General features: G+C 42.7%; 2 protein-coding genes across 7 annotated transcripts; one reads left to right on the top strand and one right to left on the bottom strand.

Annotated features, from left to right (window-relative positions):
• Positions 1 to 6,218: 6,218 nt before the first annotated feature.
• RRP1B (ribosomal RNA processing 1B) lies at positions 6,219 to 28,160 on the bottom strand. 2 transcript variants are annotated; one of them, XM_028727303.2, is made up of 16 exons: positions 27,918 to 28,160; positions 27,443 to 27,525; positions 26,771 to 26,828; positions 24,495 to 24,580; positions 23,891 to 23,952; positions 19,912 to 20,041; positions 19,016 to 19,080; positions 18,367 to 18,527; positions 17,858 to 17,949; positions 17,044 to 17,141; positions 16,840 to 16,859; positions 15,734 to 15,859; positions 13,552 to 14,273; positions 12,450 to 12,584; positions 11,673 to 11,739; positions 6,219 to 9,533 (listed from the first exon to the last, which is right to left on the bottom strand). In XM_028727303.2, the coding sequence occupies exons 1-16, from the start codon at positions 28,051 to 28,053 to the stop codon at positions 9,340 to 9,342; spliced, it is 2,235 nt and encodes a 744-aa protein (XP_028583136.2). In that variant the 5' UTR covers positions 28,054 to 28,160; the 3' UTR covers positions 6,219 to 9,339. The 2 variants fall into 2 exon arrangements, with proteins under 2 accessions (XP_028583136.2, XP_077783497.1); XM_077927371.1 differs by lacking the exons at positions 26,771 to 26,828; positions 27,918 to 28,160 and having other exon boundaries at positions 27,443 to 27,517.
• A 1,317-nt stretch (positions 28,161 to 29,477) lies between these two features.
• On the top strand, positions 29,478 to 49,247 carry HSF2BP (heat shock transcription factor 2 binding protein). 5 transcript variants are annotated; one of them, XM_028727305.2, is made up of 8 exons: positions 29,478 to 29,584; positions 30,362 to 30,512; positions 31,276 to 31,379; positions 34,219 to 34,368; positions 36,369 to 36,507; positions 38,369 to 38,486; positions 44,025 to 44,128; positions 48,670 to 49,247. In XM_028727305.2, exons 1-8 carry the CDS (start codon positions 29,534 to 29,536, stop codon positions 48,876 to 48,878), a joined length of 1,026 nt encoding a protein of 341 aa, XP_028583138.1. In that variant the 5' UTR covers positions 29,478 to 29,533; the 3' UTR covers positions 48,879 to 49,247. The 5 variants fall into 5 exon arrangements, with proteins under 5 accessions (XP_028583138.1, XP_028583145.2, XP_028583144.1 ...); XM_028727312.2 differs by lacking the exon at positions 29,478 to 29,584 and adding an exon at positions 29,591 to 29,713; XM_028727311.2 differs by lacking the exon at positions 29,478 to 29,584 and adding an exon at positions 29,720 to 29,844.
• The last annotated feature ends 16,706 nt before the right edge of the window (positions 49,248 to 65,953 follow it).

Genomic DNA, 65,953 nt, shown 5'->3' with positions numbered 1-65,953 from the left:
AGCACATTAGTTGGGAAACCATACAGTCATCCTCAATAAGAAATGGAATTCTCTGTTCAGCCAGAATTGAATTAGGTAATATTGCCATGAACTGCCAGTGGAAAAGGTGTGGGAGATACCTTTGTCTTGGGTGAGAAACTAATTGAAAAATCGACAGTCTTGTCAAGACTGCCCTGTGATGGAAATTATCATGGTCAGTTTGAATAATCTGACACAATATTTTAATCTGCTGGAGTTTTTTTAGTTTTTTTTTGCTAAAGAGGACTAAAATCAATGCCATTTCTCATAAATTTTAAATAGAAGCTGGATGGTTGACTAGCAGCTCTTACATACCAGTATTTTTAACTTTTTAAAATTTTAAAAGCTATGTAGTGAGTTATTATTGAACAACAGCGGATTGTGGCAGTGATTGCTGTGCAGTGAAAAGGCTTTATGGATTGACTGAGGTTCCCCGAGACCAGTGTAGGAGGGAAGGAATCACATAAAGTAGATACATCAAGAAAATTGTATGTAATTATAGCTTTCACGGCCGCATACTGCAAAGTCCTGAGTCATTGATCTCTCAACAGATTCAGCGCAAACTCGCCGCTTATTTGAGGCCCAAAATAGAGACACATTAGAATCGTATTTTAAATACAAATTAATAGCTTTGAAGGCCTATTTCAAAAACAGAATGACAAGTTCTGAATAATTAAAATTTAGATTCCAGAGGAGCCGGATGAAACAGGAGATCAAAGAGACTTTACTTTTGCTACTATTTTGGCGCAAGGAACTTTAAAGCACTTTCATTGCAGGGCAATTAATGACCAAAAGCTCTTCTATCTCAACATTTTGAACTCGCTAAAGTTATCTTCAGGAGTAAAAGCTAAAAGCAGGAGTTGGGTAAAGTATGGCCCTCCAGAAGTCATTGAACTCTGACTCTGTGCCACCTCAGCCAACATTGCCAATGACATTCTGAGGGGTGGGGGCTCCAGTGATGGGGGGGGGGGAACCATGTTCAATGGTCAAGCATGGTGGGAGCTGTACCTTCAGAAATACCTGGGAGGCAACAGTTGAGAAAAGGGGAGTCTGTTGCTATTGGAAGTTCAAATACACTGCAGGAGATGGTGGGCATCAACATGATTCAGTTCAGACTCTGAATTGGTGTTTTCGGAAATTCTGCTTTGGCTCAGATAAGACTTGCATCTGTCCCAAATAGCCTGCTTTGGTTCTTGTTCTGAGATTCGTCTGAATCCAATACTCCAGTAGGAAGTGGCAAAAAGAAAAAGAAATGCCCCAATAAATGTATTTATTTGATGAAGATGGTGATCAAAGGAGCACAAAGCTTTTGCAAGCATCAAGAGAAACCCTCCTAGCACAGTCTGTTTCAGCAGCTTGCTTTCTATGTGTGCTTTCTTGCGTCACACACTGTCGTCTGGCAGTCACAAGCCACTTCCCACTGCTGAGGGATATCTGCTTGGCAAGAGTCACAGTCCTCTGAAAATCACGCACACAGCGGAAAACTCAAGACTGCTGCTGGGATCCAGACAGAACAGATCTGTGTTTGAGATAGAGCTGCAACGGTTGTGTGGTAAATGGATTAACTATGTCTGTATTCATCTTCAGTAGTGTTACCTGGGTGACAATAATTATGTGTTTTTTGTTCTTTTGCTACAGTGAGGGAAAATGCCCTTTTATTGAATGGACTAAATATAACCCACCCGACAAAGCTGATATGCAATTCACCATTTTGCTAAGCAGTGAAATATGGCTTCCTGTATTTGCTTTTCTTTTGGCTCATGTAATGCATGGAAAGAGGGGAGCAAAGAACAGCATTAAAAATCAGGGACAGTCTGTGCTCACAGAGCATTCTTAAATCAAGGATGTCCTTCACCTATGAGGATATCTCCCAGGTTCTCAGATAATTTCCCTCCAAAACTTGCATTGAATATATCTTGGCCTTTTGTTCACCTATATACATAAGCAGATCGTTGTTAAGTTCCACATATTCTAAGATGGCATATATATACTTTTATTTTCCCCACCACCTTGTATGTTTGAGTTGGTATGTTTAACTATGCATTTTTTCCTATTTAAATCCTAAAATATTAACATTCGGTTTTGATCTCAAAGAGTCTCGAAAGACATGGCTAACTCAAGTCTGATGAGCTTGTAGTTTGCATGCCATAAACATAATCTAGATGCAATCCCAAATAATACTGCATGTGCCAAACTATTGGGGTGGATTTATTGGGCTTATTTTATAATATTCTTACTGAAAATTACTTCTAAACAGAAAACTTCAGATGGGTGGGGGGACGACTTGATTTCACAGACTTGGGTGCTTAATTACATTTAAATGGAAAAACACAGCATTTTTCTCACCTTATTAATCCTGAAACTTTGATATATTTGCTACCATGTTTTCAAACTTTGTTCTGTCAACAAACTAGCTAAAAACGTCCCCCCAAAAGGAAAGTTGGGACTTTTTAGTATTTTAAAAAGAGCATGTGACTTGTATGTTACTGTTTCTGGCCTTAAAGCACCACTCATTTATGAAAACAAGGCAAATAAATCATAGATCAGCCTTCCGAAACAGATCCTCAAGATGTGCTGCACTACAGCTCCCATCAACCTTAACTATGCTGACTGGGCTGATGGTAATTGTAGTGCAAAACATCTGGAAGGCACCAGAATGGTGAAGGCTGCCACAGACAACCTTTATAAACTATCAAAAGCTGTTTTCTTGATTTGGGGTGTTCCAGCTTGTATTTAATCAGTCCACTGTCCATATACATTGAAAAAAAATACCCCCAAAAAATAACAACAGAGCTTTCTGGCTCTTAAAATGTGCCTTTATGCCTTTAGGTAGGGAAGACTTCAGTTAGGAAACAACCTGTGTCAGGCATTCTCAGCTTTAGAAACTGTTTATTATTTTTGTCGTTGTTGCTTTGGCTGCCTTTACAGTAATACCTCGGGTTAAGAACTTAAATTCGTTCTGGAGGGTCGTTCTTAACCTGAAACTGTTCTTAACCTGAGACACCACTTTAGCTAATGGGGCCTCCCGCTGCTGCTGCGCGATTTCTGTTCTCATGCTGAAGCAAAGTTCTTAACCTGAGGTAATATTTCTGGGTTAGCGGAGTCTGTAACCTGAAGCATCTGTAACCTGAAGCGTCTGTAACCCGAGGTATCACTGTATATGGGCACATTTTATACTGGGATGGGAATCACTTTCTCCAGCTGTTAGCGCAGCGAAGCTGATGGCCTTGAATAGCCAAGGGAGATACAATTTTGTCTGGCAGAGCAGATTTATGACATTTCAGTAATGGATACAAGGGGCCATTTTGGAGGTTACAGACTGAAGGTCACTATGGTTTGGTGAGGATATATATTCAGCACACCCTGCATTCCCACGTATCTAAATTTAATCTACTTCCCACCCTACCCCTGTAACATCATTCATTACCACTTAGCAGTCATGTAAAGGACTGTCTTTTATTGTATAGTATCCTAGCCCCATAGAATATAATGAAGGCCACCTATTTCACGACTCTAGATTTTTTAAAACACAATGTTTTGGCAATAGGATCTAGACTCAATCACTGTTGGCTACACCACATGCATAAAGAACTTTTAAAAGAATAAATTTACAAGAGAAACCAAGGCTGGAACAGTCCTAGATGCTCAGAATTATAAAAGCTTACCGCAGGCAGAGATTGTTTGTAGTACTCAAATATGCTGTGGAGCTTTAATGGAGGTTGGGGGGTGGGGAGAAGTCTGTTAATGGAACTGTCAATTCAGTTCATGAACTGCATAGTAAAGCCAAGTTATGCATGACAATGGAAATCTTCAAAGGGTCTTATTGCTGGGCTTATCCCATCCCATATAAAGCAAGAGTTTTAGAGTAAATAACAGTGGACTGGCCATTGAAAATTTCTACCTTGCTATTGCTGCTTTGCATTGTTTGGATAATATTGTAGTTTGCTGCTACAAAGTGGAGGCAGGGAACCTTACTCCTGTGAAGAGCCAACGAACACAGAAGCCAGTGGGTGGGGGCATTTCTGATGGTGCGCGGAAGCAGAATGTCTGGCAGAGTTTGCAGCTCTGCATAGTTCTCTCCATCCCCTCCATGCCACCCCACCCTATGTGAGACTGCCCTTGAAAACCACCGGGAAAATTCCATTGGTGCAAAATTTCGCCCCTACAATTTTGCCGGGGGGGGGGGGCAAGTACTGGAACCATGTGACCCCCTTTTTGTATCACTTCCACTAGCTGTCAGTTTGTTTCCAAGTGCGATTCAAGATGCTGGTAACTTCCCCTAAGCTGCTTGGGACCAAGGTACCAAGTCATGGAGAAAATTAGCTATTCTTTCCGCCTATTCTCCATCCCCCCTCCACCCATTCAATTCACCCTCCATTTAAAACCTTGTCTTATGAGGCAATAATTGATATTTTTCTTTATTGATGTACATATTTTTTAGCTGACTTTGCGCCCCACCTTGCCTGTGCCCCTAGTGGGGGTCCACCTCACCACCCCCTAATTATGGGCCTGCTTGGAAGGGCTATCTCCTCCCATGTGAACCTACCCATCCTTTAAAGATCTGCTACTATACAGTGGCAGAGGAACCCTCTCCGGCATCTGGGGCGGGGCAGCCCGTACGAACTGTGCGCGAGAGCGGCACCCTGTACAGACGCCACGCGAGCGTCACCCATACGGGCTGCGCACGCCCTTGGCTGATCTACAGCTGAGGGGAGGCAGGGGCCATCTTGTCACCGCCTCCTCCGCCCCCCACTTCGTACGCCCCTGCTACTATAGCATTTGTATGTGTGAGCACAACTGCTTCTGAGGAAAAGTGGGTGGCAGCACGTGACAGGTCTTTTCTGTGGTAGGGCCCAATTTGTGGCACTCCCTGCTTCAGGAGGTTACCTTCTCTTCTCCACTTGTGTTTTACTGGTTCTTGAAGGCATTTCTTTTTAATCATCCCTTTGATTTCTGCTGTTGCTTAATTTGATTTATCATTAGCTCTGGCTCTCTTGCTTTTCCGGTGCGGCTTTTAGTTTTGTGTACGTGTCTATCTTTGTTTATTCCTTGTATAAACTCATTTTTGTAGGGATAACATGAGAAAAAAGTTTTTCTGTAAATAAACACAGAAGTACAAGCAAGGGAAATGTGGTGTGGTTTTTCTGGCACACTTATACATGTAAAGATTGTGAGCTTTTTTTACAGAGTGCCAAGGTTTCCCGAGATTTTTCGTGCCACTGAGCAGGTGCCTGTATTAGTCATCTGCACTCCATGACTTGGTTTGTATATATCAGTAAGCCAAAAGCCTGTAGTTCTTGGGGCAGGGGCACTACCACACTATCCAGGCCTAAACCATAGTTGAGCTTACTGGGTTGAACCCAGCTTCATGTTTTGTCTTGTTTCACAAGATATAACCAAGCTTTGTTCTTGTTTGCCTGGAGCAAGAGAAACAAGGCCTATTTCAGACGACATGCTAAGCCAAACCATGTCTTAGTCTTGGGTAGCACAGCAGCAGCAGGACCGGGAACGTGGCCATGATTTGCAGTGAGTGATATTGGCTTAGTGATATACATGTGAGCTGGAGGTGGTGGCAGGGGGGCTTCCTTAAACTGCTCCACTGAGGGGTGGGCAGGCGCACGGCTGCCTGCGCACCAGTGGAGCAGTTTGAGGAAGTCCCCCACAAGCCAGAGGGGGACCTCTTGATCAGCTATGGGGCGAGTGAGAGGCTGATTAAGCCCCCATTCCGTTCCTGCTTGCAAAAGCCAGAGTGGTACAGGATAGGACTGGGCAATATCAGTACATCATAATATTTAGCTGTTGATATACCACAATGTTAAAAAGGCCAGCCCTAGTGAACACATGGAGAAGATTGGGCTGCTGACACCATCCCTGTTGCTGTCATACCTCACTTCCTGACCTCTGCCTGTGGAACTAGTAGTCTAATGGAACTTTATTAGTATTGGCAGTTTTGCTGCCCTAGACTCCTTTGGAAGAAGGCAGGGCATATAAATTTAATGACTGAATAAATACGGCTCCCTGCTACAAAATAATGTAAATAAAATGCAACAGTGCTCTTTCAAAGCCAAGTTTAAGTGGCCCATTTTCATGGATCTGGAGTTATTGAGCTGTATATGCTGCATAATGGAAAAATAAAAATTGCTCCTACAACTGGAGGGAACAAAGAGGTCATAGGACGATGCCATTCAACTCACAAAAGCTTGATAAAAAATGTTTTTATTCCTAAAATATTTTAAATACAAAGCTTTAAACACAAACCTTTTTAAAACAGTATTCTGCTTCATTTAAGCCAGTTTAATTACAAAACCGAGTGAATATTCTTTTAAAAATAAGATATTTGCAAATTCTGCTTTTTAACAGGACTAGTTATAACTCATAGTAATCCTAGGTATTTTTAGAATGCACCCAAGAACAGTCAAACTGGTTTGAAAGCTGAGATTCCTGCTTTTTGTAGTCTTATCAACAACAGGACATGTTTTTATTTTCACCTTGTGTTTAGATATGTAGTTTTAAATTAAAACATCGCATATTGTATCATTCGTTGAAATTAACATCTTGGGATGAAATTCTCAGGAAACACGGAAGAACAGGAAAATGTATCCTACACATGCATGTTTACAACCCCCCCATCAGAAATCAACCATTAAATTAGAATATCCATCATTCCGAAAGTCCCAACAACACTCACATTACCTTAACATTCATCAAGACGTGTTGATGGTCTTGTCAGGGCCAGCCTCATGAATGAGGGGCCCCCTGGTTAACTCTAGTGAGCCTACGTCTCTACCTGTGGTCCCTGACAGGCTTGACTAGCAGCAGCACGGTCTAGCCACCATTTTAAATCTCCCACAATGCCTTGAACTAATGCTATATCAGGGGCATTGTGGGGAATTCAAATGGTGGCTAGACCCTGTTGTCTGGTGCTGCTTGCAATACCAGTCTGAGGGGATGTGGGGGGGGAAGCATAAAGAGAGCCCTTGGGCAAGTATCAATGGTGAAGCCTTGCTTGGGCCCCCACTACTACTTTTGAATGATACTGACCCTGACCTTTGTCCTGCAACAGCCTCGGTAACTGTCAGGGTACTGCCATCGGAACAGGGTAGGGAAGCAGAGGGGCAGTTGGGTTACAGGGAACCTCTGAAAATCTTGCGAAGCAGTTCCTCTTCCTGTGGTGAGGAAAGCCACACCTCCAGTGGGGAAGAGGGGAAAGGACCAGAGGATGCTGCTGGGAGTCTCAGCACTGCTCCTGACCAAGCCGGCCAGGAGGGAAGCACGCCCCTTCCATCGCCCACCCTGCGCAGAGGTGTAAAACGCAAAGGAAGGAAGGAAAAGGCTGGGGGTGACAAAGCTCTTATGTTGGGGGAGGTCCTGGAAACAACCACTCCCGGATTCTGCTAGCGATTGAGGCAGACATGAACTTGTGGCTCTGCACTGTAAACAGTTTTGCACCCAAATAAAACCTGTAAAAGACAGGTCTGAGTCCTGACTGATTACTCACGAGCAACCACCACTGCCATCTGACAGTAACAGAACCATCTTTTGACTGTTAGGGCAACCACAAAGCCCTGAGGTTCAGAGCACTAAAGAAACTCTTCTCCAATCTCTTTACAGTTCCATCTTTCTAGCTGGAGAATTATAACAACATCTCCAACGTAAGAATGCACATACAACTACTGCTGTCCATATTCTTGTACGAAAGTAAATCACTGGCTTATTTCGGTTCCACTTCCCCACTATCTTATCACAACAAGTAGTTTTCCAACACAGTGCCCCACATTTGTTGCTTTTTTTTTATATTAAACTCCATTTAAAGAACCAATATTAATACTTCTATTTAAGATGTATGCCTTCCGTTATAGTTTGCTAATTGACCATATACAACACAAGATACAAGACACCTCCAAAACTCAAGCATGTCTGTCTTAACCAAGTCACATCACAGTATTTAAAACTGCAAGGAGATACAGCAACCACCAAGCACGCTCAGAACAACACCACAAGCCACAGACGGGGACAGTAACACAGCACAACACATAAGACATGTGAAACAGTCAGTAAGAGTATTATTAGCTTGAAACTTTATTAGCACTGTGGAGAGATAGTAATTGAAGTGACTGCCCATTTATTCTGAAGCTGGAGTACAAAGAATATTACCACAAAGATCTCTTCATCAAAATAAAAAAACCCACATGACCCAGTGTCAATGTCCACAATGTTTCCTGGGCTATGTCTTCATGCTATGCTGCATTTGAGAAAAAGGGATTGAGTGTCTAAAACTTGCAGTAAATAAATTATCTGGTACAAAAAAAATTATCGTTTTGCACAGAAATCAACAGAATGGAGATAGGCACCATCATGTCAGCATACTGTAAGATGAACATCATTAAAACTTACACTGCAGATTAAAAATATGGCCTTGCTTTCAAAGCCACCTTACTATCCAAACCATCTTTACCCTGTGTCAAAAGGCATTAAGGCTTTCAGATATAAATAAAGGCCATACTAATCTGGCTCCTTTTAATGAAGGGAGGATAATAACCAAGACCTAGTCTTTATCCAAGGGCCCAGGGATAAGAACATTATAAAAATGCAAAAATTTACAAAACACACACACACACACCATACCTTCTTAACACAAAAAGGAGAAGCATATCTGAAGTAGCCCACAACACTATTTCAAGTGCTTAGGAAATATGTGTCAACTGGAATACTTGGGCTATAGACAGTAATGAGATGTGTGTTGGCAGCGGGCTACCCAACTGAGGTGCAAGCGGTTGTTCCACAGAAGTAGTTCACCTCAACACAGACATTCCATTTCTAATCCATACCCTTTGGTAGGAAGATAAGAGAAAATGGCTTGAAAGGGAAAGAAGGAAAAGCAGAACGGGAAGCATGTGAGAGGGGTTGTGTACTTCTTAGCTCCCATGGAATTAAGCCAATAAATGCCAAAAACCTCTTCACTAGGAAAAACAACAACCAATGATTAAAAGAGTGCAAGCAACAACAGTTCAGAACAAATCTGTACACATTCATTCACAATGTGATAGGGTTATTTCAAAAATAAAATAAAAGATGGGCCTCCATAAATGGAACCCTAAGGTCATGTGCCATTACCTTTCTTTTGTTTAACAGCATACACAAAACAGTCTCAATGTACAGCCAAATAGGTGCTTATTACAGTTGACAGCACCAAGGGTCACACAATCAGAACCTTATGTATACTATCCCATTAACTTGAAAAGGAAGATTCCCAAAATACCTCCAGAAGCAACTGGTTATACTGGACTGTTCTGCACAAAAACTACTCCTCTCCTTATCGGCTTAGAAGAAGTCAATAGCAGTTGGTCTTTTCTTAGTTGGGATTAAAAGGGATTTCTTCATTTGAGGTGTTGCTTCTGCAGAAGAGCTGGCAGGGGACTTCAGCACCCCGTGAGATGGTTTTTGCTCAGGATTGAAAGCCACCCGGGAGGCTCCCTCTGGGGTGACCAGGATACTTTTGTCTGTCGTCTTAAATTCTGCCAAAGGAAAGATTAAAAAGCAAAAACTTGAGTATTGCATCATATTGTTATCAAGCATGTGCAAACATTTCGATGGTTGCTAGAGCTGTTTGTGCACAGAAGGAATCCAGAGAGATTCTGGGGGAACAAATGGAACACTGCAGACCGAAAGTATTCTATACTTATTACCAAAGAGCCTGTCTGCTTTGGTACGCCAGACCACATGTGTCAATTGGGCCTGACCTAAAGGTCTGTCTGTTTCCCAACATCCTGTTTCCCACAATGGCAAAACAAGAGGCCTATGGGATGCTCACAACAGGACATAAGACCAAGAATACCATTCTCTTAATCATGTTCCCCAGCAACTACTGTTCAGAGGCATGGTGTTTCTGATACGCAGGGTATAGCCATTAATGACTATTAGCTGTTGATGTGCTCAGGGACAGAGTTCATATGGGGCGCAGAATCTCCTTTTCAGCCCAGATGGTGGTGAATCTAATGAGAGGTTTGTTCCCACCTCAGTGGTGTCACAGACAGCAGCTTCTTCCCTCTTCTTCCATAAACCTGTTTGACAATTGTACAGTCGTACCTTCTAAGTCAAACGGAATCCGTTCCGGAAGCCTGTTTGACTTGCAAAACATTCAAAAACCAAAGCGCGGCTTCTGAAGGACTGCAGGAACCTCCTGCAGCCAATCGGAAGCCGCAGAAGCCCTGTTGGACGTTCGGGTTCCCGAGAATGTTCACAAACCAGAACACTCACAGTTCGGGAGCCAAGGTATGACTGTACTAGATTACTTGTGCCCTAAGGGCTGGTGGGGAGGCCCTTCTTTTTGTCGAACCTATGGTGGATACAAGATAAGTTACTATGAAAGAGAAGAGCCTTCTTGCTGGCTGCAGGTAGGCTATGGTGTACCTCAACTTGCGGTGTTCATTTGAACCCCTCCCACACACTGATTGGTGAAAACTTTTGCTTTTTGCTTGCCAGGCTGATGCTTTACACATGGCGAAATCGGTTTGGGGCTTTTAACTGTGATACCTCCTCATTTTTATATTGGTTTGTTTTATATTGTTAAAGGAATGTTGTGTTTTAATGGTTGCACACTGCTCTGTGTGGTACAAAAGGCAGTGCTAAAGAGTTAAGTATAAATCACAATGAGGCAAATTTCTGGTAGTTGATTAAGACATTAGATATGGATTTTGTCTTTGTTTCAATATTAAATGCATTTAACCTTTGGACAGAATGCATCAGTCAACAATTCCTGTGTGCCTGCAATTTGCAACCCTCATGCTTGTTAAGCTATAAACATGTAATCTTATCTAACCCTAAAAGTGACGAGCCAGCCAGTATGTTTTGCTATGTCTGTTTTGAGTCAACAGTAGGATGTAAATCCAGCATCTCCTTGAAGCTCCTCCAGATGTTTTGGGGAAAGGGAAGTAAGATATGGGATTGGAATGTCTACAGCCACTATTGAAGGCCTGGTGGCTAAGGCAACTGGGTTAAAGTGTGATAAAAAAGGTAAAGGTAAAGGTACCCCTGCCCGTACGGGCCAGTCTTGACAGACTCTGGGGTTGTGCGCCCATCTCACTCAAGAGGCCGGGGGCCAGCGCTGTCCGGAGACACTTCCGAGTCACGTGGCCAGAGTGACAAAGCTGCATCTGGCGAGCCAGCGCAGCACACGGAAACGCCGTTTACCTTCCCGCTAGTAAGCGGTCCCTATTTATCTACTTGCACCCGGGGGTGCTTTCGAACTGCTAGGTTGGCAGGCGCTGGGACCGGAGTGCACCCTGCTGCGGGGATTCGAACCGCTGACCTTTCGATCGGCAAGCCCTAGGCGCTGAGGCTTTTACCCTGAGGCTTGGTTACCCTACTTAAAGTGTAATAGTTGAAGCCAAATGGCTTGGGGCACCCAAGGTAAATGTTGGGAAACTGACCTCAGAATGGAGCCATGCATGCCATTTTCCTCTTGGTTCTGTGTTTTATTTAAAAGATGTTCCCTCACCTGGGCAATAAACAGCTGGTGTAGAAGTAAATTCTTACCACAATTACATGCACAGACAGCATTTAGCAACTGCTATTTAAAATTGCATCAAACCTTCCACTGTTTTACCTGCCTGTTTTCAGAGAAGCAACAAGGTTTGAAGTCATTTTGAACTCACCAGCAGTCATGTTTTTACTCAGTCCAAAGGTGACCTTTTTGGAGTTGGAAGATTGCAGCTTGCTTAACTACAAAGAGAGATTAAAGTGGTAGATAAAGTTGGTTTTCTGGACCCTTCCCTTTATAAAAACACTTTTGTGTCTCTCTACTATCTGAGGTGCTTCCCAAAAACACAGTTCATCATCTTCAGTAGTTTACAGTTTCTGAAAGACTGAATATTTGCAGTTTTGTGCAGTATTAAATATTCACTTAAGTTCTGGTGTGTTTTGTACAGGAAAACATTTTAATATATAAATACAATTCCTACTGAATATACTTTGCAGACACCTAGGTGTGACCAATAAGCTTTGGGGGAAAGTTCCCATTAGTGCCAGTGGGATATTTTTCCCTAACTGCAATTGCAGTATGGGATCCTAATAATTATCACCCCTCACTGCAAGCTGATGTTATGTGCCCCCCCAAAAATATTAAAACTCTGCTCCTCAAATACAAATACACAATTAATGTGGTCACATGCAGTTTGGCTCAGAGACGAGTAATTCTGAAAATTCTATGCCTAAAGTTTGTTAGGAGATAGCAAGCATGGCATGCAAGCCTCCAGCATTTTCATGAAAGGAAGAAAAAAGGGAGCATGTCAGGCCTTTCCTCACACAACCGCTCTCCACACCTCTGGCATGTGGTCCCTGAAAGGTTGCCTTGAAGGGAATGTGGCGTTTGGGCTGAAATGGGCTCCCTGCCCCTGCTTTAGCTACAAATTATAGCATCTTTGTCACTATACCTGCATGGGGGAAATGCTGCCTTTAGCTTTTCTAAAGAACACTGGCTTTGGTAGAGTTGTCTTTTCAAATTTCACAAAATCATTTCCCGTCTTTGCCTTCTTGTTCCTTAGCAGCACAGCAGCGCCACCTGTTTCCTGCAGGGAGAGAAAAGAGCAATTAGCAGAGACCAATTAGGAGAGTCTGGACGCAGTAATATGATGCTGAACAGCACCAGGGGCCTTGGTGGAAATGGTCCGGCAGGAGTGCTGGACTAGCTCTTGCTGATGCACCTGCACCCAGCTGAGCCCACTGCTTCTCCTCTCCTTCCTGGTAAGCAGCAGTGGCTCAGTCCCTGCTCCATCTCACCACCCACTATTGTATTAAATGGGGATGTGCTGAATGTGAAAAAAGGCTGAGCCAGAGCAGTTTCTCATGCACTGAGGGGATATTTATGAGGGGCCTTTTGCAGGCAACGTAGGAGGCACTAGGTCTACTGGTGCTCACAGGAGCCTTGTTAGCAAACCACATACAATATAGTCTATATACACTGCAAAATGTCCATGACTTCCACTCCTTTTTGTACAGCTAGATCACATAACTCCCTCAACCTTTAAGACCACAAACATTAGACAAGCCACGCACTGAAACTGCATGACTTCATCTGGAAAGACAAGAGAATGTCTGCATTAGTATGAGAAAATCCATTAAACTGGCCAACAGCAATCAGACCAGGAGTAGAGAATTTAAATATGCTCATGGAAATACAGGTAGTGAGGCCTTTGCTTGTCTAAAGCTTTAACTTCTTAGTTTCAGAAAACAAATTTTAAAAAACAACACATGGGATTTGGGGACTGATTTTCTTCTTTAGCTTCTATCTGGTCACCTGTTTTACTAGTAAAACCAGCCATTATATACATTCTCTCCAAATAGAAGCAGAAGGATCTGTGTTGGAAATATAGCTGCTTGAGGCAAAAGTACACAGATCTGGTGGTACCTGTAAAGCAGAACATCAGAAAATGCAGCCCAATAAAATGTTTATTGTGGCCCGAGAGGCCTCCGCAACCTGCTCCCCCAAGCTGAGGTGGAACCAGACATGGTAAGTTGCAGGACAGATCTACTTACACTGCTTTTGCTCTTTTTGTTTTCAACTTCAGTTACAGCTTCTTCCATGGAACTTAGGACTTCCTTGATTTTCTTTTTCTTTTTCAAGCTGATTATTTTCTGCTTGGAACCCCTAATCTTGACCAAATTTTGTTTTTTCCTCAATTTAACTTTTCGGAGCACTGTGCATCCAGATTCTGCCAAGCTTTCCTTTTTGGGCTGCTCAACAGCCTCTTCAGAAAAACTGCTCCCAGATATCACGCCAGTCCCTGCTTTCCGTTTCTTCTTAATTGCTTTGCTACCACAGGCTACTGCAGCACAGTGGCTGGGATCTTCCTCGGTACTTATATGAGCCTGTCCATTTTGATGGGTGAATTCTATAGGGACTTTCCGCAGGCGGCCATTTTTCTTCTTGGGCTGTTTCTTTATGCTGTTTACCAAACAAGTCAAGGTCTCCAGCACAGAATCACCACTGATACCTACAGTGGGTACGGCTGAAGAATCCATTTCACTGACCTCCATGCTTAAAGACTTCTTTGGTCTTTTCTTACTATTTAATGATTCACTGTCCTGGTTTGGCTCTTTGGATCCTTCCTCAGGGACCAGTCCCTTCTCATTACATTCAGCAGCTATATCAAAGTCAGCCATCTGGCTGGACTTCCTCTTTCGCTTCTTCTTTTTCTTCTGTGGCCCTGGGCTCTCCTCCTCTTCCTCAATACCATTTTTTATGTTTCTAGAACAAACTGTAAAGACAAAATAAAGAAGCTTTTAAATTCAAAGAAGAGGCTGTTGAGCAGCAGCCTCCTATCTCTCTTCCTGGGAAGTGGGCTCTACACCTGAAGAAAGAGTGGGGGGCCCCAACTCCTGGGGCGAGTGATTAGTAATCGAGGAATGGATACTACTATTAGACCCAGCTTCTGCGTGTCCCAGAGGTACTGCTCCAGTCACTGTTGGAAAACAGAATGCGAAACAAGATGAGCCACTGATCTGTCCACAACAGGGCAGCTGCTATACTATTATTGTACAGTATTTGTTGTTAACAGAGCTGATGAGAACAACTATAGTACCACCACCTCGGTTTTTGAATGCCTCCGTAGTCAAATGTTTCGGAACTCAAATGCCGAAAACCCAGATTAAATGCCTTGGTTTTCTAACACACCTTGGAAGTCTAACAGGAAACATGGCTTCCTTACTGAGGCTTCCGCTTTCAGTTTTCGAACGTTTCGGAACTCAAACGGACTTCCGGAATGGATTACGTTCGAAAACTGAGGTACCACTGTCTTGTCATTGGTTTTCATGTTAGATATTTTAATAAGCCCTGTTCAGATACGCACACAAAAATATACACACATATATCTAAGAAAAAGACAAAAGTTACAAATAAAGAGATGAAAAGAAATACAAAATAGCACTGTCTGCAGTTTCAGAGGAGAGTCAGGAGAATTTGGCTGAGTCCCATTTCAAAATGTCCAGAGTCTGGAGAGAAAAGGCTGGCCAGCCTATTGATTCAACACTGCGAGCACAGCATGCAGAAATCCTATTGAGAGTGCTTGATTTTGTAACACAATCAAGACTTGCCAAGTCTTCTGTCGGCATCTTGTATTTTTGATTATTATCTGTGGCATTTGCTTTTTCTAAGATATGATTTCAATAGATTTCTGAACTCTGTAAACTGCTTTAGGATTTTTACTCGCCAGGGGTATAGAAATGCTTTTAAATACACAAAGAAAACTTGAGGCCACTGCAAAGCTTCCACTCCCTTCCGGCTAATACTCCAACAGCAACAGCTATTTCTAATTTCCAGCAGAGACAATTTATTATCATAGTGAAGTTCAGTTAGAGTTGGTCAGTTACTTAAAGAAATTAAAAGAAAAGACACTTAAAAGTGAAATCCTACAACAAGGCCCTGGGTTCATCTCCAGGTGTTTTCCTCCTAGTGGCACAACAATAGAACTGCTAGCACATGTGCAAAGCTAAGCAGGGTCCAGAATCGTTTCAAATTGGATGGGGGAACACATATTGGGATTCCAACATTACAGGGCGTTGTGCTAGATAACCTTTGGAGTCCCTTCCAACTCTACCATTCTATGATTCTACATGGAAGTCTTTCTGAGTTCTGAGTTCCATAGGGTTTACCCTCCCAGCAAAGTTTGCATGGGATTGCAGGCTAAGTTAGGATATTGCATCCTGGTAGCAACCTCACCTTCTTTTTCTGGTTGTGTTTTATCCAAGGGTTTGCCAGATTTCCTTTTCCACTTCCTCCTGCTGAAGGTATCATCATCTTCATCTGTAGAAACGTCTTCAGGGAAGTCATCCTGTGGAAAGGTCCCTGAAGTGAGAGAAGACTGGAGTGAGAGTTGCCCCCAAGCAAATAGTGGCTCAGAGGTCCTTCACCCATACAACACTCTCTTTTCTCTACCTATACTTTAGTCCAGCCATCACCAACTTGGTGGCCTCCAGATGTGGTCAGACAGCACCTCCCATCAGCCCCTGGAGTGAGCCTGACTGGTGACAGCTGTTCTGGTGTGTATCTTTCTCCATTATCTTAAATGCCAAGCAGAACAAACTGTTCATTCAAAGAGAAGGGCAAGACCTTATCACATCTCCCCAAAGGCAGGAACGGCCAACCTTTGGGGCTTATCTATCAGTGGCTATATGCTGGTAATTGGCTGGGCTGAAGCAAAGATTGGGTGGGCACCCCTTCCCTCTCTCTTTCTTTCTGCCACCCTCTTCCTTTAAGTCAGCCCCTTCCACACACCCCCAATCAATTCCTCCCTTATTTACCACCCACTTGCAATTGAGCAGAGAGCCACATGTGGTTATGAGGCTGCAGGCTGTCTATGCTTCTTTAAGAGCAGGGGTGGGGAATGTGTGGTCTCCAGCCCCCATCATCCCAAGGAGGATGCGAGTTGGTGTCCAACACTTGGAGGGCCACAGGTCCCCCTACTCCTGCCTTAGAGTGCCATGCGATACTGGACACAGTTGTATCTAGCTAAGTTCTACTCATTAAGATAAACAGACCAAAGTTAGTCCCATCCATTTATTTCAATGGGTCAGCCCCAAGCGTGACTAATGTTAGGATACAACCAATTTTCCAGTAGGTTGTGATGGAGGTTGGACTAGATGACCCTCATGATCCCTTCCAACTCTTTAATTCTATAAGAGGTGATATAAATGTCCCTAAAAGAAGCCCTTTCAGGTGAACATAAGATATCTGTTGCAAATTTAACATGACTGCATTTTCTTTCCTCTGTTACTGTACAATTCTTCATGGAAACGAAACAGTAGCAGATGTTCTTGAAGCCTCACCTTCTGCAAGATTTTGGAACCTGAAAAATAAGTGGAAAGGAATTATGTTGTCTCAGTTACACCCAAAAATGAAGAGCTGACAGGTACTATGGGGAAGCAAAAGATAAAAGGGCAGGGGTGTTGGGACTCCAGAAAGTGAAAGGAAAGAGGATAATCAGGTAAGTGAGCACAATCAGAAGGAACATTTATTACATAGGAACTTACTTTTTCACTACTTTGTACAGGCACTTTCTGTTATAAGCAGGTGTGTTTTTTCTGCTGGCCAATTCAAACAGTGTGTCGCCAACAGTTTTATAATCAAACTGTAAACATAAAAGAGGAAGGCATTACAGAAACACAGATCAGCTGCATTCAATCATTTAGCACAGAACCACTTAAGATACTAATTTACTGATTTTGTACTTACTCCAAATTGGAAAACCCCAATGGCAGGCATAAGCAAACTCTGCCTTCCAGATTTTTTGAGACTACAATTCCCATCATCGCTGACCACTGGTCCTGTTAGCTAGGGATGATGGGAGTTGTAGTCCCAAAACATCTGGAGGGCAGAGTTTGCCTATGCATGCCCAATGGAGTATCTCTGTCCAGCTCAACTCCCTGTGCTTCTTCCCCACCAGTCCAAGCACACTCATTCTCTCAGCCATGCTCCTTCACATCCTCAGGCCTTTGGTTACTGATCCTACAGCAGTCAGGCCTCACTTTCATAAATCCCAATAGGAACCACACTTCAGGAAATCTTGTGAGTCCAACACTCACAAAACTGCACAACATTCACTTGTGCTCCAGGTCTTGCACTTCGAGAACCAGCAATTTGATCTACGTTTAAATCAAGCAAGACAATAAAAATGGTCTTCTATCAGTTTTCAAAGAAAAAAAGTTCATTAGGCTAGTTGAATATTGTTTGCGAGAGCTTTTCATTTATAAGAGAGCAGCCATCAAACTCAATCAGATTTAACAAGGCAATTCCCTAGTGCTCAGACCCTACAGAAATTAGTATGTTGTCAAAGACTATACACACCTGGAGAACAGGCCCAATGTTATCATCTGCATCTTCTAAAAGGTTGTCTGGTGCCTCTGAATCTAGGGAATGTTTGCTTGGCAAGTCTGTGCCTGCAGGATAAAAGCAACACATTTAACAGAGCACCAAATGTGAAATCCATAACAGCCTTCATTGTTAGATGTTTAATGTTGCACACCAGCACCTTAAGGACAGTGCGCGCGTGCACACCATCTCCCTTTACCCTCAGGGGAAGGACGCATGTGTCATGTTAAAACAGTGGCCAGAAAGGTGGGGAAATTTTAAAAGGAGACAGAGTACTAAGCTTTGCACACACAGGCTTCTAGGTTCAATCCCTGATATCTCTAGGTGGGGCTAGGAAAGACTGCTCCCACAGGTGTCACATGCTCCCATGAGCTCACTTTCACTCGTAAGCAGATGGTTGCATTCTGAGTTGAAGTTTTCAAAGCAGAAGACATGACAGGAATCCATTCTAGAAGTTACAGTTATTACTGTGGCCAGACCCATACCTTTGACTGGCTCATTCTCTCCTTCATTACTTTCATCTTCTTCTGATAAGTCATCATCGCTCCCCGCTTTCAGTTCTTTCATTAAATCTTCTATAGCAAACGGGGACTGATCAACAATGGTTTCAAAGATGCCACGGATTATGACTTGCAGCAAAAGATGACTGAACCATTAAGGGGGGAAGAAGGGGGGGGGAAGAAGCATCACAAAAGCATTCCAATTTATGGACCCTCTTTCCGATCTATCAAAAACTAACCCATTAAAATTGCAAAAATTGTATGCCATTTGCAAAGAGTAAATAAAAGAACTACCAATAAGTCAATCACATAGATTGTGAATCAGAAGCTGCCGTCTTTGGATTCGCCCAGGGTTTTCTTCAATATCACCATAGTAGCGCCCGAGGATCAGAAACTAGCTTTTTTATCATCAGTATAAAAGGAACTCATGCAGTTCCCATAGCTACACACTTTCATTTCAAGGCACACAAAAGAAAGCTTTGCTTCACAAACTGAACATTTCACTATCTCGCTTCTTCTGTTTTAATTATGCTCTGCGAGTCTATCCAGACGTTATCTACTATTTAAGAAGAAGCCCCCCCCGACAACCCTTTAAGTTCAGAGTCAAGCAGCAAAACATAGCTATATAACATACTCCTTGGTCTTGGCAATGATTTTGCAGAATGGTTCTATAAATTTGAGATTCTGGTCTGCGGTGAGCTGCAAAAAAATAAAATACATGGTTAGTTCAACATCAACCTGGCCCACCTATTCCAATTCTACTCAAAGAGATGGGAAATTTCCCCATCTGAATATTCCCAAGGTTACTTGAAAAGAGCTAGGACTCAGGGGGAAAGAAGCATTTTACAGTTGGGGTAAATATATCATAGAAGATAAGCTCTCTCTTGCCAAAAGATACTAACACAGGCTGGCTAAAACCAATATGATAGCCTACAACAACAGAAATACAAGGAGGAAATATATTTTATTTCTAAATATATATTTATAAATTACTGTGTAACCAACTGAAATGCTGTCAGGATTTGACATGATGTATTATCCTATCATCTGTTAAGGTTGTCATTATTATCGATTATTTTGTTTCCTTTTGATATAGCCTGACCAATTTCAAAAAGATGGAAACACATATCATGATGATATTACTGACACCCCTTTGTAATGTCAGATGGGAAGCATTATACAAAGTCCAGTGATTTCCACTGTATTTAAGCAAGACATTTTACATTTTAGGTAACATAAAAAGTTGAGCAAATCTGCAATCCACAAGTTGCTCCATGGTGAGGATTTGCTTTTATAAGCATTAACAAAATTTTTCAAATTTTATCTGATTTTATATGTTTATATAGCACTACAACAGCAACAATCAATCAGATAGCGTGCCCACCCTAAGCAAATAGTAAACACACAGAGAGTAAACTTGACTTTAATATCCTTCCTAGGTGAAGACATTAACAGCACTTGTTTTCAGCATATATTTTAAGGAGACTTGCTAGATTACACAGCAATACACAGAGACGTTTTGTTTCCTACCTCTTTAGCACCAACTTTAGCCAATTCTTCCAGATAGATGTCAATAAAATGCAATTTTATCCCAACAGGAGCCTTGCTGTCTGGGTGAATAACCTCCTTCATTAGCAGGTTCAGAAATGGCTCAGTAAAACTGGATGAAAAGCGGGGCGGGGAGAAAATAAAGCATGGTCCATTCATCTGTGTAACGTCATATGGCATTGCATCAGTTCCAAAAGAGTAACCACTGCTTTTGAAACAGAAAACAATCTGATCCACTGAAATAGAGCAACAGTGTGAATCGGATGTTTTCTTCTCTAAGTGATTTACCAGGGTGAGAGTTCCAACAGGTTTACCCTCTCCAAACAAATCCTTTAATGAAAGCTTGTTTTAATAACTTAACGTATAAAAAACTGTGTGATGTCAGTAATATGCAATTTAAAATTGTAGAGGTATTCTAGAATTCTGCACTAAGCCCCTAAACCAGTGTTTCCCAAATGTGGGTCTCCAGCTTTTGGGACTACAACTCCCATCATCCCTAGCTAGCAGGACCAGAGGTTAGGGTTGACGGGAACTGTAGTCCCCAAACAGCTGAAACCCCAAGTTTGGAAAACACAGCTCTAAACTTTTGTTTGTATCCAATGCAGTATAAAGGTTTCCAGCTTGTGCAACAGGACTGCCCCACACCATCTGCTCTGAAGGGTTCGGGGGAACCCCACAACAGATTTAGGGGGCATGGTGGGAGCAGGTGTCCCACTGCACCCTTATGCCAATGGGACACTTATGTTACGAATGCCGGCGTGGTTGCTCGAGAGCGAACAGGCAAGACTCCCACTAGTCTTTTCAAGGCTTTATTATCTGTCCAAAACATTCACAATGCAGAACGTCTCAATTCCATGTCTGCTCAGTCGCTAGCAGAATCTGGGAGTGGGCGGACCTTAAACTTTCCCCAGCATAGCAGTCTTTTGACCCCCATCCTACGCCTCGCCTCTCTGCGCGTAAGCCTACTGCAGAGAGCGCAGTGAGCGCAGAGAGGGCGTGGGCAAAGGGGGGACCTGCCTCCCCCCCCCGGCTCATTGATCTTCGGCAGCTCCCTGTAACCCAACTGCCCTTCCACCTCCCTCCTCTGAGCTGATGGCAGTTCCCTGACAACTTACTTATAGCAATTCACTGGATATAAGATGGTAGGACTTCAGACTTCCGGGTTGGTGCGAACAGCTAATGGCGGATTCCCTCCGAGCTCCGGAGGGAATCGGCTCCGCTGGGGACGGGTCTTGCCGCGACGGCGACGCGGAGACCCTCAAAAACCGCAGGCGCGGATGCCTGCGGACCTGGTGACTCAGTGGGCACCTTAAGCGCCCCCCGACCCACGAAGAGCCTTTTTAAAGGCTACGGAGAGGGTACGGAGAGTGGCGTGGTGCTGGGAGTAAACCGCTACCCCGGTGGAGCGAAGCCGTGTGCCATGGCTGAAGAGCGCTGACTTTTTTCCCTAAATTCGGACCTGACAAGAAGCAACCCGTAAGTAGATTGGAATTTGGACTTTAAAATATTTATCCGTGAATTTGATACGACCGGGGGATGTGTCAAAGGGAAGTCCGCACCCCCCCTCCTGCAGACGATTTAAAGCAACAGCAGAAGAACTAAGTTGGAGAGCCTACCCCTTTGGGGCGAGTTAAAAAGACATTAACTTCCATGATTTGATAAAAGAAGTTTTGAGCTGGAGTGTAAGAGTGGAATTTTAAAAGTGTTTCTCTTGTTGTGTACAACCTCTCCCCCTCCCGGGCCCGGGAGCGTCCTGTCTTTGAGCCTGTTGAAGAGGAAAGGAGTTTGACAGCTGTCAAAGCTGTCAAACGGGCAATTTAAAGAAAAAGAGCGTGTTACTTAAGATCTCTCTGGACTAAATGTGATACAATTGAATTAAAGTGGTCGGAAACAAAGAAACAAAGAACGAGGTAAAGGACTGTTGGGAAAAGACTACTAAGTAACCAGATTCCCTCTAGGGGGAATTCTGAGACATTACAATGGCGGCGGATGGAAATTTACTAGCTGAAATAGAAAGAATGTTTTACTTTGTGGGAATTTTACAAGAGCAGAGTCTGGCTATGAATAAACAACTCACGACCTTGACTTCTGGAATAAGCAGCTCTGCTGAATCTATTGAGGTTTTGAATGAGAAAAAACCTGCAGCTGAATTGGAAGAGATATCTCAAGAACTAAAGGAGACTAAACAAGGAAAGGAGAAAGCACAGATGGAAAGCAACAACCAGAAGCCTACATATGTGGATTATAAACAAGAAGACCCTTGGATTACATGGATTACAAATCAGCAAAAGATGCAAAAGATGAAGGAGGAGGCCCCGGGAGTACTTGGAATTCAAGAACTTAAAACAAAGAAGAAATATGATTGGGGCCTCCATTCTGAACATGAAGGACTGGTGGAACTTTTGCAGCAGTTGTCTCTAAGTTTCCTTGTGGGAAGAAAATCTGGCTTGATTGGGATAGAACTCCTTCGAGATCAGAAGACCAACATAAAGGACCACCAACAAAACCGGTGGAGAGGGACTGAAAGAGATTTGAAAGCCTCGGATGTGAGGAATCCAGGCTAAGAACTATTATTTTGGACAAGTACTTGGGAAGGGACGAACCGGGGATGGGAGGGGGGGAAAACAAAACAGAATTTTAAAAACATTTATGATTTCTGGGTTTAGTCAATATGATTGATGTTTAATAAAAAATGGGAAATCGATGGAAGGGATTTTGAGTCCAACTTAGGATAGAATATAATTTTTTATAAAAGAAGTAATATTAACATGGTAAGGAGGGAAAATAATAACTTGCTGATATAATTATGGGAATTGGGATGCATGAAGGGGGGTGGGGGGAAGTCAAGGACCAAAGTTAAGTTAAGAAAGTAAGATTTCTGAAATTATACATGTTTTTTGTCTTTGTTTTTTACGTGTGTGTTATGTCTTTATAAAATGTGAAAAACCAATAAAATTTTTATATATATAAAAAAAAAGATGGTAGGACTTCAAAATCCAAAATTTTCAATGGCCATTAATTTTTTTGGTCAAGCAAATATGTACATTGGTATAATTTGCACAGCTGACACAACTTGCACAGGATTCATGGGAATCGCAGCTAAGCAATGAAGATTTTATATAGATCGGAAATAGATACAACACAGATTTTAACTATTAAACAATTCCTAACTTTTCTCACAGTGCGATTAATCTACTGCACCTCTACTCAAACCTTTATTTTCTTCTAGGAGCACAATCTGGTATTTCTAGTGGGTTGCACTGAGACCGTTTTAACAAATAGGCCATGTGCCTCTTTTTTCTTCAGCAACAAAATTTATTGTGTGCATAAAAGGCAGGATGCAAGTGTGTAGGAGAAAATAATAGCAGAGCCACTGAAATTTAATTATAAGAAATTTTTATTATTATTGTATTGCTACTTTATATAGGCCCACCTCTATGGATGTTATGGATGAATAATCCCCAGTGAAGTATTCTTACTATTGCTATTCAATTTATGGCTGTAGTACAAGTTTTAACACTGCCGTTAATGTATGTCTACCTGGAAATATGTCACATATGTGTTCAATTTATCTTAGAATTGCTGCTTGGAATACAAAACCAGATTTGCAGAAAAATATGTATAAAGGAAGTGAGCACAAGATGAGTTTTTGGGATGAGGCCCATTATGTCAGCCTGGATAGCTCAGCTGGTTACAGCTTGGTGCCAAAAATGCCCAGGTTATAGGTTTGATCACCATATGGGACAGCTACATATTCCTGCATTGCAGGGGGCTGGGCTAGATGATCCTCAGGGTCCCTTCCAACTCTAAAATTCTATGGTTCTATAATGCTTATCAGGGATTGTGAAATTTTTTTTATTGGTAATTCATCAATAGATTTAGAGTGAGCAAGAGCAGTTTCTGTCTGTCTGTCTGTCTCTCTCTCTCTCTCTCACACACACTCCCCAGAGGTGCCACCTACCTTTCATTCCATCCATTTCTTTTCAGTACTTCAAAGGACTGTCTCAGCACCATGCGGATCAACTAGGTTAGAAAAAGATGCATCCCATCATGTTTCAATTGATAGGAAATCATCACTTTGTTGACAAACATCTTAACCATCCATGCAACCTTATACATGTCTATAACACCTACTGTTTTGATTTGGCTTTACCCTCAAATCAGCACTTATAGGATTATAGCCGATTTTCCTGTTTTTGTAAGAACGTAACTTCACATACAGAAATTTAAAGTCTTCTCTTGATGCTAAATGGATTACGGAAGTATGGTGGGACTGCAGAACTCATGCAAGGTTTCTCCATAACACCAAAATCCCCCAGCACACAACAGTAAAGATTAAACATGACATGTTCACGTCTCTCCACTCTGGTTTAAAAATGTGAATTCTAACTTTAGATTTATAGAGTTCTCTATCTATTCCCATTGCTGGATCTTACTTGTGTTGTGTTCATTCATTATGCTACTACCTAATTTTACGAAACAGGGCAATCCAAAAAGTGGAAATTTTTTCACCCCACACCACTGATTATGCTCCTTTAAAAGACGGTAGAAGAAACAGCTTTTACCATGTAAAATTTATCTAAGCGCAGGTTGTCTATTCCATTCCACTCACGGTTCATGGTCTGCCAGAAAGTCTGAATGAACAAATGCCCTGCAGTGAAATAAATAGAGGCAGCTTTAAAGTTCCATACAAGCTGTGTTAGTTCAAAACATTTTCACTACACCTTTCACAAATGGAGGGGGAAAATACAAAGCTGAAGCTTGCAGTTTAAAAGAAAGTTGAGTACTGTAAGGTGGGAAATGCATACGAGGTGTAAAAAATTATGTGCAATGTGATAAAAGCGGATAGTTTCTCTCTCTCATAATACAAAAAGTGAGACCACCCAATGAAGCGGAATGTTAGAAGATTCAGCAGAGACAAAAGATAGTACTTCTTCACACAATGTGTACTTGACAGATGGCTTTATCCTCTATCTACCCAAGTTGGTCATTGCAGTCTGCAGAAGAGATTTTCCTACAAGTTCCAAAGCTTTCAGAAGCTTGCTCCACAGTAAGTGGAGCCAGTGTGGTGTAGTGGTTAAGAGCGGTAGTCTCGTAATCTGGGGAACCGGGTTCGCGTCTCCGCTCCTCCACATGCAGCTGCTGGGTGACCTTGGGCTAGTCACACTTCTCTGAAGTCTCTCAGCCCCACTCACCTCACAGAGTGTTTGTTGTGGGGGAGGAAGGGAAAGGAGAATGTTAGCCGCTTTGAGACTCCTGAAGGGGAGTGAAAGGCGGGATATCAAATCCAAACTCCTCTTCTTCTAATGCAGGATTTTAGTGTGTTTTGTGGAACAGCATTCCTGTACCAATATGACAGGTGCCCACTATTTGCATTTTCCAGAAACAATTGAAGACATCTTTGTTATGACACTTTCCCAGCAGGGTGAATAGGTATCTGTCACTGGTGTCTATTTTGCATTTATTTTTATCCACTATTTTCTGTATTGTTTTAAACTGTTTTTATTGCATTATTTACATCACCTTAAAATGTATACAGAAAATGATAAATAAACAAATAAATGCTAGCTACTGTAGAACTGTTTTCACAAGATGTAACGACAACCACCAACTCAGATGGCTTGAAAAGAGGATTTAATCGATTCATGAAAGATAAGGCTACAAATGGCCCCTAGCCATGATGGCTGGTTATGCTGCCTCTAGGGTTAGAGGCAGTATGCTGCTGAATACGAGTTCCTGGGATTCATAAGTGTGGAGAGCACTTCTGCAGTCAGGCCCTAGTTATAGGCTTCTCAGAGGCATCTGGCTGGCCACTGTGAGCAGGATGCTGGACTAGATGTGGCCAGCAGGATTCTAGCTATTTTCACATGTGAAGGACAATTAAGACAACTCCAAGGTGAACAATGGTAGTTAATTATCTCTCTGTTCTCAATAAGTGAAGGAAGCACAAAGCCATCAGTGTGCTGCTGAAGCAAAAAACCTGAAGGGCTTGGCAAGGATCTGAAAGTCATCAAATCCAACCCACTCCCCAAGGCCTAATCTTCCAAGATTTATCCAGAGGGATCTGACATTTTATTCTCCCAACAGAAATATTTGTTGTTGTTTAGTCGTGTCCGACTCTTCGTGATCCCATGGACCAGAGTACGCCAGGCACTCCTGTCTTCCACTGCCTCCCTCAGCTTGGTCAAACTCATGCTGGTAGCTTCAAGAACACTCTCCAACCATCTTGTCCTCTGTCGTCCCCTTCTCCTTGTGCCCTCCATCTTTCCCAACATCAGGGTCTTTTCTTCTCTTCTCAGGAGTCTTTTCATGAGGTGGCCAAAGTATTGGAGCCTCAGCTTCACGATCTGTCCTTCCAGTGATCACTCAGGGCTGATTTCCTTAAGAATGGATAGGTTTGATCTTCTTGCAGTCCATCTCCTCCAGCAAACAGAAATATACACAGGACCTATTCACATGTTATTCCAGTTGCTTCTCAAAACTGCTCGGTACAGATGGAGAGAATGTCTGACCTAGCATTCCACATGTTTCAGCTGAATTCTATGGTTAAGTATAGCTGCCTGCACTGATGAGTTCTACAGGAGTCTTGATGATGCATAAGAATTTCACCTTGTGACCAATAGAGCCTCTTATATGTAGTAAGATACGCAGTTCTGCAGCAAACAGTGGTTCTCCAAACACTGCCCTCAAAAAATAATAATGGGCTATTCATGTGGTTTTCATACAAAATGAAGACAATGCTTCAGGACATCATATGCTAATAAGCAGAACAAACAAACTTGGCTAGAAACCCCATAACATATATTAAAAGTAAAAACTAAAAAAATTAAAAATAACTTACAGGCATCTATATTCTCTATTACATGGGTAAGTTGTGCTATATTGTTCGATAACTCCTCCTAAAAATGAAAGGATTTTTTTTAGTATACAGTGTTCCAAGAGTAGATTCCATTTTTCTATTTCAGAAACTACCTCCTCACTCCCAAACACTGAAACTGCTTTCTAAACTCCCCCAAACAAAGAAAAGACTATTTGAGAATTTGACCAATAAGGTCAAAATATATTATCACAGTGGTCTGAAATAGTAGACAAATGAAAAACCTTCTTACCCAAAACAGGGTGGACATTTCAATGCAGAAGTTGGTCAGAGACAGACCTATAACATAGTCTTCTGTGCTACCTGTACAGTAGCAAACATGTCTCCAAATTTCAACCACTTACTATTTACTTACCACACTCCTCACCCTGTACAATTGTCTTTCATGTTGTTTTGGGGACAAAGGAAAAATCACCTCCAAAATCCAACTGAACAATGAGCATTTTGTTACCCCCATATACTGTAACATGCCAGAGGGGGAAAATACACGAATAAAAGCATAAGCAACATCAGTGCACGATGAAGGGCCACAATGTCCCCTCCAGCCATTACACTGCTCCAGAGGGTGGAGCAGGCAAGGTCCATAGACAACTGCTCCATTCAACGGCAATGCATCCTTACACAGATTGTACATACCTGAAGCAGGGGTTTATCCTGCATCCACATGCAATAGAACAGTCCTTTCCATATTTTCAGCCATTCTTCCTGGCTAAAGGTACCTGGAGCAACAGAAGTAAAAGGAGGCAAGTTTCTCCAGTCTGTCCTACAAAAAGCCCCTAACCCCTAGAGATAACGGGAGCCTATTTGCCCATGAAGAGCGGCGCCTCCCCTTCAACCGTACCATGACTCCACACTCGCTTATCACACCGACCCTCAGTAGTTCACACGGTACCTGAGAAGCAGAGCCCAGTTGCAAGCACCTCACGTCCCGGCACCCACGTGCCCGCTCAACCCCACGCCCGCCTTTCCCTCCTCAGTCCTGTCGCTGCTTCGGGCGGCTGTTCTTCTGCCCCACGCGCTGCCCTCTCCGCCGCTCCAGCAACCCGGGGCGCCCGGCTGCTCTGCCCCACCAGCGCCACGTGCTTCCCCCGCATCCCTTCCCCGCTCTTACTCGCCGGGCTCCGAGTCCGGAGAGCGAGGTAGCCGCGCAGCTTCTTCAGCGCCCGGTCCCGAACTCGCTTCTCGTTGGCGGCCAGCCTCTGTGCGAACTGAACCTCCGGAGGCTGCGCGGCGGCGGCGGGAGCCATGACACCCCCACCAGCCCTGCTCGCCGGAGAGAGAGAGAAAGGTAACGCGCCGCCCTACGTGGGCCGAGCCCGGGCAGCCTCCCGGACGCCTGGGGATGACGTCACAGCCGCTGCTCCGTCGCATACCCACAGGCGCAGAACGCCGCGAGCCAGCCAATTCGGCCGCTGGAGAGAAAGAGGCGGGGCATAGTGGAGGGGACAAGGCGGCGCGTGGCGCTCGAGGCAGCGAGTGGCGCAGCGTGCTACCCTACCCAGTCAAATAGGGCGTTTAATATGCCCTCCTCTTTATACCCAAGTTGCGAACGAGAATACGATCAAGTTAAAAATACACGGTCAACAAAGAGGGGAAATATAATCCAATATCAAAAAAGCATGCTATGGGACCTACTCCCAGGTAACAGCACATCGATACACAGAAATCTCCTCCATTGAGTTCGATGAGGCTTTACCCCAGGTCAGAACTAGAGCCCCAGCGGGTGTAGGGTTGCAACCTTATTCCCACCGAAGTCATGGTTTTACCTTTGCGAAAAGACTGAGGGCGTTTTAGTTCAAGGCGAGTAAATAGGGGTGACGTGACAGGTGCAATCAACGCCACACTCGAATCAGCCACTGCAATGCTGGCATCCGTCTGTTTCGAGGGACAATCTGGACTGGAGTATGCTTCCGGGCGTGAAGTCAAACCGCTACTTTAGCAGCACAGAAGTGACCTCTCCGGGGAGCAAGTCCGGGCAGTGTGCATAGAGGCCCTGGGCTGCCCAGGCGACAAGACCCCCCCCCTCTCGGCCTCACTGATGGTCCAAAGGAAAGCAGAGCAATGCTTTATATGAGAGCTGGGGCTGGTCGTAAAGGCAGCTAGCTGTTCGATTTTTGTTGGCAAAGGATAATGTCACAGATGCGGATCTTCACTCAAATACTACAAAAGAAACAAAAATTATTTTATTGCTAACCTATACAGAACCGATTTCATGTAAATTGCATCACCCTACATTGCAGGGGGTTGGGCTAGATGACCCTTGGGTACCTTCCAACTCTACACTTCTATGATTCCTCTTAACAGACTGTGCGCGCATCGCGAGGAATCTCAATTTTATCCCCTGCTTCACATTCCCGTGCCATTCCCCCCCCCCCCGTCTTCTCTCAGGCTTGAGTTCACCCTTCCACCAAACGGAGCTCGCCGCTGATAAAGGAGGAGCGAAGGGTTTCTTCAAAATTAATCTCTATGGTTTTTTGCGCGAGCTTCCAACGTTAAGTATGGAGTCTCCGCCACAGAGGTGCGAAAGGTGTAGAGCGGACACCATCGAGAATTTGGACTCGGGGCGGCTTCCGAATTCGGAACGGAAGTTCCGAGGTGCGTGACCCCACCCACTTCCTCCCACCCTCCTCCTATCACGCGTTGGGAGGGTTAGCTGGGCGGGGCCAGAAGGGACTCCTATTTCGCTCGCTCGCTCGTTCGCTTGCTTCGCGGCTGGCTGGCGTTGCTATGAAGCGCGCGAGCCGAGGCAGCGCGTGCTGCCCGCGGGAGGGCGAGCAGGTAGCGCGAGGGCTCGGCCCAGGAGGACGAAGGAAGCGCCTCGGCCTGCTCTCGTTCCGTTAGGATCCGGCGCTGAGCGCGGGGATGAGGGACGAGCCCCTCTTCGCCCTCCTCACAGCAGCCTCTGAGGCACCTTCGTCCCCTGTCCTGTTCCCGCCTCTACCCCACAAAACACACCGGGGGACGTTGGGATAGCCGCGCGCTCTCAAGCTTAAATGATACGATGGTTGAGGGGATAAAAAAAAGGGAGAAGGGCAGTTGTGGGTGCAGCCTCCAGCTCCTTATAAAGGGCGACCTTGGCCCAAACATGGAGTCAGATACGCCCTTCTGCTCTTTCCCCTCTCTTCCCCTGTCTGTGTCACAGACAACAGAGGCCAGCAGGCCTAGCAGTTAACAGAACTGGGGCTAGTGGGAGTTGTAGTCCTGACAACTTTTGGAGGGTCAAAAGTTATCGAAAACTTTATGACTGGAACATTTTCCTTGGTGCGTGGTGGCTTTGGAGTCATGGAGTGAAATGTGAGGCATCCGGATTCTTTTGCTAGTGCTTACGATGGTGCCTTCAATTTGTCATTCAGAACTGAGAAATAGTTGTTTACAACACCCCTGTAATGTAGGCTTCTGGACTTGGAAACTTAGGTTGGATTGTAGTTGGGGGGAGGGTGAAGAAATTTCAGGGGTCTTAAAAGCTGAAAACAGTTCTAGAATGTGGCCAACATGTCATATACGGTAAATAGTAAGTGCAGAGAAAAAGATAATGAGTTTTTGTTTCTGTTACAGAAAGTGGAGACGCAAGGGGAATTTGTTAAAGTCAGAAAGAGAGCTTTGGAGAGGCTGACTACTGAAGTGATGCAGCTACATGACATTTTGCCCAAAATACTGAATTATGATATCTTGGAGAACTTGCAGAAATTGGATGCTGTTGAAACAAGTGAGTTCTTAGGTTCTGTCATTAATGCTATAAAATCATTAATGCCATAAAAGCAGCTTCAAGCGAACAACTTAAGTTTGTGGTGGTGGTGGTGAATATTCTTGAAGTAACTGGAAGTTGAATAATCGAGGTCCAAGTTAGATAGGACATAGAAATGTTTAACTCATTCTTGACCTAAAGAAAATACTTGTGGTTGGGTGAGAAGAGGATTTCAAAATGTCAGAGAGATAAGGGAATGCCCAATCCTTTCCTTGTCTGATGCTCCTCTGTTGCAAATCTTCCCTGGGGAAAAACAGCTTTGGGAGGGAATAGTGATTTGGAGTGGAGAAATGGTTGGCAGGAAAAGGGTTAAGCACCCGCCTTTTCACTGCTTCTCTCCAGCACCTTCTTTACATATTTCTCATGGCAGAATCTGAGCTTTTTCACTTAGCCACATTTTATATTGCTACTGATTAGTGGTTACATGTGCATTATAGTAAAGTGGTACCTCAGTTTACAGATGCTTCAGATTACAGACTCCGCTAACCCAGAAATAGTACCTCGGGTTAAGAACTTTGCTTCAGGATGAGAACAGAAATTGTGCGGTGGCGGCGCAGCAACAGCGGGAGGCCCCATTAGCTAAAGTGGTACCTCAGACTAAGAACAGTTTCAGGTTAAGAACGGACCTCCAGAATGAATTAAGTTCTTAACCCGAGGTACCACTGTATTTGAGAATTTTTGTTCTTCTTTTTATTGTTTTACTTGAGCCCTCCATTTTTTACAGTTGTGGAAAGGAAAGATATTGAAGTGGAGCAATTAAGAATGGATTGTGAACACTATAAAGCCCGTTTAGAAGCAGCCCAAGCAGATTGTATGAAAGAAAGAAAGGTAGGTAGATTATTAGCTGAAACCCACTTTTTTTACATACATAATTGTGCTATACCTCTAACAAGGGCAATCGTAAACATGCCTACTCAGAGGTAAGTTCAGTGGGACTTAACTCCAGCTAAGTGTAGGAAGAAGTGCAATGTCCATACGTGTTGAGACAGTCGGGGGGGCATGCTTTACTGCACTGGCAACCCCCTCTTTTTGTAGAAGCTTCCTGCAAAAAGAGGTATGAAAGAAGGTTCATTCTGTCTTATGGTAGCCTGTTACATCCTACAAGTTGCTTGGGGAGTTTCTGAGCCCTACTGCAAAGACCTAGCCGAGGTATAAGAAAAAACAAAAGAGAAGCTTTGGATTAATCTTTCCAGAGTTCTGTGGATTTAGAATTTCCCAAAATCTTGTGTAATATTCTCAGTAAACAAGGGATAACATTAGCATCTATGCCATTCATCACGTGGAAAAGATTCCAGGGAGAAATTATGGAGAATTGCTTTTTAATGCCAATGAAGCTAAATAATTGTATTAGGAAAACAAGGAAGGCAACAGTCTCGCATACAGATGTACAAATAAAACCAGCAGAGACTATCTAACTTAGCCAGTTACCTGCTTGAGTATTTTCTTGGATTTCAGAGCATGTTCAGAGTTCCTGGTAAAACAGAGGTTCTGAGAGAGAGAGCGAGCATCTTTGACTCTTGCTTAGGTGTTTCCCAGAATATAAAAAACTGAAATGAAAGTTTCACATATTTATGGGAATCGGAGACTAAGAAAAGTTGGCCTCCTTCCCATGATGGGTTATTGCTTGGTTCTGTCATGAAACCTCTTCCATCTCTGATGTAATTGTTCTCTGGCCAGCTACAAAATTACTTGGAGGTAAGTTCCACCTTTTAAGCAATTTTACAGCTGTACAGTATATCGAAAAATTTAAAGCTACATTTGGATGCAACATTGTGAAAAATCTTCAATCCTGAGTGTTGGTTCAGAAACAGTTAAGGATATATGGTTCATACTAAGGGTTCCAGATGCTCTAAGTAGCACTGTGGAGGTCCATCAGAACATAGCTGTTTGTAACATATGTCAACTCACATTGAGCTCAGTGAGAGTTCCAAGTAACTATTGATTGCAACTGTTGTTGACATTTTAGACTACAGTCCTCCAGTCACTTTCCTGGTAGTAAACGCCATTGACTTTAGTGGGATTTGCCTCTGTACTTTTCATGTATATTAACCTACAATACAGGACTTTCCTGCTGGTTTGCTGTCTTATCTTCATGCTAGCATATCACAGGAATGATTCAATTACTGTATTTTTCGCTCCATAGGGTGCACCGGACCATAGCACGCACCTAGTTTTTTTTTGGGGGGGGGAGATTTTTTTTTATTCCACCCCCCCCCGCCCCAAAGAGCCAAGACAGCCAGCGGGATCCATCCCACTGGCTGTCTTGGCTTCCTCTTTAGCCACGCGCAACCTCTCCAGGCGGCAGAAGCTGCACGTGGCTTTGTTTTTAGCCGCAGGGCTGGGATGGGGGAAGCCCAAGCTTCCCCCGCCCCCCGCCCCCAGAACAGGCTACTATCTGCAAGCCTTTGGAGCCTGCTGGGAACTCCCGCCGCACTCAGAAGGCTTGCGGATAGCTGCCTGAAGCCTCGAGAGCGAGAGGGGTCAGTGCGCACCGACCCCTCTCGCTCTCCAAGTTTCAGCGAAAGCCTGCATTCGCTCCATAGGATGCACACACATTTCCCCTTCATTTTTGGAGGGGGAAAAGTGTGTCCTATAGAGGGGAAAATGCGGTAATTTAGTGTTACTGGATCTTTTCTAGCTAGGATTAATTCTGTAGTGTAATTTCTTGAATTGTTTTCATTTTTCCTTTCTGGACAAGGTTTGTGGAATGTCTGCTATTTCTGCTTCATCCACCTCCCCATTCCTTTATGTGCAGCTCCATGCACACTTACCTTTAAATTCTATATAGCTTATTTGCAGGTGTTGTAACTCCATCTTCACATGGAGAATGCATTTTTACCACGCTGATAGAGGAACAATTGTATCAAAAGTGTACTAGTTTACATAAGATGTATCAGGCAAGAGTTTTCAGGAGAGATCTAACAAATCTTTTGAGTTCTGTTTCCCTCCAAACCTCCTTGTGGTACCAAAGACAAAAGCTTGCCCCTTTGCCAAAGAGGGAGCTGCACTAATGGAAAGCATACCTTTTGCCTGGCTCAGGTTGTAATCCTAACCCAATTTACATTAGGAATAGAATTGTAGAGTTGGAAGGGACCATGAGGATGGTCTAGTCCAACCTTCTGCAGTGCAGGAATATTCATTACAGGGGATAAAACCTGCAACCTTGGCATTACTAGCACCATGCTCCAACCAACTATTACAATATAATTCCCACTGAATGCAGTAGGATTTACTTCTGAGTAGACATTGTTAGAATTGTGGCTTATATTACCAAGAATACTTGCTTGAGAACATTGCTACTATCTATTTTTATATAATTATCCAGACTGTTCTTTTCTTCTTATGACTGTGTAATGTTGCCATAGAAGCTGCGAGATGAAATTCTGATGAATATGCTTAAGTTTGCCATGCGTTCTATATCAAGCTCCTTGAAGGAAAATGGAATGTAAATGTAAATATAAATAAGCAAAAAGTCTTCTACGTATGCAAATATGAGAGAATTCCACAGTTTAGGAAGAATTTAAATCTTAGCAGATCTACTTCACCAGAGCCAAGTTTTTTTGTTTTTTGTTTAATGCTCAGAGGACTTTGGAACTTATTGAGAAATCTAATTAGAACGGTCTGATATAATCCAATATGAATCACATACGAGCTTTATTACTTTCAGGAAAAATTAACTGTTCGGCAGCAGCTGAATGAGGCAAAGCAACAATTATTGCAGCAAGCTGAATACTGTACAGAAATGGGTGCTGCAGTTTGCACGTTGTTGTGGAGTATCTCTAGCAATGAAGAAGCAGTTAAAAGTATTCTAGGAAGTGTAAGTTCGGTGACTGCAGAGATCTTTATTTGTTATGTATTATACACAAATGACAGCGTTGACTCAAACATTTTTTAAAAAAAATTACTTTTGTGTCATTCTGATTAGAATGTCCATATAGCAGCTGACAATCTGCATTTGTTTACTGTGATTGAGACACTAAAATTGCTACATTATTATTATTAGTAGTATTAGTAGTATTTCTACACCGCCCACCAGGCTAGGTATCCCCAGCCACTCTGGGCGGCTTACAGCATATATATAACATTGTAAAACATAAAACATTAAAAACTTCCAATACACCAGGAAAAGTGGTTAAAAGTTCCTATTCCAAATGCCTTTGTGAACATACAGTTTTCAAAGATGTATTTTGAAAGGCAGTGATAACTCCTTCCAGACTTCTGTTGCCAAGGATTTCCTTCGAGCAGGACCTAGTACACTAAAGACTCAGTCTCTGGTAAAGACCAACTAGATGTAAAGGACACCACCAAAAATGCCCCATCACATGATCTCTGTGATCAAGGTGCATAAGGAATTAGGTGGCCTTTAAGGGACTTTGGGCTCATGTTTTTAGGGCTTTGTGAATTTACACAGTAAACTTGAACCTGGCCTGGTACCAAATCAGCAACCAGGTAAGTAGATGTGTATAGGATTCCACTGTAAGTCACTTTAATTTGTGAATAAATATCCAGACTTCAAAATAAAATTCCTTAGGGAAAATACAAAATGTATGAACCCACAGTAATTGTAATCTGTGAATGAACTATATATGACAAATTCAGTCTATGTGCTAGGTTTACCCAGCTCAAACCATAATTTCCCAACTGCTATGTGTAAGACAATTTTTTTTCAACAGCTATGTGTAAGACAATAACTGCTGCAGCATATTAATATGGTGTAGTGGTTAGCATAATCAAATTAGGACTAGGGAGACCCAGTTTCAAATTTCCACCCTGCCATTAAGCTTACTGGGTGTCACTTGGTTACATTATCTGTTGGCCTGGCTTGTTGTGAAGCTTAAATTAGGAGGACAGGTGGATAGATGACCCTGTATGGCACCTTGAATTCCTTTGAAGTTAAGTGGTATAATACATTTCCCTTGTTGCTTTTTCTGTCACAACCTGAGCAGCTTGTCTCTGTTGGCACATGCACTTTGGGGTTTTTTCTTTCTTTATCTGAGGTGCTGTCCCCTGCACAGAAACAAGAAGATTAGTGGCATATATAATGGCACACATTTATGCCCTGATATTATTTATTAGTTTTTCATAAATCTAACTTTTGGAACTAGCTTCTTGTCCTCTGGGCCTTTGGATAGGCCATCTGAATACATTAGCACAGCCTTTCTCAGCCTTGGGTTCCTAGATGTTATTGGATTACAACTCCCATCATTCCTAGATAAGATGGTCAGTGATGATCGGAGTTGTAGTTCAAGAACATCTGGGAACCCAAGGTTGAGAAAGGCTGCATTGCAGGTTGATTTAGGTTTCTGTTTTCTAAGATTATATTTTATAGAGTTGTGACCTGCCAAGGACCTCTTGTGCAGGATATAAATCTCAAGAATGAATAAACTAATGAAAGGAAATAAAGTGCCACAGGATCCTTCGCTGTTTTTGCTACTAACACAGCTACACATCTGGAAATGTTTGTGCTCTGTACATAGGTGAAACCACCTGTTCTGCTGCTCCTCTTGAACATGGGTTACATTCTTGATGTATGCACTGAATGGCATCTCAATAATATGTTGGAATCCTACTAATCTGATGCCTAGTTTCATAATGTTTGTAGACATTATTTTCCTAGTTAAACTCTTCTTACTACAGTTGCTAGGAGAGTTAAAGTCACTGAAAAACATTTGTCTTAATAGAGGAGTCTTGGTAATGTTCTGTGCAGATCAGTATCATAGTGCCATTGAGTTTTACCTACTGAAAAAAACTAACCATTATTTAAAAACTCATAAGTTCATAACCATAAAGTAGTAATTTTTCCTTATGAATTTTCAGAGTAAAGCTATAAAGTTTTTTAGCATTGCTGGACAGACTATGGAGAGTTTTGTGCGATCATTAAGTGAAGATATCAAACAGCAAGACATGGATTCTGATGAAAGTCAGTTTGTGTTAGGTTTGGCAGGGATTGTTACAAGTAAGTTTGTCCTGGAATGTCATAGGAATAATGAAACACATCATATATAAGTTAGCATTTTTTTTTTAAAGTTTCTACCTTTCAAAAGACTTTTTTCTGAGCTGATATACTTCAGAGTAACTTTTAGTAGTTTAGCTGTAGCATTTAGCAAAACTGACCTCCCCATATTAATGACTTCCTGCTTGAGAACAAATATTGAGTACAGTGGTACCTCTGGTTACATAAGCTTTAGGTTACATACGCTTCAGGTTACAGACTCCGCTAATCCAGAAATAGTGCTTCAGGTTAAGAACTTTGCTTCAGGATGAGAACAGAAATCACGTGGCGGCAGCAGGAGGCCCCATTATCTAAAGTGGTTCTTCAGGTTAAGAACAGTTTCAGGTTAAGTACGGACCTCTGGAACGAATTAAGTACTTAGCCTGAGGTACCACTGTAAATTGCTTCTTATGTGTAGGATAATAAAACCGATGCATGATTTTAAATAGAACTAGGGAAACGTTGCCCCCGTGACAGATTCACTCTACTTCACACTCACTTGCACTGCCCAGTGCATGCAAACACCACATATATACAGGCTAGAAACATATGTCTCAGTCACTCACACTACATCCAAACAGCTACACATACATACTTCCCCTTCCCCCCCACCCCAGTGTACACACTTTTTTTCTCCATTAGCATCTTTTGTTCCCCACCTTGCTGATCCTTTTCCTCTCTCAATACAGGAACATTTCCCTGCCCCACCTCGCAGATCCTTCTGTCTCTATCCAAAAGTGTATCTTTCACCCCCACCCCACAGATCCTTCTCTCTCTACCCAGGAAGTAGGCAGAGTGCTTGAAGGCTTTCTACAAGCATCTGGTCAGTCACTGTGGGAACGGGATGATGAATTGGATGGGTCATTGACCTGACCCAGCAGGATCGTCTTATGTTCTTAAGAGCGTATCCTGTAACCATGAAGTGATGGGGAAGCTATCCTGTTGCTTCTCCCCCAGCACTCGAAGCAAATCCCTCAGGGCTTGCAAAAGGCCTGTGAAGCAGCTGGGACACCCACACCGCTCAAATTAAAGCTGTCCATGGCATGCAAATCCTACACAGGCTTTTTATAACCTCAGAAACAGCCTTAACCATGTAAGCTAAATTAACAAACTTCATAAGAGTAAAGGAAGGCAGACAAAAATATAATTAATGTATTGAAAAGTGGAATCTGTTTATCCTCTATTAGTCTACTGGAATAATAAAGTGCAAGACCTAGCCCAATACTACTCTTTAGTGGGGGACATATAGGAATATTTTTATATAAATTAGCAATGTAAACATTATTGTAATGTTTTTGTTATTTATTTTTATACCTCAAGTAGGCTTTTGCATTTGTGAGGATTGTAATAACTTTTACAAACAGTGAAATAATACTTAAATACACTTTAGTCAGGTGTGATTGATATATTTATATGAATTATGTATGTACTTTATTGTTCATAATATTTGCAAAAACAGTGTTATTTTACATAATAACATTTGTAAAAACTCATTACAACTAGGCTTGATAAGGAAGTGGGTTGTGCTTATATTTCAGGTTTCTGCAGAATTTGTCCCTCTCAGCCCATGGTTTTCCTCCATAGCTACAACATTTCTCGATTTTTTTAATCTCTAGGAGATGCTGTAGTGAAACATAGCACCCAAAACCAGCACATCGTTATTGTTGTCTTGTGGGGGATTATTTTCTAGAAATAACCTTCCCATAGCCTTCCCAACATTTACTGTACAGAATTTTCAGTAGTGCTGTTAGCTTACAAAATTGTGCTGAATAATAATTCTTCTCTCTTTAAATTATGGGGTTTTTTTGTGTGTTCTCTTTTGTAGATGTTGCTGCTTTAGCATGTGGTCGTGAATTCCTAGTTAATTCAAATCAAGTATTGTTGGACACAATGATGCAACTTCTGGGAGACATGAAGCTTGGATGCTGCACAAAACTTAAAGTGTATGATGATTGGATGTTTTTAGAATGAAACTTGTTGTCTTAACAATCTAATATAGTCAAGAATGATATATAGTGTGGTGGAATGTTTAAAGTGCTGTGAACTAAAATGAGTTGTTAAGTGGGGAGTCTATAGTTTAGGTAAGCTGCTGTTAGACTTAACCCCTAACCCCTCCCTCCCTCTGTATCTTTAGTATGGAGGATAATAATACTTGCCTACCATACAAATAGGGACGCGGGTGGCGCTGTGGGTAAAAGCCTCAGCGCCTAGGGCTTGCCGATCGAAAGGTCGGCGGTTCGAATCCCCGCGGCAGGGTGCGCTCCCGTTGTTCGGTCCCAGCGCCTGCCAACCTAGCAGTTCGAAAGCACCTCCGGGTGCAAGTAGATAAATAGGGACCACTTACTAGCGGGAAGGTAAACGGCGTTTCCGTGTGCGGCTCTGGCTCGCCAGAGCAGCGATGTCATGCTGGCCACGTGACCCGGAAGTGTCTCTGGACAGCGCTGGCCCCCGGCCTCTTGAGTGAGATGGGTGCACAACCCTAGAGTCTGTCAAGACTGGCCCGTACGGGCAGGGGTACCTTTACTTTACCTTACCATACAAATGCCTCTGCTTTCTTGTGTGCACTAACATTGGTCATGAGTAACATGAGAGAGGCTCCCAGGTAAGGTTTATGAAGACACTACGAGAGTGGGCTAGTCATCTTTATTGACAGAAGACAATGGGTTTCCAGGGTGCAGTCGTTAGTGGATGGTGTGGTGTGGCAGCAGCACTTACCTGACAGCTGTGTTGCTGCTGCTTATGGGGAAGAAGAGTGGAATGGGTGAAGTGGCAGGGTGAATGTACTGGCAGGAGCACTGGATTGGTGTTGCTGTTGTGTGTGCACTGTCCTATTCACTTCTTCCCCTTGACCCTTCCCACTGGGGGGAAGGGTTGTAGCAGTAGAGCATCTGCCTTACAAGCATTGTAGATGTCATAGCATATTGAACATGGGGATAAAATTATAGCAAGTACTTTGGCCATCCTTGCATTTGAGCCTCGCAGTCAGCCCAAAAGATCAAATCCAAATCTCTGGAAAGTTTCAGAACTGACATCCTTAGAGATGTGCCTCTGTCAGTTTGCTGGGTGAAGGAGCAGCAAACCAAACACATTTGTGCAAGAGTTTATGAATGGGTAAAGAGGCTTTCTGTATTACTTCCTTAATAAGCTGTTTAGATATGTAACTCCTAGGCAGGGAAGATTGAGGATTTGTACCTTAGTCTGTAGCTCCAAATACATTAAAATCCAGCTTTGTCTTGTTTGCTACTGAAAATACGCCATATAAATTTCAGTTGTCTCTATATGTTGTCACAAAGGATGGCCACCAGATGGTGCTCCAGGCTTTGTAAAACACTTACCGTAAGTTAGCATTTCTAGACAGAACTAGTGCTGGTCAGAAATCTGTATTTTTTTAGCCCCAGAAAAACTTATATTTGAAGAGATAAGTAAAATGAGATACCTTATTAAAACGTTTGAACATTTTTTAAAGTACAGATATAGTTTTGTAGTATAGCAAATATAAGAGCAGTTGATGATAGGAGGTGGTGCTGAAGAAATAGGGATCAACTCCCAGGCTGTTTGCTTTGGCAGACAACTTTGCCCTTTGAACAGCTTAGCAGAAGATGTTTAAACTCTTCTTCCCTCTGTTAGTATTTTTTACTACTTTACTTTTTCAGTTCACCATAACCAATCCCTCAGTTCCCTACAAAACAAACAGCTGAAAGGAAAACACAAAGCACAGCCATGTTTCTCTACGTCACTTTTAATCCGTTTTGTTATCTACTGATACTACTGATAAACAGACTGAAAGACCATATCAAGAAGTATTAATCCCTTGCACTGTAAGAAATGTTACATAATTTTACATGGGTTAATGATACTGAACAGCAGACACTGCAAGAGATCCTTTTGTATCACGATATGGCCCTCCTCTGGAATATGATAAGCAGGAATGAATGTGAAGGTCTGGAGAAGGATGTGATTTCCTCTCTTTTCCCATTTTTTCTCCTAACTTGGAGAAAGATTTGAGTGGATCGCCATCAAAGCTATTTTCATTTTCACATTTCTGCTCTGGACAATAGATTTAGAAAACAGAGAGAGTTGCAAAAGCTGAGGTCTCTTTGCCTAATCCCCATCTTACATAGGGGGCCCGGCACCTGCTGAATAGACAATCTTTGAGGCCCTGATAGAGCCCACTCCAGCCACAGCCCCGCAACCAAAGGGGGTTGTGGAATGATGCAACATGATGTGGGAAAGAAATTTTGTATCTGTAGTGACTGAAGCATCTTGAAGCCTATCAAGGTGGAATGCAAGGTAATTTTTTTTGCTTCCTTTCCCCTTTGCTTCAGATAGCATCTCCAACCTGAACATGGCAGATCCCTGTCCTTTTTCCCTCTCCTCGCCCCCCCCCCACTGGAATAGTAGCAGGGACCCCAGGTCATATTACAGGTGTGCCAGTGGCAGAATCCACACTACAAAGCCTACCAGAGAAGTATTTCATATGAATTCAAATACTATCCACCTTTATGTCAAGCTTGTCCAGAAATGTTATGAAAAAGAGAAAATGTGGATGCCATACCAGTTTGTACAGGGCAGGTGAATTATCCAAGGCTCAGCCTCTCCACCTCACCCTGGGATTGCATTCAATCCAAAGCTTAAGGCAAGATGCCACCATGGCTCAGAAGTATCAGAGACCAAAGAAGAACATAGACCAAAGGCGCAGATACTAGCAACAGAATCTGAAAATATTTTTGGACCCACCACTCTTATGGTGAAGGTGGCTTACCAGAGCATTTGAGAGCAAAATCTACAAAAGCCAATGAGACTCAATACTGTAATATAAAGCAGATCAGTATAATGTAATGACAGCTGTGTTTTGTTTTTCATGTTGATTCTCAACCATTTATTTTTTAAGGGAAAATTTTAAGTTGGAAGGAATAAATTCCTGTCGTAACAGAAGAAGCATAATTTAAAATTTTATTATCTCATTGTGTGAGGTTGAGGAAGCGTACAATTTAGCAAAGCGGTGTTATGAAACATTTCTGGAGGCTTTTGAAAATAGCTGACTGAGCATAGCACTTATCCACTGTGTATATTTTCAGAGTGCTGTGTAAACAGTAACAAGTGGTTTGACAAGAGTAGTGTCACTTCAGAAATAATGGCATAGTTGGTGACTTTATGTAATTCAACAAAATATGCTTTGGCCTTTCTGAAATGTAAATAAAAGGCTAACTTGTTCATCTGAGGTGATGGTGGGAAAGTCCTTTTAAGAGTATTTTCTTCTCAACCTCACAACAGATAAGCCCTGGTTTGCTGTCCTGATTGAAAGCTGATAACTGGGAGAGAAAAAGCTTTTCTTTTCACAAAAATTTAGCACAGATTTCGAATAGTAGAAGTTGTTTTATTGTCTTTGTGTAATCTTGGAATTTTACTCTTTATTTATATTGCTCAAACATTCAGATCATATATTCTTATTATGTGAACTTCAAAGTGGTGGACATAAGTTTTTAGAAGAATGCATGTCATGTGAGTCTGTTCTCCTTCAGAAGCAGAATAACAGACTAGAATACTTGGCAGTTGCTCCATGTGGGATGACAACAGTCAGGATTAAGATTGATGACTTCCTCCCAAAGGAGGAGCTTCCTTGCAGGACCAGTCTGTTTCCTGTCTCTTAGGAGACAGCAGGGTTTTAGCTAGAGCTCTTTATCAAACAAAAAAGGTCTATTGAATGAATCTGCCTTTCACCTTTCTTGACTCCTCTGTACTGAAATTAGGTAGGACAGGTGATGGAGTAAGCCGGGCAGCAAATCCAAGAGAAACAAGCTGCTTAGGCAGAAAAAATCTTTAATGATGGCTCTGACCCCTTGCTACTTAGTCCAGGAATGTAGAGCTGGATAACAGGAGTGCTGTTAGTCTTTCCAGTAGGCCTTTTGCAGAGCTGTGGTGTTTCAGGCCTCCAGAACCTCCTCTGTCTTTACTAGGCTGGTGTACCTGTGTGCCTGTCAGATAGATCTGATGGTTCAGGGCAGGGGTCAGCCACCTTTTTCAGCCGTGGGCCGGTCCACCGTCCCTCAGACCATGTGGTGGGCCAGACTACATTTTGAAAAAAATAACAAATGAATTCCTATGCCCCATAAATAACTCAGAGGTGCATTTTAAATTAAAGCACACATTCTGCTCAGGTAAAAACACCAGGCAGGCCCCACAAATAACCCAGAGATGCATTTTAAATAAAATGTAAAAACACATTGATTCCCAGACCATCCACGGGCCGGATTGAGAAGGTTATTGGGCCGCATCCGGCCCATGGGCCTTAGGTTGCCTACCCCTGGTTCAGGGCCATAGCTTATAGAAAGAGCTTCAGGGATCCGTCTCTACTCACTGCAGACTTTTCAGCAAGAGTATCTAATGTGGGGCTCCAGAGCTTGTCTTTGTAGTACCTAAGGATAAAAAAGTTTTATTCACAAATGTGAAGAAGGAAGACAACAACAGATTTTCAAAAAGTCCTGACATTTAGAGACCCTATTCTCTTTGCAAAACACGTCAGTTGAAAAAAATGCCAGATACAAAAAAATCAAGCTTTTTTAAACAAAACAAAACAAAAAGAACCCTGAAAGAGGTGGTGGGGTCAAGCCATCTTGGATCTCAAGTGTCTCAGCAAATTAGTAATATGAAGTTATGTTCACCTCTACATAATTCCATCCTTACTTGGGGCATCATGATATATCAATATATCACAGTGTTTTAGCTGGTGATATATCGTGATGTTGAAAACCAGATATCACCCAGCCCTAAACGTTGTAAGTACCTAGTTTAGTTTATTTAGGTTCTGATGTTACAGGGGTCTTCAGGAACATTGTTGGCAGTGAATTTTGGGAATGGGGCACATCTTTTATTATGAAGTTTAATCTAATACAGGCTATCTGGCCGTGAGAGAGGCACAGCTTTGTTCGTGAAGAAGGGTCAGCTGGAGTTAGGCATTGATGTGTTTGCCATATACGTTTGTTAGAGACATGACAAGCTGATAATAAAGTTAAAGTTGAAGCTAAAAAGAAGAGAATGAATGAAGGATAAAATTGAATTGGAATTTGTTACATTTGTGACAGGATTTTCAATTAAGCCTTGTCAGGCTAATTTTTTTAAGTGCCCTTTTCTGTTTGTCAGGAGGACAAGCACTTAATCAGGATGATAGGCTATCCGCTGAGGAGTCTCAATTAAGAGGATTTCACTGAATGTGTTGTGTGATCATATAAGGCTGTGTTCATATGAACACCTCCAGCTAGTTCAGTAGGATTTGACTGCTGCCAGGTTTCTTTACATTATTACAAAATGAATAAAAAGAACATACAGGATTATATTAATACTGATATATCCATTCAGTCTTTGCTTTTTAAATGTGAGGCATGTGCTAAGCTTCCTGAGGCTTGTGTTCTTAACATGGTTTGCAGCTTTTGTAGTGGGATGCAAATCCATATACTCATTCCCCTTTTAAACTTTTCTTACAGACTGATGCTGATGTCCTTATACAATGTCAGTATCAATGTGAAAGGCTTGAAGTACATCAGTGAAAGCCCAGGGTTCTTTCCATTACTCTGGTGGCTCCTGAATGGTAAGACCTTTATGAATGCAATATGGTACTAGATTGTGCTACACATGTTTTCACTGTGTAACAAATGTCAGTATATTAGCTAAATGGAAATAAACCAGCTCCTTGTTGTTTATCAAAACACCTTGTATAGCATGTAAGAAAAGACATATTTTGGAACTTAAGATGTGATAGGCAAGAGAATGGAGAATGGAAGGATGAGTTGTATAAGCGGGATTACTCTTGCTAAAAAGGTTTGTATGCTGATTATCCTATGCATATAGAAAACTATCACACATTCTTCATTTATGCATTGCTGAAATCCTGTCCACTCTTACTGGGGAGGGCCTCTCATTGGACTTGATGAGACTTTATGGTGAGAAAAGTACATAGGATTGAGCTATTAGTTAATCAATTTCAGGCTTGGGGTTTTTAAAAGTCAGTTGTTATTAAAATTAAGGATCTAGACCATGCCCTTGAAATGCAATGTTAGAACAAAGAAGCTGTTCTTGCTTGAAACTATTTGATGTAATCTATTGTTTAATTAAATGGCTTGACATCTTCTTAAAAACAAAAACACTGCAACTGTTGATGGAAAGATAAGTCTGAACATTTGTCCTGAAGGGCAAAAGGAAAAGTTATGATTCTGCGCTTGTTAACTTCCGGCTTCAGCTATATTTTATTTATTAGATTCTCACTTTCATTTAGTTTATAACTTTCTCCGTTATTCAGTCTTAAGATAGGTATCAATTCTAAAATCAACACTTGGTAAAATCTATAAATATTTATAAAAGTGTTATATATTATTATAAAAGTATTAAATACGTTATTTCAATAAATTCCACAGTATCTTCTTGCCACCCAGCTTTTAAAAGCAAGCCCAAGTTAAAATGTATTACGGCTTATTGCAGAGTGATAGGGCTTGGACTTTTCAGGTCTCCATGGGAGGGGACTAGCAGAATTGAACTGAAATGTGACAAGGGGCACTGGTGCAAAATATATCTTAGACATACCTCATATTGACTGTTTGTTATGATTTGAGACTTGCATTTCAAAGAACAGAAAATCTCTCAATTTTGATTCTTGACTGCTGAGAGAGGCCTGCTTACCTCCAAAATAGCTGTGTGGTTCCCCCAGCCAATGCCAAAGCAGGACTTAAATCACATAGGTAATACAATAGACCAGGCATTTCCAAATATTTTTATCAAGACTTGCCCTCTGAGGTTTGACACACAACAAATCCATTTTTTTTTAGTGCTCCTCAGCACCGCATTCTGTCTAGATTCCACTGCATACAGTCATAAAACGCATCTAACACAGCTACCGTATATACTCAAGTATAAGCCGACTTTTTTAGCACATTTTTTATGCTGAAAAAGCCCCCCTCGGCTTATACTCGAGTGAGGCAGGCGGTGGAGGGACGAGCAGCCCGAAAGGAGCCCTTCCTCTGCCGCTGCTTGCCTCTTGCAAGGGCAGACACAGGAGCAGCGGTTGGGAGAGGGGCTGCGCTGCGCTGGGCCTCTCCCAATTGCAGCTCCTATGCCTGCTCTTGCGAGTGTCAGAGGTGGCGGTGGAGGGACGAGCGGCCCAAAAGGAGCCCTTTCGGGCTGCTTGTTCTTCCTAAGCCGCTGCCACCACCACCACCAGGTTTGTGGCGTGAGTCAATAAGTTTTCCCAGTTTTTTTGTGCTAAAATTATATTCGGGTCAGCTTATACTCAAGTATATATGGTACCTACCCATATTAGATTTGGGACATTGCTTGAGGAAATGCTTGAAACTTCCAAATTGTGCAGTTTGGTGGGGTCTTCTTCACATCAGCTCTTACATTTCCCAGTGATGAAATAATCTGTCATTAGCAAATAGAAGAGAAGCACCCCACCAGCTTGGGCTGGCTTGGTGTGTGGTATTTCTCAGTAGCATAGCAACAACTTACCCATTGTGCAGCAATGAGACCTGACTCACTACAAATATATTTCAGGAAGCTTCTTTTCTGTACTAAGTATTGGTGTCAGCCCTTAATTTATTGTAAAAGGAGGTTTAGTTTACTGCTAGTTAGATTTGTGTGTGTGGAATTCTCTCCAGGACTCAAGTTTCATAAGTGTTTTTGACATAGGTGTTCCTCCCTGAAAACTCACATTCTAAAGGCACAATAATGCAGGGAAGCACAAGACAGAGCACAGAAAAATAATGAAAATACCCCAGAGCAGGACTTCCCAGTCTAAGGGAGATTTACTGCCAATATTCCCTCTTTCCACCCATTTCCCTGATGGTTCTCTGCCAAATCTTCACCACAGCCACAATTGTTTCTAACCTGTGCAATTCTTGTTAATTACTTAGCCTGTTGCTAGTGCAGCCTCCCACCCCATTTAAATTAAGCAATAAAGAGATATCTGTTGTAACTTTATACTCCCTACGACAGCAATCTGCGTTTCAGCTTCATGATATGCTTTACATTGAAAAAAGGCCACTGAATTTCATGAGACTTAGTTCCAGGTTTGTACATAAAGACTGTAGGTTTAAGCATGCAGTCAGTGGCCAGCTCACATATTGCTCGTATGAAATTATACTAAAATGTTATAAAGACTGTGGGTAGAATGATGAAAAAAGCTTGTAAATTAGTAATACTTGAACTTGGTACCCGTTACTTGTCAGCTTGATAAATTATGTCTTTGATGACTAAAGAATGTTGCAAGCACCTGTCAGTTGAATTCACACCACACTTCCATAGCCGATTGCAGATTAACAGTTTAGCATTGAGGTAATTCAATTACTTAAACCCCATTCATCTGTGAGTATACTCCTAATGACACATGTGACTACAATAACTCTCTGCCTTATCAGTTGCTTCTGTTAGTGACTGAACGCAAATGACATCAAATACGGTACAGTTCATGTCAGTGATGTTAAGGTAGATTTTCGGTAGGTTGTTAAAATTGTGTCAGCTTTTATAGGCAGCTCCTACTCATGAGCTCATGCAAGCATCCAGACTATTGTCTTTAAATTATTAATATATATTTTTAATCACCCAAAATGTTTCATCACCAGTTCTTTGCGGGGAGGATATTGTATTGTTTCATGCGGACCTTAGCTAGCACAGTTCAGAAACACTTTTTCCCTGAGAGGTGCATTTGGTGTTGTAGTGGAAACTGCACTACCGTAATGTACTCTGTGTTGCCTTTCAAGTTGACCTGGTCATTTCTGCTAGTACAGAATGCAGCAGCTTGGGTGCTTTTTTTTTGCTAGGCATCCATAGTATACTGCATAAATTTTGTGTCAGTTGCATTGGATATGGATACATTTCTGGGCTGAAAGCCAAGTGTGGGTTTTGACCGTCAAAAGTCCGAAATGGTTTGGGGCCAGGTTATGCCCATTTCAACCTGCATAAGCTTTTGTCATTGACTTGTTGGACCACCTTGAAGATTGGTCAGATTGGCAGGTTTTAGGAACAAGGGTTCTCAGTAGCAGCTGCTGCTGTGTGGAACCAGAGGGTGTAAAGTTGTGCGCTTCAGTTGTATTATTAAAAAAAAACAACTTCGAAACCTACTTGATTCAAGTGTCTTTCTGCAGATGTGTTTTTATTTAACATTATTCTGATTTGTTGCTGCCACTTTTACACTTGTTTTGTACTACCTAAATTTATATTTTAATGTATCTTTCTATTATCTTAATTTTCTAGTTTTTAATGTAATTGTAGTTTCACGTTTACATTGTTCACTGCCTTGGGTGGACTTTGTCCAGAAACGCAGCTTCAGTCGTACCTTGGATCTCAAACGCCTTGGCTCTTGAACAAATGGGCTCCCGAACGATCGAAACTGGGAAGTGAGCGTTCCGGTTTTCGAACGATTTTCGGAAGCTGAATGTCCGGTGCGGCTTGGTTTTTTAACGGTACCGGGAGTCGAACGGAATGCATTCTGTTTGAGAACCAAGGTACGACTGTATTAATATTTTAAATGAACAAATGTTTGTTACAAAGTGGCATTGCTTTGGAAACCCGGTAGCTTGTGATCTAGTTTTGTGTTGTAACATACCAGTTGAAAAACAGTGTCCTGGTAAACAATAAACAAAAGGTACAAGTTGGTAGTTCTGCAAGTATTTATGCTACATTGGAAATAATACAGCAACATCGTAGCCCCTTTCACAACTGCCCCTCCTGACAACTTAGAGCATGGGGAGGAAAAAGCAGAGCTCTACTTGTTGGCCTCCCCTATGTCATGGTACCCACAGGTTCCATCTTCCTGATCTCTGCGTTTGTTGAAAAGTCTGAATGGGGAGGCAGTCCAGCTCCTCCATGTGATCCCGAACGCTGCATGAACAGGATTCCCAATTGTGTGGAATAGCTTACATGCCGACAACTGTGCATTTGGTCCTTGTTCACACATTCCAAAAAATGCACAGAATCAACAGGAACATTAGGAAGGAGCCAGGGACAATGGATGTGACTCCATTTAATAGTGAGAAAATGAAAGTTGGATGTAGAAAAACTTCATTTGTTGTGCTCAATGAGAAGTCTGTTCTTTTATAAATTATGATAATCGGTTTAGTTAGTTTTGTCTTTCACGTTTAGATCCAGATCCAGAAATATGTCTTCATGTTCTACGGCTTCTCCAGTCTGTGATTTTAGAGCCAGATGTTTTAACCAAGTCAGCTCCTGAAATACGTGACTCTCTGCCACTTCCACGTATCCATATGCTGTCAAAAAGCCGCAATGCAGATCTACAAATCCTGGCCCGAGAACTGCTCGAGGACCTTAAAATATTAGAGAGTGAAATATAAGGTTGTGTTCTATAACATTGTTATCTTCTCCAGCATTTTTTCCAGTGTTGTAGTAATTTGTAAAATTATGCATGCATTCAAAAAACAGGTTCTTCTTGTAAGTAGATTTGTGTGTTTGTATGTGACCAGTGTTGCTTCACAGAAGAAAGTAATTTCAGCCATAAATAGGATACATCAGAATTCCCAGGCTAGCCACATTACATCAAACCATCTCACCCAAGCTCACTAGACATCATTATTTCTGCTTTAAGCTGTTTGAAGTCAAAGATTAAATGGTTTGAATAAACTGCAGCTGGTTACATGCAAGTTACATTTGTCACTTTCAGATGATTGAAACATGATGTTGAATAAATCTTTTGCTGCTGGAAATGTTGTCATTGACTATGGTCTTTGCACATAATGGGATGCCAGACTATGTCTTACTGTGAACAAGCATGTGTACTGGTGCCTGATGATAAAAATCACAACCACTTCAGTTCTCCCCTGATCCTGCTGCTGTCACACTTCCTGAGAGCTACACCATGGCTTGTCTTGGTGTTACGTGTAAACCTGACTTCATGGTTTGCCTTGCTCCAAACAAACTGAACTGTAACCAAAGTTTGTACTTGATTTTCTTGCAAGACCCTCTATTCTTGTTATTTATTCTTCCTGTGGTATGATGAGTAGGGAATCAGACATGTGTTGATGTCAAAAAGTGCCCTAGAGGAATCTGTAGTAATGATGCAGTGTGCTGAATTCCTGTTTTAAATCTAACAATGCTGACAGTATGTAATGCTAGCCCGGACCTTTTAAGAGACTGCAAGTTTGACACAGCTAGAGTCTCAGCTTCCTAGGCCACTCATTAACATCACTCTGATCTCAGTTAAGAGAAGCAGGAAAGGAGGTGTTCTCTTAGTAGTCTCTTGATGGCAGATCAAAAAGAACAGACATTTAAAAGGCAACAACCATCCCATTTATATCTGTTTGGGCAATCTCCTTTTTAAAGTTCTGTTTGTGTTCTTTCACTTTATTTGTGTGTTTGTGGGAAGATGTATATCTAGTTAGAGCATTATTAAAGTAATTGACAGATCATTCAGATGTGGATGGCTAAAGGGAGTGTTATCTATGTTTACTGTAGAAAGAGTTTGGATGAGTGCCGATTCCCTTTTTATTCTGACATGAGGTTTACCAGTTTATGCAAGATTGATGATTACGAGTGGCAATATTGGGGTGGGGCTGGTTGGCATGGTCCTCTTCCACACATTCACTGAAAATGGCAGTGGCAGCTTAAATCTACAAATGACCAGTTGACAACCACTATATTATAGTGGTACATTTGAGAGATTAAGGTGGAATGAAAACTCAACCGTTGGGCTTTACTAATGTCTGTCTCAACTTAATTTCCCTTCAGGGTTACAATATATGGACATCAACTATTCCACTTTATAGAAAAAGTCATGTCCCTGCACCTTTGTCACAGTACACTATGGCAAGCTCAGTTCTGCTCTCTTGCCTTCAGAAAATCCCAAAGCGAAACCAAAGCCCTAAATGCCTGAGACCTGAGTATCTAAAGTCAATCTTGGGGAGTCATTGCTGTCTTTGTTAGCTGAAGGGGCCGTTTTAGTGTTTGTGGCCAAAGTAAACACTGCCTGGTCATGTTCACTTGACACTATCATGATTTTCTGTCAGACACCTGAAGCCCATCTTAATTCTCCCATGCTTTAAATGGTGTTTAAGATCTTTTTAACTGCTGCTTTTATCAGCTGTAGCATTTTAAGTGTGCTTTTATACTGTTACCATTATTGGTTCTGTTTTGTGAAAAGCCTTGTAGGCTTTTGAAACTGAAACGTAGGGTATAAATGCCTTAATTAGAAATAATAAAAGTTAGGTGCAACCCCATAGAAAGATATTACCAGATATGACTGCCAGCTCTACACTCTGCAGTTTTTCTATGGGTGATATTCAAGGAAGTTTCACTCAGAGTAAACCCATTGGCATTAATGGTCCTAACTGAGTCACGGTCATTTCAGTGGGTCTGCTCTGAGTAAAACTTGACTGAATACTGCTCTATGTATTTTGGCTTCTGGAGACTGGAAATAATGCAGCAGAGGTGGTCCTCAGTTCATTTAGGTATAGCTACCGGTATTTGGTTCACAGACCCCAACATGGCACATCAACTATGCAGTAACTATTGCACAGGCTGCACGTTGCTTAAATTCTAATGTGTGGACAAGTTTGTGTCCTCAAAATTTCATGCTCCAGCAATATATTATATTTGCCTTATATAGCTTGACTTGAGTGACTTTTGGTACAAAAAAACCTTGCTTGTGCAGGAGATCCATTTAGTGTCAGTCAGATGCAAATAAAAGGCTGGTGAGTTCGAAGTAGACATCCCATTATAGGAGGGATTTCTGTAGCCATGGTGATTCATCCCTTGTATGCTTTGAAGTGCTTGGGAGCTGTCTGCTTCATTGGGCAAAATCTATGTGTCAGCAAATACTAAGAAACAGAACAAACCAATCAGATCTGGGGATTACTGCTGTGACTCGGCAGGTAATCCAAGAATGAGTGGCCTGACACCCCAACTGTCCTGAAGTTGTTCAGACAGGTCTCTGGTACAGAGTCACAACATTTGTGCTTGACAGCTTTGTGAAGTTAATTCTGCATCAGCCAGAAAGCAGTGCCTTCTTTGTTCCTGTCAGTGACAAAAGAGACCCAGCATTGGTCCATGTCAGGGGTTGGCAAGGTTTACCTTGCCTGGGCCGGTTCACTCCAGCGGAGATCCGTCCGTGGGCTGGATTGTGGGCGCGTGTGAGCAGCGGTGCAGATGCGATTTCCATCGTCGCAGAAGTGAGTCCCCACGCTGCGCTGCACCAGTTTAGCGCCGCGCATGGGGACTCATTGAGTGGGTTGCTCAGTTCGGGGGCCGGTTAAACTACCCCATGGGTCACGTGTGGCCCATGAGCCGCAGGTTGCCTACCCCTGGTCTGCGTAGAGTTAGCCTACCTGCCAGATAAAGAGATCTAGTGCAAATTGCCAGCAAGAGTTGAAGAAGAAAAACCTCTCCTCACACCAGAATAACCTGCACATCAGTTCAATACAGATTAATCAATCAATTAATCCATTCAACATGTTATAGAGTGATAAGGTGCACTAGACAAGGTCTGTGCAGACAAATAGCTCCAGATGATGACTCAAAATACGGTAAGTGGAGAGACCTCAATACAGGTTCATGACACCTGCTGAGGGAAATCCTTTCTGATTCCAGCTATGTCAACTCTGACTGTAAGCAATGTCTGTTCATCATGTCTTTCATTATGGTCCAGGTTCTGTTTCTGTTCTGTGAAGGAAGGGGGAAGCAGATCTCACTCTAGCAGAAAAGCCCACACCCACTCCTGCTTCTAGATACACACCTTTAATTGAGTTCAGCAGGTAGAAAACAACTGTCAATTCCTTGAAGCTTGAAAAGCTGAATGCAGCTCAGTTCCGACATGTTTTAAGACTGAGCTGGGGATCCTGTGGCCCTCTTAACATGTCAGTCCTATAATCCTTGACCATTGGGTGTGCAAGTTGGGTTTGGTGGGAGATCATCTGGAAGGTTGCAGTTTCCCCATCTCTGTTTTAAGGTCACTTCTGTATTTCAGCTGTACAGAAACTTCACTCCCGGTGCCAGGCTCAGCCAAATTAATTTGAGTATAATGCTCACTTTTTGCTCTGCCATGTGCATTCTCTTAACCCGCCATGATATCTCCTTGTCACAATAAGGCTTTTTTTTATAAAAGGTTTGTATTAATCTATTTTGTTCACAATAGAATGCAGGAGATATCTACCCCATTAGCGCTGCCCCTCCCAGTTATACTTCTTTCTAATTCCCATCCTATGCGCAACACAAAATCTAACATCAGTGGAGCCGAAGGTGACAGAAAGCAATGCAAAACATGGGCTATTAATAATGAAAGACTAGACAAGGCATCAGGCTAAATGGGTGGGGAACCTCAGACCTGGGGGCTGAATGTTGACCCTACAGGGTTCTCCCTGGATCTCTCTCCCCTCACTGGAGTCTTTCTGACAGCAGGATGTGTCATTGAACCCTGATCATGCTTCTTGCTGACATGGATGGATGATAGGCTACTGTACAAAGACAAAATCTGCATTCCTTGCTTTACCCATTGTTGTCTCTGACCCTGCCTGCTACTATCCTGTGGCCCTCAGAAGGCTTCCCAGGTGGGTGAGTGGCCTTTGGGCTGAAAATGGTCCACGCCTGAGTGAAAAGACCTTTTCCAGAGATGGTAACACTTTTATTTCAGTGTTTAAATTGACACAGAATGGTGTTTTTAAACAACAACAAAAACCCCCACCAAACAAACATGACCCTATAATTTTGCTTTCTAAGAATCATAGAATCATAGAGTTGGAATAGACCACAAGGGCCATCGAGTCCAACCCCCTGCCAAGCAGGAAACACCATCAGAGCACTCCTGACATATGGTTGTCAAGCCTCTGCTTAAAGACCTCCAAAGAAGGAGACTCCACCACACTCCTTGGCAGCAAATTCCACTGTCGAACAGCTCTTACTGTCAGGAAGTTCTTCCTAATGTTTAGGTGGAATCTTCTTTCTTGTAGTTTGGATCCATTGCTCCGTGTAGTTTGGATCCATTGCACAAGAGTGTGCATGAAAACATAAAGTTCCAATCTGTGGGAAATGAAAGGAGTAAAATGTTAGCATTTCCATTCACTGGTTTAATGTGTTTCTGCCAGGCCATGCATGCACTGGATCGACATATTCCCAAATTCTCTATACTTAGCAGTGCATGCAGACACCCCAGATGGCAAACTGAATAGCATCAAGTTCTCCTGCAAATGAGTCCTGTTAGCAAGAGTTGTCCCCCTTCACTGCAAACAAGAAATCAATACTAAGTCCTTAGGGAGAAACTAAGAGAAGTGTGAGTTTATTCAACATCCTGACCAAAATGCAATTCACCTAGTATAACCAGAAGTCTAAAGCTGGGTATACATTATGGGCTTAAGACACAGCAAGGCCGTTTTTTGTTTTTGTTATTTGCTGCATTTTAAATCACATTTGCACACTTCTGAATGTCTGTCCACAACAGTGGGCATGGAGGGTATGTGGGTATTTTCAGACGGCTTACATTTTCAAAAACTCCCATTCTGTCAGTTTCTGTCATACTCTTTCCAAATCCACACTTGCTCCAAACTATCTGCCCTACTCACCAGTTGGAAACGGTTGCTTTTTAAGGCTGGAGAGAGATTTTTGAGTATTAAGGCAAACATCCACCCTCCACCAACCCCAGCTATTAAGGAATATTGATATGAAGTCCCTGACCTCCCCTTGGTTGCTCACAGTAATCGAGGCTGCCAACTCATAAGAGCTCCAGTCCCTGAGTGAAAATTGATCAGCGGAGGAAAAGAAACCTTATCAACTTCAAGTAGACTTGTCAAGTTTGCAGAACTACAATCGATGAGTCAATTTCAGACTCATTATAACGGCAAAAGGCCAATGAGAAGGTAATTTCCTGGCATTAATGACTGGCTGACTTATAGGTATAAAGGTAAAGGCTGCAATTGCTCCAGACAGTTGCTAGGAAATACCCTCCCCAACAGCTATTATTGGTTAGCTTAATAGTCAAGGGGGAGGATGGAAAAGGGGAACTCTTGAGTAATATGAGATACGCACATGGTGGAGCTCAGTCTGCTTCTTTTACAGGGCCAGGCTGCCTCAAGATGTCTGTCTGGTGTCAATTGGTGGATTGGAGTGTAAGGACAAGGAGAATTGTAGCTGCTCCTGTAAAAAAAAGATGCAGACAGAAAAGACCCTGTTACACAATTTAGAACCATATCAGCACAATATTGGTAACATGGGGTTTGCTTCGGATACGCTGTTTGTCTCCGTCAAATGATACATAGGCCTTGGTGCTTTTCAGATCAGGGCTTAACCTAAAAAACAAAACAAAACCCTGCCCAAGTCAGCAGAAATCATTCCCTTAGGGAAAACTGCTGAATTTGATTTATGTGTAGTCCTCCTTGTTAGTTCTGAGAGGCGACGGCTAGAATTCTAGTGAGGATTCTAGCTGATGGTGGCAAGCACAGGAACGTCTCTCTCCCTCTAATAGAAGGCAAATATCTTTCAAACACTAAAGCGTCTGTTGTGGCTCTTCTCCCAACAGTATCCCAAGGTTTCAGGGCTTGTTATGTTGATAATTCAAAACCAGCATTAAGGGCTAACATTACAGTAACTGTGATGATGTGGAGGGGAAAAGGGCAAACTAAGGTGGAGAAATAAAAAGGGAAAGGTGTGTATGTGTGTGTGTGTGTGTGTGTGTGTGTAATTAAAAACTCCCTCTCTCTTATACCTGTGCAATCTCCAGGTTCGCATGTAGGCAACATCCCTTTCCTTGTTTACAAAGGAGCAACATTGCGGAATTTTTTCAGCGGCATGATTCATCCGTATCCTTGAGTCTCATATGAGAGAAGGACCTCCATGGCTCAGGGGTCAGCAAACTTTTTCAGCAGGGGGCTGGTCCACTGTCCTTCAGACCTTGTGGGGGGCCGGATTATATTTTTTTTTGGGGGGGGGATGAACAAATTCCTATGCCCCACAAATAACCCAGAGATGCATTTTAAATAAAAGGACACATTCTACTCATGTAAAAACATGCTGATTCCCGGACTGTCCATGGGCCGGATTGAGAAGGCGATTGGGCCAGATCCGGTCCCTGGACCTTAGTTTGCCTACCCATGGCTCAGACTCTTCTTTTCTAACCCATCTCCTTGAGACAGTAAAAAACGAAGCAGAGAAATTAGGGAGATCATGGGAGGGTGCTGAACCTGCTAGCCAAGATCGTCCCTGAGAGCCAATCCAAAGTACCTAAGGGTATGGGGCTAAGCCTGATGTCTGGAAGGGTGTTCTTCAACCCACTCTGAAAGTCTGAAAAGCATTTCTGGGCCAATTATTACCTAGCTAGCACTGTCAATTGAGGGTCCAGTCACTCGGAACGGGAGAGCCTAGTCAAGAGGGAAAGGTCACTGGGTTTGAACTTGTTCCGAGATAGCATCTTTCAGAGACGGACAAGGTAAGTAGGAGCCTTGGAAAGGCAAGAAAGGCAGGCTGGTGCCGCAGATGAAGATTCTCAATGAATGGGAGTGGGGAGGCCTTGCCAAGAGCACAATAAGCCAGCCTGCTATTTTCAGGCAAACTCCCAGGTCAAATGTGTGATCACATAGCTCCTCAAGTACTTCCCCCCTGTCTTCCCTTTACACTGTGACACAGTATTTTAATACAGATGTCTCATTCCTAAGGTTTTCTGACCCCCTATATGGCTTAGGCTAAGGCATAATAGCCAACACAGGCAGATCCAATGTGTTTTGGATTTGTACCACTTCTGATTTCATTGCAATGTTGCTATGTTAGTTTTGATCCAAACTGGAATTCAGCTTTTTGATACCACCAGATTTGTGAGGTGCTGCTGTTTCCAGAGCCGTATTCTGATGAAATTGTAGAGTCTGTGATCCAAAATAGACAAATAAACAAATGGGAGCATTTAGAGCACACTGTCTGCTGTTTAAATAACCGATTCTGTGCATCATCAGCAGGGCTGAGAAGATGTTTGTGAAGCGCTCCGAGGTCCTTCTTTTAAAAAGTCAATATGTTACTTTCATTAAATGGGAGGCTGCCTGATGTTGGGAAAGTGTATTTACGTATTTTAACCACTTGACCTTTTGAGTTAATTTATCTTCATCATGCCTCTGCACGTCTCCTTGCTGTTTTCGCTATGTGTACTTGTTGACCTGGCGTCTCGTTTTCTGCACCGCTGTATACCGTGGAATGTTTAACTGGAATTCTGAGGTAAACTGCACATTCTTTGCATTGTGTACCCTTTCATTCATTCCTTTACCACTGTCCTGAATGGGGAAGAATCATAACGACAGCAAATATCCTTTGTGTGTAATTTGAGCAAGAGTGAGCAGGTGTTCCACTCTTACTTTGAGTCAAAGCCTTAAAGCCCTAAGGTAGATGAGTCACTCCACAACTTCTTAATAGCAGACTTTTCAGTTTCCTGAAAATCAGGCACAGGTGTTGTAAGTCATGTCCTACCTAGGGCCACTATAATGTCATGGCATATCTCCAGGTTATTTCCCTAAGGGGGCTCCCATACCCTTAACATGTAGACCATCCCAACGTTCTGCATTTCTAGGCCACAAAAACTACACCTGTTGAATTTCTGCCCACCATGCAGCTGTTACAGGAACAGGAACATTGCCAAGAAGAAGGCGGTGACCTTTGCATACCCAGAGTGAAGGAATCCTTAGCAGATGGAGTGTCTGCAGCTGTTCAGCCAGAAAACACCCATTTCTATTCTTACCTTGACAGTAATGCAGTATCAGCTAACTATTCAACATGACCAGAATAAAAATATCGGCGTCAAGAAATATATGCATTCACTCAACAGCTGCAGAGACTGAATCGTCGCCTCTTAATCTAGAAGAGGACGATTCAGAGCGGCCTGGTAATTTGTAGCAGTCACAACTGCACTAAGGGTTTTGGAATTTGATTTTCTTTTAAATGTAGTAGGAATACACCCCCTGCAGACTGAGTAAGAATTCCCCAAGTGTTTGGTTTAGTTGCAGACTATATTTATATAGCTCCCTGTGGGGCTGGGCGTTATTGACTTCAGCACAGCCATTCCGGGGATTGCCCTAGCACCAGGCATACCTGAGCAAATGCCAAGGACGGTGTTCTTTTCAAGGGGCAGAACTGTCAAGGCTGGGGTGAGTCAGAAGCTGAAGTGGCTGGAACTCTCTGAATCCCAGAATCGTAGGATTGGAAGGGACCTCAAGAGTCATCTAGTCCAACCCCCTGCAATGCAGGAATCTCAACTGCCATCCGGCGGTTCGAATCCCCGTAGCGGGGTGCGCGCCCATTGCTCGGTCCCAGCGCCTGCCAACCTAGCAGTTCGAAAGCATCCCTGGGTGCAAGTAGATAAATAGGGACCGCTTACTAGCGGGAAGGTAAACGGCGTTTCCGTGTGCGGCTCTGGCTTGCCAGATGCAGCTTTGTCACGCTGGCCACGTGACCCGGAAGTGTCTCCGGACAGCGCTGGCTCCCGGTCTATAGAGTGAGATGAGCGCACAACCTTAGAGTCTGGCAAGACTGGCCCATACGGGCAGGGGTACCTTTACCTTTACCTTACAACAGCCATCCAACCTTTGCTTAAAAACCTCCAATGAAGGTGAGTCCATAACCTTAGGAAGAGCCATGGACCCTAGCAGGCAAATAGCTGAGGAAGTGAAGAAATCCTTCTTAGGGTTCAACACCAAACCGTGGGGGCCAGGTGTGCATGCATGCGTGAAGAGGGGTCCCTCAATACTGCCGTTGTTCCCAGCCTGAAGTGTTTTACAACTTAATCAAGGGCAGCCAATTGCTACCCCCAAACTTTATTTTGGCAGAGACAAAATAAACAAATGTGCATTTATAAGTGGATGCCCAGAACACAGACCAAAGTGTCACAGTTTCTGTAAATTCTAAAAAGTCAGACCCATGTACAGTATGAGACATGTAAACACGTGAGAGTTTTGCAGAATGCAAGTTTTATTCTGCATTTATTTATGCATTTCTGATGACTTATGGATGCTCTAATTTAAAAAACCCATGAGGGAGATCAGAAGTAGACCCGGGACCCTATAGAACACATGAAATAGTTGTACCCTCTCACTTGCAGATGCCCCAAGCATGACATTAGCTGTGTTTGTTTCGCTGGATGTCGCTACAGCTCTTAATAGATTCTTGGACATCCCTTTGTTCCAAGGAAAACACAAATATAAATTCAGCATAAATTGAAACAACCATGTTTAATTTCTCTCCAGTACTGTATTCCAATATGTGGAAGCAGGACTGTTTATTTCTAATTTATTGGTGCTTGCCCTTTTCTACCAATTTCAGAAGCAAAAGAGATGTGGTGTGTGGGAGGCACACAAAAAGGACTGCTTGTTTTTGTTTCAGACCAAAGCACGTAACTTGAGGAGGTGTGTTGGTCATTTGTTGGACTTTTCTGAGTGTTACATTGCCCACTGCCACAATTCCTGCTAAGGATGTAAAAAGATGTCAATGTTTGTTGTTCCTGACCTGTGTTCATCGCATGTAGTGCTGTTTCCATTCCGCAGCAGTTCGGCTCTGACAAAAAATGGTTTCCATGGTGGAATTTTGCACACTTAATTATGTAATTACACAATTATTATTTTATTCCACACCATTTATTTCAATGCAAAAAGGCCATTTCTTTCAATGTGTGTGTGGGGGAGATGTCACCAGTTACATACTGTTTGCAGACTGAAAACAATAATTGGCTTGATTTCCATTCCAGACATAGGATGAATAAGCAGACATTGACAATCTCCATTATCTTTTCCATCAGAATTCTCTAACACCCCTGTCTCCTACACTGGGTAAGTAAAGGATATATTACTGGGGTATCAGCAGCATCTTTCTCTCACCTACCAACCCGGTTGTTGTTGTTGTTTAGTCATCTTAGTCGTATTCGACTCTCTGTGACCCCATGAACCAGAGCATGCCTTGGAAACTTTCACTTTCTTCTCAAAGCTTCTCCTTTTTTATGTCCATGGAGTTTTCTTGGCAAAATACTGGAGTGGTTTGCCAGTTCCTTCTCCAGGTGGATCACATTGAGTCTAAACTCTTGGCTATGACCTGTCCGTCTTGGGTGGCCCTGCACGGCATAGCTCATAGCGTCTCGGAGTTATTCAAGCCCCTTTGCCACAACAAGGCAGAGATCCATGAAGGGAACCAACCCAGTAGAACTGCTATATACTATCTAATACATAATATTAGATATATATGCACCAACTATGTCATTGGTATATATAATTATTCTATGAATTTCTCATACATTTGACAAGTTCATATAAATATTTGGTGAATGATATTTAATAAACCATCTGTTTTGGTACCAAGGACTCAATTAGATGTTTGTTTAGCTTGTTAAAAAAGACGGGGGGCATTAAAATATGGAGCACCTGAAATTCCCTTTATAATTCTGGCCTCGGTTGTGACATGATTAATGAGCTTTTCCTCCAGAGAAGGAGTTGCACTTTCTCTGGGTGTAGCTGTCCAGCTTGACCCAGATGAGAACATCCTCCATTGTTCGTTCTGTGAAAAGCTTTTGGTTTCGTTTATCTCAGCTTCAGCATTGTAGTTCCCTTGAGCGGCAGTCCTTTCCTAGTGGAACCGTGTCCATTATTCTAAAGTTGAGCAATTTGTATGAATCAAAGAAATGTTCCATTTGCTCTGCAAATCTTACCTCTTACACTGCGTCAAAGAAGGATTAATTCTTGCACACAATAAATGGCAGGGGTGACCCGATGGGGGGGAAAGAGGCTGAGTTTCCTTAACCTTTAATAGCTTACACAAGACCACAGATTGGGTGGGTGATCTTGCCTGTGGCTCTTAGAAGCTGTCAGCATGATGAGACAGCAGCCACACGCCAGGAACAGCTTTGACTGGCAGGCTAAACCAGCTGAGGGTAGAAGAAGAAGAAGAGTTTGGATTTGATATCCCGCCTTTCATTCCCTTTAAGGAGTCTCAAAGCGGCTAACATTCTCCTTTCCCTTCCTCCCCCACAACAAGCACTCTGTGAGGTGAGTGGGGCTGAGAGACTTCAAAGAAGTGTGACTGGCCCAAGGTCACCCAGCAGCTGCATGTGGAGGAGCGGAGACGCGAACCCGGTTCACCAGATTATGAGTCTACCACTCTTAACCACTACACCACACTGGCTAGCCAATGGGTCTCAATCCTTCAGTGAGTTAGGGACTTCCCCTGCATCTGCTCTGGCAGATTACGAAGACAAGAACAATAGTGGGTCCCACAGTCAATAAGGTGGTTTGTGCAACATGCTGTAGTGAGGGCAGGTGGGGCTCATCAACCTGGGAAGGTAGACAATCTAGGAGAAGGAAAACTCTGATCCTAAACCTCTGCTGCCTTGTGGGATATCTTTGGGATAAGAAAAGGCTAAGAAGTGAACCCTACACAAATCTGGAGCAGAGTAAGGAAGTAGTTTGACACATCCACAGTTGAAAATGAGAAAGCGTGCTTGGCAAAAGTTTACCAGGCTCCCCTGACATCTCTCCCGCCCCACAGATATAAATAAAATATAGACTGTTGCTTTGGCCATGACCCACTTTCCAAGCAGTGTGGTTCTCTCTGAAAAATATAGGTATTCGCATGTCCCATTCTGCCACCTGTCAAAGCAATTGAAGATTTACAAGTGACAACTGAGTGTTAATGTCTGCCATACTTGGTCTCCAAATAGCTGGTGCATTCCAAGTCCCACAGCCTTTACGTCAGTTTTCATCCCCTTATTTCCAGCCCAGCTAGTAACCCGGTGGCCATTTGGAATGAATCATTCTGCTAAATACATGTCTTCCATGCCAATTACAACTTGGGGCAGGGCAGTGGGGGTGGGGGAGTGAGGATGAGTCATTGCACAATGTGGAAAGCCAGATTTTGCCCCTTGGTATTTCTGTGCATGCAAGAATGATGAGCACTTATTTTTAGATGTTTTTCTCTTTTCTGCAAATGTTGCTTTCCATTTGGAAAGTTCGCCTTGAAAGTCACATATACTAACGCTCCAGCCTTTCATGAATTATTACAGGAAAGACTGACCTTGCTAATATTCCTTTATTCTCTTTCCGACAATCTAGTAGATATTGTTGAAAAACCTGGCTTTTGTCAGCTTTTTCTAAGTTCTGATTGAGGTTTTTGCTAGGCTCTTATTGAGCACACACAGTGAGATGATCTCCTTTTCTAGCATAATAATAATAATAATAATAATAATAATAATAATAATAATAATAATATATTTATGCCCTGCCCATCTGGATGGGCTTCCCCAGCCACTCTGGGCGGCTTCCAACAAAATTTTAAAATACAGTCATGCATCAAACATTAAAAGCTTCCCTAAACAGGGCTGCCATCAGATGTCTTCTAAAAGTCTGGTAGTTGTTGTTCTCTTTGACATCTGGTGGGAGAGCATTCCACAGGGCGGGTGCCACTACCAAGAAGGCCCTGTGCCTGGTTTTCTGTAACTTGGCTTTTTGCAGTGAAAACCCCCAGACAGCCCTCTGTGCTGGACCTCAGTGTCTGGGTAGAATGATGGGGGCAAGACGCTCCTTCAGATATACTGGACCGAGGCCATTCACATTAGGATTCCTTTGGGTTGGTCCAATATATATGACCCAGTGTACTGGGCATGAGTAGTGCTGGAGGGGTGTGTGTGAAGTGCCCTCTCATACAAGGAGCTTGACCCCGCCCTTGCCCTCGCCTTTGCTGGACTTGTGCCATTGACATATACTACCATTTTCCTGTCAGTTAGCTTACCATGTGTGATACAACTCGGCCACCTCAAAATATCCTATGTCTTTTCCGTTCCCCCCACCAATTTTTTCCTTATGCCACCACTGGTATTTCGGCAGACTAACAGAGCTGTCAACCCAAAACCTGTATTGCTACAGCTTACCTGTAAACGGCTGTGACAGGTCAGGGCAGCAGCGAGGTTAGGGCAATGTGGACTGGCGTCTGTGCAGCCTTGTCCTTGTCACTATATAGCCCCATCCAGGGAAACTGTTCCGACATCCATCTCAGCAGGACAAATTCACAACCCTGCCCTATCCCACCAGTTGCTGCTGGGTTGGGCTCTTTCAATCACCAGCGAAAGCCACGAGGAGGCGAAAATAAATGTCAGCTCTTCCAGAGTTCAGAATTACAAGGGCTACTACAAAAAACAGACTGCTTGTCTTGTTTATGGTATAGAGCAAGGTTATTTTAGTCACTGGTGTACAGATCAAATGCCAACAAGCACAGCAGAAGTCTGAGCCCTAACAGAGCCCAAGAGCGCATTTTAAATGCAAATAGTTAATTGTTTCCTTAAGTTGGGTTGAGTTTTCATTTCATTCATGTTTTCTGTGTGCACACAGTGGAGATGCTCTGTGTTGTCTCAGACCATGCCTATAATTAGGTTTCTTTGGTCTAGCCAATGTAATAAACATGCTATCCTTCTATTGTCTCCAGGCAGATATGCCCATAGTAGCTTCCGCTTTCATGTTACAACTTTAAGAAGCTGTGTTCGGGTTTATGCACTCACAGAATAGGGTGGGAGAATCTGTCATTTTCAGGTCTCTTGGTTTCTCATTTTCCAGTCTTAAATTTAGCTGTTCAAATTCTGCAGCAATTTTCATATATATATAAAAAATACCTTCATGCATTTTTTGGTTGGTGAACTGCATTGCAAACTTTGGATAAGTGTGAATACTGAAGGATGGCTATGTTTCAATTTGCATATTGTTTTGGAAAGTGTAATTGAATTTCTCCTCCAACCCTATAGATACAGTATACCATGGGTAGGCAAACTAAGGCCAGGGGCTGGATGCGGCCCAATTTCCTTCTAAATCCGGCCCGCAGATAGTCCAGGAATCAGTGTGTTTTTACATGAGTAGAATGTGTGCTTTTATTTAAAATGCAACTCTGGGTTATTTGTGGGGCATAGGAATTTGTTCATTTCCCTCCAAAAAATATACAGTGGTACCTCGGGTTACATACACTTCAGTTTACATACGCTTCAGGTTACACACTCCACTAACCCAGAAATAGTGCTTCAGTTTAAGAATTTTGCTTCAGGATAAGAACAGAAATCGTGCTCTGGCGGTGTGGCAGCAGCAGGAGGCCCCATTAGCTAAAGTGGTGCTTCAGGTTAAGAACAGTTTCAGGTTAAGAATGGACCTCCGGAATGAATTAAGTACTTAACCCGAGGTACCACTGTAGTCTGGTCCCCCATAAGGTCTGAGGGACAGTGGACCGGCCCCCTGCTGAAAAAGTTTGCTGACCCCTGCAGTATACCATTGCATCCAGTCAGTGCATGATTCTCGCTAACCTTAATTGCAGATAACCCACCTATCAAAATCCTAGTCCAGTGTTTTAGAAATATGGAAATTTCACATTTGAAGGGGCCCTGCGGGGACAAATGTGGTGGTTCCACCTAAGGATGGGAGTGAAATTCTTTTGGTTCCCATTCTAATGTCAGCCTACCAAGTTTGCATTTCATGACCCAAGACAGAAACCAAGCACAAAGCTCCTCCAAAATGTGCCATGCTCTGAATTTTGCAGTACAGCTCTCTTAACCAAAGAATGCACACAAACACGTTTTTGCTAGTGAAAAATGCACCTCCTAAAATATGTATATTAGTGAAAACAAAGTACAAAAATGCATTCTAGGCATGCAAAACCACATGTACCAGGTAAGATCCCATACCAAAATGTTTACGTCAGGAGAAATGCACACAGATATGCATATGGATTTTCGTGTGGCATTTAAAAAATCATGTGGAAATGGAGTGAATGGAACTTAAAGATTGGAAAATGAGAATTAGTGAAACTAACATGGACAGATGCACCCATCTCTAGCTCCATCCACATCTCCATTGTCCCTCTTCTGTTCATGGTGGTGAACCCACATGATGTAGAACTCTGATTTCCTATGTTTCTGCACTGCATAGGGACCGCCATGAGTCCAGGAGACTCCCCACTCCAGAAGGTTACAATCCAAGTTATTGAGATAGATGGAGATGAGGGTTGGGGGACAGCTACTGTTCTTGTCCCAGTCCTTCATCACATGGAATTTCCACATTTCCACATTTCCATGAGCATGTGCACTTATCCCCTCCTCACAACTGTCACATGTTGTTTACAGAGAAAAACAGTGTACCCACTGAGTTTTGTGGACTGTGGTTTGCTTTTGATTGTGCTTTGTTTTGTTTCAGCCTCTGCTCCCTTGAGGTGGTGGAGGGAAGTTGGGAAATTACTGGGTTTCTTACCATATAAATACTGAGACAGAACTTTCTGCTCCTTTCTGATCTTTCTGATCAAATGATTGCATAAATCATTTTTGGTGTAGCGGTTCATTTATTGGAGTCAAACTCGTATAATTTTATTTTATTGAAAGCAGACAAAGAGTCTTGAGACATCTTGAAGACGAACAAATTTATTATGGCAAAGCTGGACTCACGGGCTGGACTCCAGTTCAAAGGCATACTGTCTCCAACGTTTGAGGGAGCACATAGCCATCAGGGCTAGCAGACATTGGTAGCCATATTCTCCACCATTTTGCCCAAGACCCTTTCAAATCCATCGCTACATCTTATGGGAGCAAATTCCATAGTTTAACTATGCCCTGTCCTCTACCTTCAGCTTCATTGGAGGGGTCCAGGTTCTAATACTACGAGGGAGGGAGAAAAATATATCAATACCCACTTTCTCCACATCATGCTAAAGCATTGCAATTGAAGAATTTAATGTGGATCGGTTACATTTTCCTTCAAAGTTATAGGAAGGACTTTGTATGCCAGCTTCACCATTTCCTTCATTTAGTGCAGGTATTTTATTTTCAGCATAAACAGGACTCCGTTTTTGTACCTACACACACACAGAGCAAAGCCTCCTGTTTCCAAAAAGGACAGGAAGGGTGTGTGTGTCTGATCTCTCCAGCACTTTTAATTGTTCTCTGAGATGTGGAGGAGAGGAAAAAGGAGAACCAGGACATTCTGGGATCAAATCAGAAACTGAGATGGCTTCTGTAATTCCAGGAAATTGGACCACTTGCTCACTAAGCCCTGTTATCTCTTCAATTTCTGACACACCCCCGCCCCAAGTCTTCTGCCTCTTTCTCTCTGGCCACTCACTGTCATCCCACCACCAACCCTGGGCTCTGAGCTTTCTTGCCTTGGGAGTTCCCCAGCTAGTTCCTTCCACCATTCCTCAGTCCATAACAGATACCTTCTGAATATATGTCTAAAGAGAACAGAGGCAGATATGAATTCAGACACTTAGAATGAAGGAGCATCTGCCAAAATTTGGCTACACCACGGGCCTGCTTTAGAAATCTGCAACTAATTAGTTCATTGGTTAATAAAAGTATTTTGTTCTTTAGATTTTTGCCATAATATTGTTCACTTGACTAGACTGGTTCAGGCCTGTGCTGCATGGCCCTGCTGAAGGAACTACTTCATTTGCTTGAACC

Source organism: Podarcis muralis, chromosome 4, assembly GCF_964188315.1.
Source record: "Podarcis muralis chromosome 4, rPodMur119.hap1.1, whole genome shotgun sequence".
In the NCBI taxonomy this organism is placed as follows: domain Eukaryota; kingdom Metazoa; phylum Chordata; class Lepidosauria; order Squamata; family Lacertidae; genus Podarcis; species Podarcis muralis.
The sequence above is the reverse complement of the archived record's forward strand: the minus strand, read 5'-3'. Positions and strand labels throughout refer to the sequence as shown.

Excerpts from the sequence above, each read along its gene's own strand:
- RRP1B (XM_028727303.2), bottom strand. The coding sequence starts at position 28,053 with ATGGCTCCCGCCGCCGCCGCGCAGCCTCCGGAGGTTCAGTTCGCACAG. Across the intron at positions 19,081-19,911 it reads CTAAAGTTGGTGCTAAAGAG|CTCACCGCAGACCAGAATCT; the intron begins GTAGGAAACAAA and ends ATTTTTTTGCAG. Across the intron at positions 12,585-13,551 it reads ACAAAAAGAGCAAAAGCAGT|GAAACAGGTGGCGCTGCTGT; the intron begins GTAAGTAGATCT and ends CTCTCCCTGCAG.
- HSF2BP (XM_028727304.2), top strand. The coding sequence starts at position 30,299 with ATGTCATATACGGTAAATAGTAAGTGCAGAGAAAAAGATAATGAGTTT. Across the intron at positions 30,513-31,275 it reads ATTGGATGCTGTTGAAACAA|TTGTGGAAAGGAAAGATATT; the intron begins GTGAGTTCTTAG and ends CATTTTTTACAG. Across the intron at positions 31,380-34,218 it reads ATTGTATGAAAGAAAGAAAG|GAAAAATTAACTGTTCGGCA; the intron begins GTAGGTAGATTA and ends TATTACTTTCAG.